This window comes from Centroberyx affinis, unplaced genomic scaffold (assembly GCF_046629955.1).
Source record: "Centroberyx affinis isolate AG114_WGS23_722 - 3 ecotype Tasmania unplaced genomic scaffold, CSIRO-AGI_Caff_v1 ptg003436l_1, whole genome shotgun sequence".
Taxonomy (NCBI): Eukaryota; Metazoa; Chordata; class Actinopteri; order Beryciformes; family Berycidae; genus Centroberyx; species Centroberyx affinis.
This window is the reverse complement of record NW_027281408.1, coordinates 187150-249436: the sequence shown is the minus strand read 5'-3', so window position 1 is coordinate 249436 and position 62287 is coordinate 187150. Positions and strand designations below refer to the sequence as shown.

The following is a 62287-nucleotide window of genomic DNA, read 5'->3' as shown; positions in this document are numbered from 1 at the left end:
TATACCTGACCTTGTGCCTTTGTTCCCTGCTGGATTGTCTAGTGTGATGTATGGACTAGCTTTCTCGCTATTTGACTATTTCTGTCAGTTTGGTTTCTGTCATTCTGCCTGCCTTGATTTTTTTTTGTTTTTTTTGTCATCTTGTTTGGATTGTTTTTTGCACCTTTCTCTCAACGGCTAGTAAATTCTTCTGCACAAACTTCTGTTTCCTGTGTCTGCATTTGGGTCCCTGTCTGGTCTGCCCATTACAGTCAAAGTGATAAGTAATAATGTTAGAAATGCACTAAAATGTCATAATAGTAAGAAGTACAAAAGTAAGAAAATATGTAGGAAGGCTTATGTGTAACAGCTGGAAGGTGGAAAGAGTCTGAATACTATAAGAGTAGCAAGGCAAACAAACTATCCTACTAACGATAGTTAGTAGGAAGGCTATTTTGTAAGAGGGGAGGGGTACAAGGAGTATGAAGAGTAGGTATATATTCAGTAGAAAAAAAAACAGAAAGTGACAAGTAATAATGTTAGAAATGTACTAAAATGTAATAATACTAAGAAGTAAAAAGGTATGTTTAAATCGAGAAGACATGTTTAAATCGAGAAGAGTGAATTAAGCAGCAGAGCTGCATGTGTAAGAGAGCAGCAGAGCAGCAGAAAGTACTGTGCAGTAGAGTGGAAATGTTCGAAAATGTACTAAAATGTAACAGTACTAAGAAGTAAAAAGGTATAAAAATATGTAGTTGGTAGGAAGAGTACAAAGGCTAACGAACTATCTGTCCGGGGCATCAGGAGAGATAGTTAGTAGGGAGGCTTATGTGAAAAGCTGAAAGGTACTAGTAGTATGAAGAGTAGGAAGGCAGTGACAAGTAATAATGTTAGAAATGTACTAAAATGTAATAATACTAAGAAGTATAAAGGTATGAATATATGTAAAAGACATGTTTAAATGGAGAAGAGTGAAAAAAGCAGAAGAGCTGCATGTGTAAGAGAGCAGCAGAGCAGCAGAAACTACTGTGAAAAAGAGTGGAACACTGGTGTCAAACAAACGTTAATATCTCAAAAACTATACATCGCATCACTTATATATTGACATTGTGAGCGAGAGCAGAAGCAGCTGAAGGGTTTGATGTATAATATGTGTATGTAGTATTAAAGTTGTGTGAACTGTCACAGTTTTAAAATGTGTGAATTTAGCAAAAAGTACAGCTTGTAAATGGTAAATAGACTGCATTTATATAGCGCTTTTATCCAAAGCGCTTTACAACATGCCTACATTCACCCATTCACCCATTCACACATTCACACACACATTCATACACCGATGGCGGCAAGCTACCACGCAGGGTGCTGGCGCAACCATCGGGAGCAATTTGGGGTTCAGTATCTCGCCCAAGGACACTTCGACATGCGGACTGGAGGAGCCGGGGATCGAACCACCGACCTTCTGATTGGTGGACGACCCGCTCTACACGGCTGTGGCTCAGGAGGATGTGGCTGTGGCTCTTGTAAAGTCTGCTAGAGAGAGTTAGCTACAGAGACATCACACACTCTAGGCAGGCTCCATAGGGTCCCATTATAAAGGTTGAAAAAAGTATAAAACTTAAACTGCGATTACTCAAAAAGTACAAAAGGTATCAGAAAGCTGAATAAGAGTAATAACGTACTAAAAGTTTGGTGTCAATTGAGCAAAAAATGTGGGAGGAGATAGGCGTAATTAGTTTTACAGTTTTTGAGAAAAACAGAGTGATGGACTTCATAATTCCTGCCAGCTCGAAGCATCTGAACATTTCTGCTCACTTGGGCCTACATTTTGGTGAAAGTTGCAAAGCCGTAGCACGTACGACTGATTTGTTATGAATTTTCAAAGTTTTAAACTTTAGACGGTTGCTGAAGCGCCACCATCAGGACTATTAGCCCACAATTCCAGTTTAGGAAGTTTGGCATGGGACTGGACCTATGTGCAAAGTTTGGTTTATTTTCATGCATGGGAAGGCAGATTTCCTTGTAGGAAGAAGCAGAAGAATAATAATACCATTGGCAAATACAAGAGTAATAAAAAACTGTTACACTGTGACATGAATCAGCCGAAATACCAGCGAGAAAGTGAGAAATAAGGCAGAATAGAGAAACAGATTTGAGTTTTATTTGTCTTTATTATTAGTAAATAAAACAGGATTCTGCACAATATGTCCCAAAAGGAAGTGATTGAAGTTGTTCACTAATTAGTGGTTCAAGCCCACCTAGATGGGTTTTTTGGGTCATTTTCATTGTTTAAATCATGTTTGCAAAGATTAAGTGATTTTTCACCCTGACTGGACTTCACACCAGGTCTTCCTGCTCCTCTGTGTCTTCTGTCTGAGCTGCAGTGAGGTTCTCATACTCAGGACCAGAGTCTGACTGATGGGGAGAGAAGACAGACAAGATGAGACAGGAAAATGTCCAGTCTTCCTCTCTCTCTCTCTCTCTCTCTCTCTCTCTTTCACTCTCTCGCTCTCTCTCTCTCTCTCTCTCTCTTTCTCTCTCTCTTTCACTCTCTCGCTCTCTCTCTCTCTCTCTCTCACCTGTACAGTCTGTACTGGGTCACTCGGTTCAGTGGTGGAGTTCAGAGTTTTCTTCTTCCTGGAATGAATCAGTGAACCAATACATAATTAAACAAACTGCAATTCATTAAAACAGAATCATAAAGTATCGAATGAAAAGAGCAATGATAGAATTGATGGATTTTTACTCTGTTACCTGATCCACAGGTAGAGGAGAAACACAGCGATCAGGATCAGGACGATGAGAGCCACAATGGCTGCAGTTATATATATTGTTCCTTTCCCTAGAAATGGAGATAGACAGATATGAGATATACCTTACTAGGAGGGGTGGATCAATATATCAGTTTGATGGCTGATATTGAAATATCAGATATCAGTCAGTGTCGTCCACCTCTGATATGATGGAGGTTCCTCCTGACCACAGCTACAGAAAAATAGTCTGGAAAACCTGACATGACATTTAATATATATTTAATTATTATTGTTATGTAAATTAATTATTCATTTAAAGGCCTAATGTATCCCAGAGTTTCCCCTACCACTGAATAGGTGTGGTGAGTCTCTGTCTTAAAGAGCTGCTAAATGCTGTTCCAGAGGCTCTTCCACAAGAATAAGATTCTGGAGAATACTGAATATTTTTTATTTTCTAGCTTGAAAAAAGCGTCATATTTAAAGATATTGGACATCGACACAAGATATCAGTGACTTCAGTCTAAAAATATCTGTATTGGTATCAGTCTCTTAAAACCCATATCAGTCAAACCCTGCATTTCTAGTGTAACATATTTCAATAAAAACAAAAAATAATGATTTCAATAAAGCAAAGACATAATTCAGTAATAATAGTAATACTAGCAGAAATAAAACAAAAACCTTTATCCAGTCGCGCTGAACCTCAAATGACTTTCTTTCCATAATTCATCTTTCTTAATTATTTTTAATCAGTCTACCTGGTTCCTGGTCTCAGGTCTGAAGTCAGTGATGGTGTGTTACATTAAGACATGCATGGCTTCTGGTGCAGGACAGAGGTGTGTGTGTAGGTGAACGGGCGTACCTTACCTGCCACAACAGTCAACTGTAAGGTGGAGGTATGACGTCCTCTCCTGTTTTGGGCTTCACAGTAATAATTCCCACTGTGTTCAGATGTGAAGTTAGTGATGGTGAAGGTCTGTCCTGATGCTTTTGGTGAGGCTTCATTCTCCTTGTACCAGGTGTAAGTAGCTGCTGGGTTGGCATCACTGCTGCAGGTCAGAGTCACTGAACTGCCCTCCACTGTTTCACCGGAGGGACTCACCAACACTGAGGGAAACTTCGGAGCATCTGGAGGGCAATATGTATAGAGACACGATTCATTTACATCTAACATTATAAGATATATAGAACTTCATATTGTGAGTATTAGAATGTACCATGGACAATGGACCATTACTGCCCCTAGGACTGTAGTGTGCATTTTATTCTTAGTAGTATTGTGTATTTATTCTTAGTCTCTTTTAGTATTTTTACGGTCACAGACAAGGACTACCTATTATGTTGATGACCGAGTCAAGATTGTTTTGTGATTGTCCTATTTGTCTTGTCTGTACACTGCATAAACAAAGTTCCTCATGGAAAATTAAGTCATTTTAATTTGCATTGAATTGAATGTACTATTATTACTATTACTCCTAGTACTACCACCATTACTACCACTGCAGCTACTACTAGTAGTACCAATAATAATGTTAACAAAATAGCCACAAGTTTCCATTAGTCCAAGGCCATGGGGCAAATGATTTGACAGTGAGAATGTAGGCCTGATTCATAATTTTTGAAGTTTTCTACATTTCAAAGATTTAAGATTTAGAACATTTTGGTGAAAGTTCTGCAACTGCAGGTCCAACTTTGCCAGTTTTTGGCCATATGGTGAAGCTATAGAGCACATACGTGGTCTAATAAATTTTAGGTCTCAAATATTCATATTAAGTTTGGCTGCTCAGACATTTTCAGATTAAGGAACTATGCATTCCTTCCTGTTTATGTGCATCTTCTGTTCTGCATCACAGCCAAATGGTTCTAAGTATCAAAATTCTGTGATACAAAGAAGATGCAGGCAGTTTATAATGAAATATGCTGTGTGTAAAATTTGATGGAGAGTGAGGCAACTTTTTGTGGGAGAAATAAAAAAAAAGGTGCTTTTGCAAGATTGGCCTGATGGAGGCGCTATGGAGCATGACCAAATGTGGTCTGACACACTGCTGGGAAGTATGCATCAGTTCTTGATTATGTGACATCGCTGTCAACTTCATTTCTGTACTACGGCCAAACGGTTTGGATTTTCAAAACTCTGGCTGATAGCCATGATCTAGGAAGTCCATATATGCTGTGAGCAAAATTTTGTTATGATTTGATCAACTTTGCAGGAGAAATAATGAAAAATAGATTTTGCACAAAAGTCAGAATGGCGGAAAACTGACAAGGCTGAGATGAAAACCAAGATGTGGAATGTCTCTGTTGAGCCATGGAATATGAAGATTTCTTTTTTATTCTAGGCCTTATCGTGTAAGAGTTATTGGCCAAAATGTAAAGTTGCATGTTAAAATGACACCATCTGGCTTACTGAGTTTTTTTTTGTTGCCTCGGTAGTGAGGGACAGTTGAAACCTATTTATCAAATTTGGTTGCTCTAACACAAAGCATTTAGGAATTATCCCCCCCTTCCTGTTTGTGCATCTTCGCCTTCAACTTAATTTGTGCACCACGGCCAAACGGTTTGGATATTCAAAACTCTGGGTAATAACTGTGATCTAGGAAGTCCATATGTGCTGTGTGTGTGTGTGCAACATTTTACTGAGACTGGATCAAGTTTGTGGGAGAAATTGTGAAAAACTGGGATTTGCATAAAAATCTAAATGGTGGAAAAACTATCATGGTGGAAATGAAAATGCGTATGCGCAATAGATTTGGCTTGAGCTAAGAAATTTGAGGGGAAAAATATTGATTGTAGGCCTTACGGCTCAGGAGTTATGGGCCAAAATGTAAAATTGCTTGTTATAGCGCCCCCATCTGGCCGATCAGTGTCATTTTTGTAGCTTGAGTAGTGGAGGAGATTTAGATTAGTTGGACTAGGACTAGAAAAACAAGAAGAAGAATCCTAACATAAGCAATGTGGAAACATTGCTTATGTTAGGATGTTTCCACATCCAATAGGCCTAAATTAAACAATACAAATGGCAGACATTAATCAAAACCATGGCTACAGAAAAATAAAACAAGTGTAGAAACAACATTAATATAGATGAAAACAGATTTGTTCAAAGAAAGACACTTACACTGGACATCTATGAATAGAGAGGAAGAGTTGAACTGTCCGTATTGATTGTCAGATTGACAGTGGTACGTCCCGCTGTCCTCAGAGCTGATGGAGGTGAAATTGTAACTTTCCTCTGGTCCTTGATGCAGTGTTCGGTTCTCCTTGTACCAGGTGTAAGTAGCTGCTGGGTTGGCATCACTGCTGCAGGTCAGAGTCACTGAACTGCCCTCCACTGTTTCACCAGAGGGACTCACCGACACTGAAGTGTTCTTGGGACCATCTGGAGGACATGGATTAACATGGATTAATTATAAAAATGAGGATGTGTTTTAACAAGTTCACATACTGTATTTAAATAATAAGTAGTAAATATGTGGGTGGGAAATCTTGTTGGTAACAGTGAATGTAAGTGAAATAATGCTCTCCTGTCCCTCAACATCTGCTGTGACTGTGCCCTTGAGCAAGGCACTTCATCTCCAAGTGCTGCAGTGGAGCTGCTCAGTGAACTACAGTCACACAATGTGGTTGTACTGGGCAGCTCCCAGTTGTGAAAGGGAAGCAGGGCAGAGCTGAAAAAAACATACATGCTAAGAAAAACCTTTCCCTGGTTAATAAAGGCTAAAAACAAGTTGACAGATTTAAGCTGTTTGTGGCTTTTACACTAGCCAGCCTGGGAAAATCTTGTTGGCAACCGTGAATAAGTAAATATCTCCTGTCACTGTGTCCTTGAGCAAGGCACTTCATCTCCATCTCCCGAGTTGACAGATTTAAGGTGTTTGTTGCTTTAACAGTAGTCTCACTCACATTTCACATTAATAGTGATGGTGTCAGATCTCTTTGCCCCCAACTCATTCTCAGCTGCACAGTAATACTCTCCAGAGTCAGAGGACTGGATGGAAACAAAGTCAAGCTGTGGTTCTGTACTGAAAGGTTCATGGTCTGGATTTCCATTCTTCTTGTACCAGGTGTAAGTAGCTGCTGGGTTGGCATCACTGCTGCAGGTCAGAGTCACTGAACTGCCCTCCACTGTTTCACCAGAGGGACTCACCAACACTGAGGGAACCTTCGGAGAATCTGGAAAATATGATATTAACATACATTAACTTTAAGATGAGGATGTGTTTTATCATAGAATTTATTTAAATGGTCAATAATTCATAGCTGTGGGATGGCAGGATCCTGAAGGTTAGAGAAGCAGGCTTGTGAATGAAGCTGATAGGCAAATATTCAGAAAGACAAACTGAGGGGAGGAGGGGGGATTCCCACTGGGGTCACACCCATATTAAATCCAGTTCAAGTTTGTTTATTTATCACATGCATGACTCAAAGGACTTTACAGAAAATTAGCCTAAAAACATATAACTGATCAAGAATCAACCATAGAACAGAATGATATAGGACAAACATCAGGGAAAACACAAGACACACAACAGCAGATTTTAGCAAGACAAAATAGCATACCTATTCTACATAGCCTAACCTTAATACATGCAGTCATGGTACAGTACATTAGGTAAAAGGCTCCACCAGATGGCGTTATGTCAGTGACACACTGTGGAGTAAACTCACACACTGAAGGAGAGCGGGAAGCCTCATATCCGTTTACAGCACAGGAATAGCTGTCTTCAGGACCAAAGTAGCCTGTATAAGAAGAAGAAGTTTCTCCCCTAATATTCTGTCCATTCTTGTACCAGACGTAGGAAGGAGAACCAGCTAGACGACAACTGCTGTGACACTTCAGCTCTGCCCGGGTATAAGACTGGTGGACTAATAATCTGGTCACCTGCACCTTGAGATCTGGATATGTGAACAAGGAACAGAAATGTCATTGGAGACTAAATACTCAATCACACGGTAACACTTTATTTTCCAGGTCTGCAATTTCCTAATAATTTCCTAGAGAGGAACTGTTAATTTCTTAGGAAGTTTCCTGGAAAGAACCATGAAATGATGTTCTAATTAGAAGGAAAATATAGAAGGAGTTCAATGGTAGTTGGAAAGTTCCTCCAATTTCTTCTGTTGTTTCCCAGACAGAACCATGAAATTATGTAGTAGTTATATAGAAAAATTGAAATTAACTAAAACTAAGAATTCAACAAATAACTATATTATATAATTCTATGAATAATGACTCCTGATAATTGACCTCTGCCTATTATTTTTCCAATAAACAGTTTATAATTTTGCAGTTCCTTCCAGGAAATTCTTTTAGAAATTGACAGTATCTTATCGACTCACCAGACTGCTCCTTACATTTCCTATATAACCACTACATCATTTCATGGTTCTTTCCAAGAAACTTCCTAAGAAATTAACAGTTCCTTTCTGGAAAATAAAGCGTTACCACGTTACATACCCATACAACGTTTGTGTATGGGTATGTATGCATGGATATGTTTATATGCATGTATGTTTGTATATCTGTGTGTATGTATGTGGGATGTATGTGTATCTATATGTATATACTTTTGTATATGTGCATGTATACTTACAGTTATTTGTGGATATTTTACTCTTTTGCGTAGCTTTTATTCTATGCTTTCACTCTTGTACAGCACTTTGTAACTATGGTTTTGAAAGGTGCTATATAAATAAAGATTTACTTACTTACCAGTCACACACACACACACACACACACACACACGCAATAGCATTTCTTAAATGTTGAACTATATTTGGAACTGAATTAACAAATCATCTGATCAAAATGTTACCTGTGACAGTCACAGTGACTCCAGGTGAACCAGTATATTTCCCAGTTGGATGGTTTGTTATGAACTTGAACTTGTACACAGCTGAGTCAGTCTCTCTCAGGTCTGTGATTCTCAGGCTGCAGTTCTTCTGATCACCATGATACTCCACACGACCTTCATACTCTGAGTCTGTTCTCAGATCCACAGGTTCATCACCCTCCTGTTTAGTAAACCATAATGTTTTTTCAGCTGTGACAGTAAGGCCATCTAGGTAGGCTGGGTATCTGTAGGTGCAGCGTATGTCCACTGTTGATCCTTTTAAGGCACAGATCTCAGTAGGAGTGTAAGTCACTCCCCAGCCATGCTGACCCTGTACCACTGTAACACAGAGCACATCAGAAACCAGAATCAGATTCATAAAAACATTAGAGGACAGACTTTCATCTGTAGTGGAGCTGCTGCAGTTTGTGAACCTGCCGGAGACCTGGACTACATTTCCCATAACCATTTCGACACTCACATCATCTCAGCACCAATGTTAAGTCAGTGAAACAGAGAGTATCTTAGTACCAAGATGTTTTTGGGAAAGGGGAATTTTGTGGATAAGCTTCAAACTCCTCAGAATAACAAGTGCTGATCAGCAGCTGTTATATAACTTCCTCATTATACATCTATCTAAGTAGAACTGAATATGCATCTTGTAAGGCTTGATTATAATATGTTATCATTCTACAGACACAGGAATATTAGTGACCACTAGGTGCTGTGCTATCAGTTGCTGGTAATGTTGCCGATCTGAGAATTCAAACTGATTCTACTATTGTACTCTACTGTAAGTCACTCTGGTTAAGGGTGTCAGCCAAATGCCTAAAATCTGAATGTAATGTAAAATGTAACAAGAAAACTCCAAAAAGCCAAGTGCCAGATCAATCTGTCATTTCTGATAGCTGAATATTTGTGACCACTAAGTGCTGTGGCTTTGGGAATTTTCCAACCAAATTTCTCTCCGGGGTGGAGCAGTAGAGCAGCAGTACTTCTCTGTTGTATTCTGTTCATCAAGTACAAGTAAACATGTCGTCCCCCACGAATGATGCAGGCACCCCATGGGCCAATCAGTAACAAGTAAACAAATGCTGTTGCACTTCCATTTGGCCAATCAGTGTCATTTTGAAAATGCTGGAACAGATCATTCAATGGTTTCAATTTCTACAGTTAGTAGTTGATTTCTCCCACCTCTTCTACCAGTCACCAAACAATTACTCATCCCTTTGGTATGACACTGTCTTAGTCACTTATAATGTGTAAGCTCCCCCCTCCCCCCTTGTTCTTGTTTGATTATGGTATTGGATTATTGCATATCTAGATTGTATGTTGGCCTTTGTTGTCCCATGTAAACTGTCATTACATGTTTTTTTTGTTATCCCCATATATTTTTACATCTTTGTTTTATGTTTTTGTTTTTCTCTTTTATGTATCTATGTTCTATGTCCTGGTCATTAAATAAAAAAGGCGTTGTTCACATGTTGCTGCTGAGTGAAGTGTGAAACGAAACTGTGGATAAATGTTTGTGTCTAAGTATCCAAAGCCACCATGTGACACCCAGAAAACTCAAAGGCCCATTAGTAATAAACATACATGTAGATGGCAAACTGATGTGAGAACATCATAAAGTCAACTGGTAGGGTTTAGTATGGATACACAATGATAATATAATCATTTTGATATGAGAAACCAGAGTTAAAGACTATCACATGACCCCCCCCCCCCCTTCTCCCAGACTTCTTGTTTCTCTTTCAGTAAAGAAGAAATGCCATAAAGATAACATGAGAAATCATTTGAAAAAACAGCAAAAAGAATCAGTGTTATTTTTTTTTAATAACCCCAGACCTTGTTTGACAAAATTATAACACTTTCTGCTATATTTTGCTGATATTGATGAGCGTCAGGCAATTTCCAAAACAGAAATAAAATCGATGAATAACCATTTGAGTCCATTTAAAAAAGATTTGAACAGCCTACACAAGAACAGTTGGCTTATTCTATTGTTGTTCTCATTGTAAATTGTTGTGGATTGGAGCACCAGCAAAACCTCTGAACTGTAAATGTAATTATACAATACCTGACACAGACAGAAGGAAGACAAGAAATCCACTTGCTGCCGCTGTAAAACTCATAGCTGGTCCTCTCCTCTCTCTGTCGAGGCTTCAGAGACGTTAAAACACATCAGCAGGGAGATAATGGACGTAACATGAGAAGTATATCAGTCTTTTGGTCTGCAAAATAATAATAAATTCAGTAAAATGTAACCTTTCAAATGTTTGTTAAATCTCTAAACTAAGATATAAAACAAAGAGTCTCTCACAGAAGAGAAGGATGCCGTCTTGAAGGGGAACTTGTTGTGTGGCACTTCTGTGGTCAACAAACAGAGACACTACCTGTTCAAAATGACCAGTTTTCCTTCCTCTTTACATCTTTAACATACATGACACAAAGAATGCTGGGAAATCACCAACTTTAATAGTCAAGATGATAGTTCCTGATAGTACCACATCGATATCAACCACAGGAGTAACACTTCACCATTCAATCAAATCACAGTGGATTTTCTTCACATTGAAAACCCTGGATTTATTTGCCATATAAAAGGTTATTGTATACAATCTATAAAGGTAATATAGAGAATGATGAAGGCTCTGCTGTTGTAGAAGTGAACTGCAGTTTTGATTTTTATTCTGAATTGAGTGAACTGACAGTAAATTGATCCCAACCCTGGTGCCTAGCTGAAGAGTCATCATGCAGAAAACTTCATGCCAGTTGTGTCTCCTCCCTGTGGCCACAGCAGGAAGTGCAGCTCTTATCAGGCCACCCAGGCCTGAACACAAAGGGCTTCTGGTGTGAACAGAGATGTGTGGGAGCACACCAGCATGAACGCTTTCAAAAGCAACAGTTTTAGTGAAGATTTGTGCTAAACACTGGTGTAAATATGGGTGTTTTAGACTCATGGTGCAATAGTTTGGCTTCAGAACACTTGGATTAAGCTGCATGAGCTGATTGGAGTAATTTTGTGGTCATTTCTTTTTGGAACTCTAAAGAACCAGGACCTGTTCACTTCAGTTGTTTTGGAGAAGACTGACATGGAGCAGAGTTTTCCTCTGGAGAGAGAATGAGAGATTAAATTCAAATTAGCAGGTAGTGCTCGCAATTCATGGATTTGACACTAGATGACAGCGAAGAATCAAACTGTAGCTTGTTGCCAAACATGAACTGTCAAACGTAGACTTTTATATTGAAATTTCTTTTTGGAACTCTAAAGAACCAGGATCCGTTCACTTCAGTTGTTTTGGAGAAGGTTGACATGGATCTGGATTTGCTAACTCGCTGTCTGTTATGTGGACATATACATGTTACACCCGCTTATGCCTCTCTGCACAGGATATTTTCAGAAGGCAAGGTGTGGTGGGGCCCACTCCAAATAACTATGACAAAAACCGGTGTTAAATAGAAAATGCAAATGCCAGGGTTTATTGCAAAACAAGGGACAGTACAAAACAATAACCAGACAAAGAAGCACACTTCCCGCGTCCCCTGAGCCTCGCTCCGTATTCTTTGTATACTAGTTAACCGAGAAAGTTTATTCTCTACCAGTGATAAGATCCACACTCCAGGACACAGGGCACTACAACGTTTCACACTAGGTTTTGTGGACACTCCACGTCACACGTGCAAGTATATAAGCAAACAGGTGAGACACTCATATAGGTTCTCGGTCTAACAGGATACAAGCTACACGCGTCTTTCAGGGAACTGAGAAGTGTGGGCATGAACAAACAACAAACAAACATAAATAATGTTTTAGTCCGCCCTTACAGGACGACCTCCCAATTATTTTCGTCCTATAGAGTCCTGCAAGACCCGGGCGGACTAATAAAACAAGACTAGGTCAAAACCTAGTATATGGCTGGACCGTGTATGAGTGTGTCACGTGCCACGGCCGACCAATGGTGTAACTAACTCCGCTGTAGACTGCTAATACAGAATAATAGTCCATACATCCATACCGATCGTTCCAGCGCGTCCCGTCTCTCTCTCCACCGCTGTCGTCTCCACCGCGCCCACGGCCCGCATTGATCCTGTCAATCCAAGCGCCAGGCGCTCTGTTACCCGTCGGTGCCGAAAACGCTGTTCGCCGGACACCGGGGGCGCATCGTCGTCGGGACCCCGGCCGAAATCTCGGCCGGATCATCGGGAACAAATCGGCGGCCAGCTAGTGGCACTGGCCGGAACCGTGGCCCCGGGAAACTTCGGGAAGGTCGGCAGTAAGCCGTCGGCGTGATGAAACCTCCATGCTTGTTTGTGTCGCTCTCAGAACAGAGGGGCTTCAGGTGGACTGAGCTCGCGCATATGCATCGACATAAACAGTGATATGATATAATTGTATAGATTCTACTTAAGCTTCAGCTTACATGCATGATATTGGTCAGCCTGCTTACTGTGTGGGAGAAACGGGCTCCTGATCTCAGCGGAGAAACTAGACGGCGGAGAAAACGAAACTGAAATTTCTGGCTCTGTGAGCCTATGATGTGCCACGTGCCACGGCCGACCAATGGTGTAACTTGATCACTCAGTCAGTCAGTCAGTGACAGACATTCGCGTTTGTAGGGCTGGCCCCGCTGTTGCGGTCCAGCCAAAAACACAATAAAACAAACAAATCACGGTCAGCAAGAGCAGTGATATGACTCCTGCAATCACTGCAACACACAAACAATAATTTCACAATTAATACATTAAGCATTCACATTCTTCCGTACCTAGATTAAAAACAATTACTTCATTTATTTATCAGACTAAAAATATACAGTATATAAAAACACAATAAACAATCGGCTACTATGAATACCTGCTGCGTCGGCATGGACTCTCCCACACCAGGTCTACTTCCGACCAGCTGAAAGCACACTAACATGCTGCAATATCGCACTGAAATGCACAGAGAATTGCACAGTCAAAAACACAATAGTCCACTTCAATTTACTTATAGACTAAAAACATTTTCAATCCCTTACCCCCATCGGACCAACACCCATCCTCGAGGACGAGACAAACTCCTCTCCGTCCTCCAACCCGGAAGAGAGCAACAAAACAAGAGACACACCCTGCTATATATCCAGCTCCCTATTGTGGGAGATTTTGACTCACCAGAAGGCCTGTGCAGGCCTGCATGAATGTTTAATTAGTAGCCTATGATATCCAGTATACAGGGATGTTGATGATTATAGCTAACAAGCATATGATGTCAGTGTTTTTAATGAGAAGTATATTGACACCATTTTTGATTGTGTACATATTTCTAGATTATAACTTTTTATTGAATGTTTGAGGTTATGAGAACACCATTATTTTATCAGAATTTAAGGTCACGTTAACATCATTATTTGATTATGTACGTATTTCTAGGGTAGAGCTTTTATATTGAATGTGCAAAATCATGAGAACACCTGTATTTTTATCAGAATTTGAGGTTACATTGACACCAAGCAGAAGTAGCAATTAAAAATAATGATGTATTATGATAAAGGAAAGTTAGAGGAGTTATTGAAGGAGGTATCTGTTATTAAGCCACACAAAAGGTGGGGCGTATTAAAGAATATAAAAGGATGTATAAACAGGAATCAAGTTATTTGAATCATGATCCAACTCGGTTTACGTGTACTCGTTTTGATTTTTCAGTAAACCTATTTCAATTAAAATTAGCAGGTAGTGCTCGCAATTCATGGATTTGACACTAGATGACAGCGAAGAATCAAACTGTAGCTTGTAGCCAAACATGAACTGTCAAACGTAGACTTTTATTTTGAAATGTCTAGGTACTCAGTGAACCACGACCCAGCTGGTGTTCAGAAGCTACGCCATAGAATTTAAATGGATAGCATGGGTATAAACAGCTCATATGGTGGTTATGGTCCTATTCATTATAAACCATTCAGTGATAGTAGTTAAAAAGTGAGAAATAAGAACAGAAGAATAGTTTTGAGTTTTATTTGTCTTCATTATTGGTAAACAGGATTCTGCAAAATATGTTCCAAAAGCAAGTTGTTTTATCCTAAACATATTTAACTAACTACACAGTAAAAAACAGTATTATGGCTGTATTTAGCATCTATGACAGTAACTCATGAACACTTTAATTACTCCACTTGAATCAAACTAAGGTTTTGAATAGAGGCACATTCTCCTGAGCTGACCTGCCTTGAGTAACCATGAGCAAAAAACATGAAGCTGAGTGGCTGTATATGAAACAGTTTTTTATATATATACAGTACATTGATGTACACCCCCCCGCCCCCCCCCCCCCCCACTCACACACACACACCCACCCTTACTTTCCATCGCTTAATTTCAATGTCAAACTACTTATTGTTTCAGTCACATGATCCCTGCCTCACTGGATTCATAGAAAATTGTACAACATTAGGGCGCATTACTTTTCAGAGCTGTGACTGTGAATTTGATTTGATATCGGCCTGTTTTTTGTTTTTTCAACCTGACTGGACTTCACACCAGGTCTTCCTGCTCCTCTGTGGCTTCTGTCTGAGCTGCAGTGTGTCTGACTGATGGGGAGAGAAGACAGACAAGATGAGACAGGAAAATGTCCAGTCTTCCTCTTTAGGTCTCTCTCTCTCTCTCTCTCTCTTACAGTCTGCACTGGGTCACTCGGTTCAGTGGTGGAGTTCAGAGTTTTCTTCTTCCTGGAATGAATCCGTCAACCAATACATGATTAAACAAACTGCAATTCATTAAAACTGAATCATAAAGTATCAAATGAAAAGAGCAATGATAGAACTGATGGATTTTTACTCTGTTACCTGATCCACAGGAAGGGGAGAAACACAGTGATCAGGATCAGGACGATGAGAGTCAGCCTTGCTGCATTCATATATATTTCCCTAATAGTACAAAAGGTTTATGTTCTTTTTAACTAAGGTTTAATTTTACTAGCAATAACTCAGTGCAGGCATCATGATCATGTTTAATTAACCAAGTTTCCTATAAAACTCAGGGCTGATTTTCATACAAGATGGTGGTGTGGCCTAGGAGAACAGACATGTACTCAGTTGTACATTTAGTAGAACTTAAGAGAATTTTCTACTCAAATGGTGAAAAAAACCAACAACTCAGATTTCAAATCGTCTTTGCCTAAAGGCATATTGGAGTAGGATTTTGCTCACTGCGGCTCGTAAACACAGGAGGACACACCCGCTGCCAAAAGGTCGACGCACAGAAACGTCCCGAACATTCAGAAATAAGAAAGTCCAGACAGAAGGCAGCAGGCTCTCTGTAGACTCACACACACACACACACACACAGTCACACACTACCAGAAATCATGACTGAGTAGGATAAGTTTTGGATGAGTTCATGCCATTTCAAGTGGGAAAATCCTGCTCAGTATGACTTTAAGGAGTAGAGAACAAACAAATCTCATCATTAGTCTTGCAGTCTTTCACTGGACAGACACTGCCGATCCATGATTATTCACTCTGGATGAGAGCAACAGCTAAATGCCTGACATGTAAATATAAAGATACACAACTTGTGAAGCACTTTGTGACACTCGTCATTTGCTTTAGATAAATAAAGTTTGACTTTAAGACACCGAGGCAAACCTGAATGACACATGAAACACAATGACAAGCACAACTGATTAAAATGTCTGTACATGTGTTTATTACAGCGTAAAAATGGAAATGTTGTGATTCCCAACAGTAACCAAAGCTGTCATTCCAAAACCAATGTAAGGGGTTGAACATTTTTCAACAACCCATATTTATGCATAAACATCAGTTTTGTTAAAAAGAGAAAAAAAAAGAAAAGAAAATATCGTTTTCCAATGTTACAGGAAACATCATCGTGAGCTGTACAAATTCCCAGCAAAAATGAGAATAAAGAGAAAAAAAAAAAAATCATAACAAACATAGCTCCAACATAAAAAGCAGTGATAAAAAAGGCACAAATAAATAAGAGTGGGTGAGGAGCAGGCCGGGCGTTAGGGCAGACCTGCGGACAGGATGCTGCCCAGCAGGGTGCGGTCCTTCAGGGCGTTCTCCACGTCCCGCTCCTCGATCTTCAGGAACACCTGCAGCACAGACACAGAGCTCCAGTCAGTCCTGCTCCATCCTGAGCCACCAGTCTAGTCAAGTCAAGTCTATTTGTATAGCACATTTCACACACAGGTAAGTTCAATGTGCTTCACATAAAAAGGCAAAATAGTGACAGATAACCATGGAACTGATTATTGATTTTAGATGTAACAGATGCAGCCAAAGAGTGCATCATACATAATGAAAGTGTGGAAATTGTCATATCATACAAATATTTGGGTACTATTTTTGGTGACCATCTTAAATTTGATGTGAACACTGAGGCTATAGAATTCACCTCCTCCGGAAACTAAACTCCTTTTCTGTCAGGCCCATCATCCTTTTTCATTTTTATCGATCTTTTATTGAGAGTCTCCTGAGTTTTTCTTTTATCTGCTGGTTTGTTTCACAGCCTCACAGTAAAAAGACAGAAACAGTCTGAACAGCATTGTTAAAATCTGTTCTCAGATCATCGCAGTGAAACAAAGAGACCTGAATTTTTTCTGCAAGCAACAAATCCTCCGGAAAGTAGCGAGCATTTCGGCTTGTGAGTGAGTGAATTTATTATTATTATTATTTTTTCCCTCCTTGTAAAACTAACCGCCATTCAAAATTGTTTATCCCCTCTGCAATCCGACTTTTAAATGCGCCGTTTTTTTTTTTTTATCTGATCTTTTGTGTTTACCAAGTTCATTTATAAACATTTATAGATTCTATTCCACATTTTAGCTCCTTGGTGTATTGTTTGTTTGTTGTTGGATGTTACTCTGTTTTTCTGTGTACAACAAGCTGCTCGTAACTAATTGCCCCTAGTGGGATTAATAAAGTTGTTTTGAATTTGCAGAATTATGTTTATTTCTGAGAGACAAATCTTTCTAGCGATCGAAAACAACAATTTAAAAATGTCATTACAAAGTGACAATAATATAATTTGGATGGAGAGCTTGTGAAACTGTGATGGTCAAGAGTCTCATTAGTGATTACTACAGCAGAATAACATGGAGCTGATATCACCATTCAGTTTTCTGCTTCATGATACGCATCGTCACATTTTGTATTGCAATATACTGAACTCGATATATCGTCCCATCCCTAGCAGTGACCCAATTTCCCCTCAATAAAGATGATTCTATTAGAGCTGCAACGATTAATCGATTAGTTGTCAACTATTAAATTAATCGGCAACTATTTTGATAATCGGTTAATCAGTTTGAGTAATTTTTTAAGAAAAATAAGTCAAAATTCTCTGATTCCAGCTTCTTAAATGTGAATATTTTCTGGTTTCTTTCCTCCTCTATGACAGTAAACTGAATATCTTTGGGTTGTGGACAAAACAAGACATTTGAGGACGTCATCTTGGGCTTTGGGAAACACTGATCCACATTTTTCACCATTTTATGACATTTTATAGACCAAACAACTAATCGATTAATCAAGAAAATAATCGACAGATTAATCTACAATGAAAATAATTGTTAGTGGCAGCCCTAGATTCTATTATTCTACTGTTGCACTCATGACTTGCTCAGTGTGAGGGGCAGCTGAGCCTCAGATGTGGCGGGGGCTGGGCGTACCTTGGTCAGACGAGCCTCCTTGGCCTTCTTCAGAGCGAAGATGCCCCGGCTCTCCAGCAGGCCGCACAGCGACAGACACTCGCCCTGACCGACTCCGCCCACCTGCCTCTGGGCGCACAGGCGGCTGTACACCTCATGGAGCTGGAGGGAAGTCGCAGTGAAATTAAAAATAAAAAAAAACTGACTTATCCACCAAATTCTTCATATCAGAACACACACCTATTTAACAATAAATCAAAATTCCATGACTTTTACTTCCTGGAAAATAAATAACACCATCACAGACTTTTTTTAAACAATCACCCCTCCCATCACAAAACCTGCAGCTTCACAACTTTCAAAAGGACGCGAGTCGGATGCCATGTTTATTATTTATATATGCAGCTTTGTGCGCGTCTGGAAACTCGAGTGAAAGCCAGAAATCTCAGCTGTCATCAGTATTGATCAACAAACCCTATCAACCCCACCACAGATATATTATTGTCATTTCATGCTATGAAAAATGTGCTATCAAAAACATGTCACCATATAAACTTCACATCTATGTCTTTTCATTTAGTGTCTTTGTTAGCTGGGACAGCAGTTAATTCAAGTTAGGTTTGAAGGTTTTTATTTTAGAAGCAACAAAAAATGAATCTGTTACTCTTTCATTAAACATAACATTTGTAACATCTAAATGTAGCCAGAGCTTTGTGATGTCTGAAGTGTTCAGCCTCTCTCTCTCTCTCTCTCTCTCACCTTCCCCAGGCCGACCTCCTTGCTCTTGCCGTTGCGGATGAGCAGCAGCAGGCAGCAGACCAGCAGTTTCTGCTGCAGGGGGAAGCTCTCTCCCTCGCCGGCCGGAGACGCCATGCGGTCGCCGTACACCTCCGACAGCACCCGCGCCACCTGGGGAACGCTCACCCGCGACACTGGACGCACCCAAGGACAGAAAGGTGCTACGGTTAGTGTTAGTCAGAGCAGGAAGATGACCTTTGTTGTCCACCGGTCACAGTGGCTGTTTACAGTGGCTGTGAAATGAACTGGATAATCATATCTGCCATTACTCTGCAGCCTTGTTTCATTTGTATGGCAACATCAACAGAATCAGAAATTACACTTTTTTTTTTTTTTTTTTTTTTTTTTTTAAACCAAAGCTGGCCCTCAGAGAACTTCCTGACTAACCTCGCTCCAGAATGTGTGAAACCTTAATTATCCAGGAAGTCGGGCATTCAACATAAATGACAGAAAAGTGAGTGGAGGATAAACCTCGGCTGTACTCACCTTTAGTTTCAGCTGTGGGATCGACGGCTTTCTTCCTCTCATCAGACTCCACCATCTCAACTGCTCTCCTGCAAATGAAAAGAAACACAAAACACAAATTCAAGTCAGTCATGATTTGGTGCAATTACACATCAAAACACTGTATATAAGTAGTGTTGAAAAGTTAAGTAATGTGCAATGCTCCTTATAAAACAAAAAGGACAATATCAATGTAAGCATCACTTTTCAAAATGGTGGAGATCTCATTTGTGGAATGACACTCCATAGTACCACAATGCCAGTTTGTGCCCTAAACCTCAAATTCAACAGGTAGCCTATTAGACCACAGGGGGTCAAATTTATTGTGTACAGGGGAAAAAATCTTACCTGCAAATATCCAGAGCTTTCCTGGCATCGCCCGACACCGCAGACACTTTCCTGGCACAAAACTGCACAGCAGAGGCGTCCAGGATGCCCTCGTCCGACGCCTGACAGGAGGGGAAAAAACAAATGAATCAGAACTGGGACACTTTCAGCAGCAGTGTGAACGTAGCCTACTAGTTCACTAGTACACTGTATTAAAAAATAACTAATTGATTCACAGAAATTAAGGTTAAAAAATAAAGAGCTATGCCTCCTTCCAAAATGGCAATCCAGATTATTTCTCTAGGTATTGTGATCACGATTATGAATCAAGATCATTTGTCCTGATTTGAGGCACAAACTTCTTTGACTGCACTTTTGGCATCTTATATCAGCATCTTGACTCTTAATATAGAATACTTACAACAGTAAGTCAGTAAGTATTCTATATTAAATGAAATATTTCAATATTCCTAACCCAAGCCCAATATTCTGATTATTAATTATGGAAACTAAAAGTGAGATATAAGATTAGATGGACAACACGCTTTCTCCCACTCCAATCAGACTGAAGCTTGTACCTTCCTGTCAGCCACTGTTACGCGTTAGATTTTATTTTCGTACGTCGACACAAGCAAACTACCTGTGTGAGTCTGTCCTGTACGATGGCTGTGAGCTCCTGGCGGCTGTAGGGGGGGAAATGTAACAGCAGGGGGCGACAGCGGGGCCGGGCCTGCAGCCTGGGCAGGATGCGGTCCGTCAGGTCCAGAGCGTTGGCGATACCTGCAGCAACAACCGAGCACAGTCCGTTTACACTCGCAGCAGCAACACACACACACACACACACAGACAAAACCTGCACTCGCACTATTGATGCAATACACTAGTGCTGTGAGCATAACTGAAACTACTTCAATACTGTTGAGAGAGGTCAAATTCAAAGTTGAATTTTCAATAATTTTACGTTCTGAAGGCCAAAACTCCATTTCACCATTACACCAGTGGGTGAATATATGCAGAGAAGAAGAAAAAGCAGAAGAAGTAGGAGGAAGATTGGCATAGAGAGCAGGAATACTAATGTCCGTTTTATAAATGAATAGGTAGTTGTCGGAAACACCACACAATTACGCCAGAAAATACCAAAATCATGACAAATGTTAAGTGTGTAGGCAACAAGTTGGGGTGCACTGATCAGGTATCCAGTATCTGGATGAATTTTGAGGTACCATATCGGCCACAGGTTGTTCGATTGACTTCCAAACCACGTATAAGTGCATTTAATTCAAGGAGACACTTGAAACACCATTTGAAAGTTTAAAACGACTTCTCACAGACAGTAGCCCACAACAAGTGCCCAAGCAGCAAACATAAAAAAGAGAAAATAGTAAAAGGTAAAAAGTAAAGTGAAAAAAGTACACTGGAGACAAAGAAAACTAGATCGGCACTTGAAGGAGTTTGGCCGTGGGAAGGCGGGCTCTTACCGATGAGACAGAGGCGAGACTTGGGCAGGTAGGGCCACTCGAAGATGGTGTACAGGACGTCCTGGGCTTTGCTGTCCAGCTGGTCCATCTCATCCAGGACAAGCAGCCTGGGGAGGAAGGTTGGAGTTGAAAACACCTCTGGATAACGAGCGCCCCACACTCTGTCCCTCACTTTTCCAGATCTAATTTTGTGACCGATTTGAAGATTTTGACTGGTGTTCAATACAAAGAGGTATTCACTACTGGTAGCAGGTTGTTGGACATATCACTACAGCGGATGATTATTCTTAACAAAATATTGTTTTTTCTATTACTTTCAATGGAGTGTGTGGTGCAAACCCATTTTGTACTTCTACACTATTTTGTTGCACCTCTGCTCTGGTGTAGGGCTGGGCGATATGGTTAAAATCAATAACATGGATTTTTTTTCCAATCAATATATCACAATACAGCTCATGTATGCAAAATCATGTTAAAATCATCATTAAATCGTCCAACAGAACCGAATGGTAATGTTAGGTGTGATGTCAAACAATCCTTAAGCTTTCAAATAATGCTTCTAAAAATGTTTCACACCTCATTTTGTCAGAGTTTTAAAATATAATTTGTCATTTTCATCAATTTAGACTATTGAATCATCGCCCAGCCCTGGTCCCGAAGGCGTTTTTTCCCAGCTCCCTCCCCGTGTCACTCACACAGCGGGCCCCGGGCCGGTCAGGAGCCTCTGCAGTCGGCTGCTGCTGTGTCCGCCGGCGGCTCCCAGTCTGTCGGCCAGCAAGGGGAAGATGGCCTGGGAGCTCCGCAGGCTCATACAGTTCACCAGCACAGTCTGCACCGGCTGCAGCTCGTCCTGACGGGACGGGACAGGAGGAGACATTCAGACATGAGTACACACACACACACACACACACTACAGCTGCACTGCTACGGCTACATGAAATGCAAAGTTTCAGGATTGCTGAGATTCTATGATTAGCAATTATGGGAACTGAAATTGTGGCATACAATCATATGCACACTTCAATTAGTGATGGGTTTGTAATCTCTGAATGTTTCTCTTTAAGGCACTTTGTGAGGAACTTGTGATTTCGCTAAAACCATTGTATGAAAAAAAGTTGACTTGAAACATGAAAAACTCAACAGCTTCTGTTGATACTAAAAGGGGAATTAAGTCTGTATTAAGATCAACACAGACGACTTTCATGACCTATATTGGTTAGTGTCTTTGTTCACGTTACTTTTTTTCTTACAAAAACTTTTGACAGTCCAAAACCAAAGATTAGAGAGAATTCCTTGTACCTAGTAGAAACTTTAGTGTCAATGATGCAAATTTAAACTTATCTTTTTAGATTTTATCCATACACCTTTATACTTTGCTGCTGCAATGACCAAAAGACCCCCAAGGATCACTAAACATCTCATCTTCCACAACTTTGGGAGACTTTCCTGTAAACCATGAACTGCGTGTCACGTGCAGATATTCACACCGGCTAACTCAGCGCTCCTCCTCACCTTCATCTCCTGCAGCACACAGTTGAGGCAGGCCGTCTTGCCGGTGCCGGGGGCTCCGGAGATGTAGAGGCTGGCGGGGAGGCGCTGCAGCACCTTCTCCTCCAGGAAGGAGCGGATGGACGCTCGCTCCGCCTCCCTGGACAGCAGGCGCTCTGGGACGGCGGTGTGGAGGGCCCGCTTCACGCTCTGGAACCTCGACTCTGCGGGGGGGGGCAGGGGGAGAGCTCAGTCAGCTGGGGGGGAGAGCGCTATGCTGCCAGCCTGGGAGTTTAAACAGAATGTGTGCCTGCTCTCATCCTACATCGCTCTGGATGAGAGTGGAAAATGTAATATAGGCGCATAAAATACAACAACGCATATTTATATAGCACTTTTCAAAAAACAGTTAGGAAGCGCTTTTTTAGTCAGAAATGTAAAAGTGTCAAAAAGGACAATAAAAAAAAAAAAGCTATCACATAAAAGCCAGTCTATAAAAGTGAGTTTCAAGAAGAGACTTAAAAGATGATAATGATTTAGCAGCCTAAGCTGATTCTCAAGTGTAGGAGCCCTGAGGGCAAACGCCCGCTCCACCATGTGATCTAAACATCAAATAGTTAAATATGAGATCAAAGACAGAAATGTCATTTTGGCCAGACTTGAGAGGGATAAGGGGTAAGACAAAGTTGGGTAAACTTGATGAACTGACAGTAAGACGGCAGTAAGAATTAATACCAGCAACAGTCAAACTCTGGTGACCTGCCACGTCAAGAGGTTCCTCTCTGCTCTGTAAAATTAATTTGGCTGACAAAAACCGCAGAAATCACAGGTGAAGTTTTGGATTCCACCAGCCACTGTGGCAGGTGGGATTAGAGAAGGACAGTTCTCTACCTGAGGAAAACTGAACTGCAACAAAAGCCAAAAAGGTCTTACTTTCTGCAAAGAGGCGAACGACCGGCTGCTTTTTGTCCGAGCTCTGGCGGGCAGGACTTCTGCCGAGCGCGTCCTGCCGCCGCGGGGACGGGGAGAGGGGCTGCCTGGGCGAGAGCGGGGCCAAGCCTCGGCGGGACACAACCGGCGAGTTCTCATCGAAGGCCAGTTTTCGTGGCGAGGCCAGTGTCAGCTTGCTCTGTTTGGGGGGCGAGCCCAGCAGGTTGGCACCGAGGTTGCAGCCATTGTCATCACCTTAGGAGACAAAATACAGAATCACTCAGTCAACTGTTTGTGTTCTCTGGTGTCCCTACATGTGAGGCACTCTTAAGACATCTGATGTACAATTCTATGTGTCGCTTGGATGAGTCCGAGAACAGCATTATAGAGGCTTTAACCAGCCCTAGGAAGACATCCAGGCTCAGAAAACACTGGCGAGATAGCCTACATATGAACTGTTTTTTTAAATTGAATGATGTATTGTTGTGGTTTTATTTTGTATGTCTTGTTTTCTTTCTTTTTGTATGCAAAGGACCCTTTGTGAGTCTGAAATAAAGTTTGAATTGAATACCAAGTACAATAGAGGCAGAGGAATTAGTCTTGGTGACATCGGCATAGAGAGAAAAAACAGGTTTGCTGAAATACTGGAAATCTCTCATGAACTTTGGAATTCATCAGTCACTGTAACAGTCACCTTCCTGTTATGTCTGCAGCATCTTACCTGTACGCTTACGAGGGCTGAGGGGCAGCCTGGGTGAGAGGCTCGGGGAGAGGGGGGTGGGCTGGGCGGCGGGGCGTCTGGGAGAGAGGGGGGTGGGCTGGGCGGCGGGGCGTCTGGGGGAGAGAGGGGTGGGCAGGGTGACAGTGCGTCTGGGGGAGAGGGGTCCGATCCGGATTGGGGACAGGACCGGGTGCTGGGGTTTGGGGGGGTCCGCGGGTTCCTCCAGCTGGGGGGTCTTGGAGCGGGACGCCGCCCTGCAGGACTTGCGCCTGGGGAACTGCAGCGTGGGCTGGGCCGGGCCCTTGGAGCGGGTGCTGGGCATTTTCTGTTCCAACCTGAGCCATGCAAGACGGATAAGGTGTTAGTACCAAGGGGAACAACTGGGAATATGAACAGAAATGACAACATGATCCTTAGATGTACAGACCAGCTTCATTATCCATTAGCACAGCTGCTAATATCTAGAAATAACAGTTGATTCAGTTGTATTTTACAAACATCGCAATTAACACTCATATTGTAGGTTGACACTTTTCACAAAATCCAAATTCTGCGTTGCGAAAGTTATCTAACATTAGTAAGTTCACAGCTGTATGTCAGGATGAACACAGTATTCTGTTCCATCAGCACACGGCCATCTTGTAATAAATTAACAGGTGATTATAATCAAATGACAGCAGCAGCCGATGAGCTTGGTACTGGTAAAGCACCAGATTGGTAGTAAATGCATTACGGCATCATGGGAATACTATGAATACAACGACTACTAATAAGCTTTACGTTAGATTAAATGGCCAGAGGGAACAATGCGGATGTTGTTGATTGGCGCCAAGAAGACAGCGTAGCTCCAAACAGTGGAGTCAGCATACAAATATCCCATGGCCGTCATTATAATATTACTGCGTATTCATCTGAAACACACGCTGAAAAGACGAGAATCACTCTGACAAACTAACGTGAAACCAGAATGTGAAATATTATCTAATGACGACAGATTAGCTTAACATTAGCTGACCGGCTTCTACCGGCTCGTGTCTAAAACATCAAACTAAAAGCTCCCCGGCGTCAAACTTTCCTCCAAACACGCCCGACAAAATATCTCAGGTCTTGCCGTAAACACGAACGTGTAAGTGAAAACTTTACCTCGTTTGAAAACTTGAAAGAAGAAGTCGTCTCTCTCTCTCTCTCTCTCTCTCTGTGTGTCTTATCCGTGTTGCGGCTCTCTCTTCCTTCGCGGACTGAAACTAAACTTCTTGCGCCAAAAGCTTCTTCTCCGTCTCCTCCCCGGATCAGCTGGACTTCCCGCCGCTGGCCTCTGATTGGTCCTGAACGCGTCGTCGTGGGCGATCCCCGTGCTCTCATTGGCCTAGCGTAAGGGCGGACGTTACGTCGGTGTCAATAGGCTGGCAGAGGGCAGTGGCGGGAGATTCATGTCGTGTCGTTTTTGGCGGAATAGAATTTTCCCGGGAACTTCAGTGTTTACTTACATCAGCCATTTGGTTTATATTAAGTAGAAAAGTATATGTAAACAGAACTATAAGCACATTTGCTATAGATACATGTATTAATTTAAGTATTTATAAGCAGTGTCAATATATAAAAAAATACTAATGTGTACGGCATGAAAAAGTGGAAGCATTACAACAATGGAAATAACTGAAATTGAGGAAGCAGATATATGAATTTACAGATGTGCATCATGTTCACATTTACAAGTTTACAAGAGGCCATACATTGCTTTTGTGTTCTTATTTTTGTGATGTCGACTTTGTTTTGTTTTTGTACTTATTTAATGTTTTTAACACAACTCACTGCACCATTTCAGTGACCTGGTACCCTGTTGATATTGTGTATTGTGTTGTAGATGGTTTCATTGCCCAGTCTGCATTCTGCTGCACTTTACACTTTACCTCACATTGCCTGTGTGGAGGAGTGACACATTGATAGAGATATGTCAATCTATCTACATATACTGGATAAGTGTAGGGTGTGGACTTTTATGCTGGAGGTGTATTTCATCCTTCATCTTTGATGTAGTAATCATGTACAGTATGTAAAGGTCAGGCAACTTATCTGCTGCTGTAAAAAAGTATTGCTCCATAGTTTCCCCCTGCAATCATCCAAATCATCCACACATTGCAAATATGTAGGTAAACAGACAGTGACACAAGCTGTAAATATGAGTAACATCCAGAGTTGGGGTCAATTCATGAATGAACTCATCAATTCCAATTCAACTGAGGAAGTGGAATTTGAAAAAAAAAAAAATTCAGGAAGTTGAATTTAATTCAGTGAAATTCCATATTTTTTTCAGATTTTCTTACCACATATCTGAGATTACACATAGTGTTATATATTATCAATACTGAATATCATAAAATGTTAAAGGAACCTTTCAGCTGGTATTTGATGCAGAACATGTAATGGTAATCCATACATTATGATTGAATGTGTTTCATTTGTCTTTTATTTGATTCATAATGTTTTGCATTTATAATGTTTAGCGAAGTCGAGACAAACTCTCTTAGAAGTGGATTTTCATGGAATTCAATGGGATTCACTTCTGTTTCCTGTCATTCCAACTCGATTCTCATTCTGTTTCCTTACAGCTGGGTGACATTCACACTCACACTGACATTTACTCTGCATTCTCAATTTAACTTCATGAGTGGCCCCGACCCTGGTAACCTCAAAATCCCTGTCAAAGAAGAGCTGCAGTGCAGGACCATGCTGACAAACCACCAGAACACACAGAGACGACAGAATGAGCGTGCACCAAGTACCCGATTCCCCAAAGGCATATGTTTATTTGAAATTATTTCAAATGATAAAAACATGGTTGATTAACATGAAATGACCACAGGGTTTTGCTCTTGGAGTGGACAGGGTGAGAACATGAGGAGACACACGTGATTGGTCGCCTGTGTGAGAATGATGTGAGCATACAGTACATCCAGGACAGGAAGTGTCTTTGTGTTGTTGTTGTTGTTGTTGTTGTCGTCCAGCGGTCACAGACGCTCGTACATCTCAACCACCTCAACCATTTTACCAGCCAGTGAGATTTTTTAGAAGTACGACCTCCAAATGATGGTTGATTACCTGCCAAAGTGGCTGTTAGACAAACTTAACAGCCAAAATTTACCTGCATTTGGCTGGTGGCTGGTGTTTTATTCCCCCACCCTACACACACACACATCCATTCAGAGTAGACCCCCCCCCTAACCCCACCCCACCCCACCTCACCTATGGCCAGAGAAGTGCTACAGAGAGACCTGTCTATCTGGCCGCGGGTCACAGCCCACCAACTGGAACATCGTTATATTTCTTAATCATTTTTCTTTCCTATATTACAAGCTTTTTACAACATAAAAATAGATCAATAACTATGATTACCATATTCCTCATACGTCATGTAAATATACAATATTTATTGCATTTTCAAATAGAATCGTTTCCTCTTTACCTTTTGTTGCCATCTTTCCCCCTCTCCAAAACAAATGCACTGGTACCGATAAGTGAGACCATAGATTTGTGTAAGGCAAGGACCAGCAGGAGGCGCTGCATCATTGAAATGGGGGAATAATAATAAATTCAATTTAAAAACAAAAACAAAAACCCATGCATTTTGTTCATTTTCCTGCATGGTATCTTGATAACTGCATCACTATGATGTAATGAGGGTTTAAGAGTCAAGCATGGTGGCATACACAAAGGGAAAAAAAAGAAAATAAAAGAAAAATAAGTACAAAAAAACTCCTTTGATACCCTCCATCTGCTCAAACAGTTCTCTGGCACTTAAGTGTTTTCCTTTTTTTTTTTTTGGTTAGCTGCTACCAACTACACTCCATACAAACTGTTCCTTGCATAGCAATGCATTAAAAACTTTCTCTGGCCATACAGTCCTTCTACAAAGGGCCTCCAGCAGCAAAGTAAAATATTCTGGGTACAAAACAGAGTTGAGCCGTTAGATCGACTTCCCTGGATTTTGGAAACAGTGACAAGGAATCCCTTATAAACTCCTCCAACACTCCACTCTGCAAAACCTGCGATCTATCCTTGGTCCATTAAAAAAAAAAAAAAAAAAAAGAATAATTTTGCCTTGGCCTCCACCTTGTGGTCCACATGGGAACCACAGCATGCTATGAGAAACATGCCAGCTATATGAAGATATGAAGTCCTCTGATCGCCTGCTTTTCTTTATCAAGGACATCTAGAAGCCCGTATGTCTCCCCCCACCCACCCATCCACCCAGGAGACATGGCATCAGGTATGAACCCTCTCTTGCAGTTTTCGCTCGCTCACCCCCCCCCCCCCCCCCCACTCCCCCCACTCCCCCGTTACTTTGACAAACGTCGACATGACAGTACTCCTGCTCCCAAGGCAGCATCCCCCCAGTGCATAGATGACCGCCCAGCGTCCACAGGACCCGTCATGCACAGTGTCCCGGTCCAGCAGTTAAAGCTGCCGTGCAACAATCGCCTGAAGAGAGAAATACAAAGACCTCCAAACACAGAAAGGAAAAAAAAAATCAAAAAAGGGAACAAAAAGCTGAAAATAGCCCCTCTCCAAATGTAAATGTTACCAGGCACGGCTTCTCTCGTAACTTGGCAAGCGTTCCAGTAATGCATTTTGTCCACGATCAAATAAAGAACTTTAAAATGTCAGTTATATATAACATCAATGGAAACTCTCCTCACTCTGCACAGCTCATGTTACTCCACCCGCTTTTGGCACACTGAGAGAGGGAGAGAACTGATTTAAACGCACCCTCTCACCTGGCACTGCTGGAATGGCTATTTAAACAAAAACTTAAAATAAAAAAAGTAAAATAACCATTAACACCCCCCACATTCATGGCAATATCAGCGGTGTGGGTAGACTTGAGTGTAATTCATCTGCTGATGACTCAAATATAAATCCAAAGACAGTTTCCATTGGTAGTGTTGAAAATTTTTCCCGACGACACCACAAATTAATGCTTACACCAGAAATAATAATAATAATAATAATAAAAAAAAAAAAAAACGTTATTCACAATTGTGAAAATCAGCATCGTTATCATCATTATCATGGAATATGCACCAAAAAAAAAAAAAAAAAAAAAAATGGAATGCACAGATTTGGAAGTTTTTGAAGTTGGTCCTGCTATGTGGTGTGAACAAAAACAGCGTCATGCCTCTGCATCCTGTGAGTAGAAGAAGAAGAAGAAGAAGAAGAAGAAGAAGAAGAAGAAGAAGAAGAAGAAGTCGCGGTCACGGCGCAGTCAGAGAGGTCGAAGGTCGAGTCCGCTTCTCGGTTCAAAGTGGTTTTGTTCTAATCATGCTAAAGACAGAAGGCGAGGACAGTGACCGCCGTGGAAAATGTAGTGTCAAACCTGCGTAGTGTAGCGCTCGCTTTGCATTCGGCACTGTGCTTCCGGCTGGTGTTTTAGTGTTGTAGTGTGTGTGTGTGTGTGTGTGTTGTAGTGTGTGTGTGTTGTGATTCGAGTGCTTTGCGCCACTCCCCTGAATGTCCATCGATGAGACTGACTGAGTGATCGAGTCCTGAGCCGAGCCGCGTTCACCTGCCCACCGGCGGCGCTGGAGGAGCTCCTCTCATCATGGCTGCAGGTCAGAGGGAGAAACAAAGAAGAAGAGGAGAAACAATTGGCGCTTAGTATTCGCAGTAGAGATTCTGTACAAAATGCACAATTAAAATTAAAAGAAGCCAGAGCATGGAAAAGCCATGTACAAGTTTCAGAAATTGTCAAGGATTACACAATAAAGCTGGTGAGCTTATCCATTCCATTGTGGTCCTTGATGGAAAGGGGTAAATGAATCATATAATACCAGGCAAAAAGACAAATACATTCAAGAAGAGTGGTTCTCAACGTGGGGTCCGGGGACCACGAGGGGTCCGTGAGGGGGTTCCAGGGGGTCCCCAGCAAAGTGAAGAATTATTAAACTTCAGCATTATTTTAACACAATTAGAGAATGTAGATGAAAAGACTATTTTGGTCATAGTTTCTCTGTTATCTCTCTACCTGCAATACAGATAGTCATGGAATTCTGGACAAAATAATATCTGACAATAAAAATATTCTCAGATTTGGGTCTGAGAGACAAAATCTCATCAAATGGGGGTCTGTGGCCCTAATGTGGACTAAATTAGGGTCCTTGATATGAAAAAGGTTGAGAATCGTTACGTTACGTTCCATTTTATAATGCAACAAAATAAAAAAATAAAAAATTTACAACCAACAATAACACTAAATGTGTGGTTCCAGCCACAACGCAGTATAATACTGACCAAAACAGACACCCTGCCCTACAACTGCACCATCTTTTTACCACAGTTTTAAATCTATCCCCTCCATCAAGTTCATTAGAGGTTATGGATTAAATTTATTGTACTAATGTCAAATTTCTATTGTTTTCTGTAGCATGTTGTTTGTGTATTGTTTTGTTCTGATTTTTCTATACCATCAAGGATCGCATTGGAAACAAGTGTTTAAGTTTGCTTTTATGTGTTTTATCCTCTGGGTTGTACTGTTGTTTGTGGCCTTTTATACCCAATAAATCAATCAATCATACCCGACACCAGTTCTTCCTCTGGCTTAAAAACAAACTGGGAACAATCATTAACTCCAACGACAGTATAAATTCCACTCGGCTGTTGTGACACGAAGACGCAGCAGAGAAGCTGGCAATAAGTAACATGATTTATACACTTTTCCTCAGCAGTGTGGAGATTTGAAACGAAAGGTTATTGGTGTTGTTATTCTCCAAACTGTTCAGAGTTTAATGCATTCAGTTCCACGTAAAATGACTTTCTTCTGGATTTTGTCTTCCTTTGAATCGAGGGGGGAATCCCCAAAATGCCAGGATGAAAAATGATCATTTGGTGGAGTAAAAAGTCTCGCTGGAAAAGCCTTTTTTAATTTTGTTTCTGAGAGTAAATGTACCGGACTTCCTTCCTATATAAAGTAGTGCAGGCTTAATCTGGATCACCAGGCATTTGTAGGCTTGGAAGACAATACATTCTCTTTTTATCCACATTTTAAAGCATAAAGCATATTGTTGTATAAGCAGTGTAGTTCTATGTATGTATGCAATATGAGGTAAGCTACATTCAGTTCAGCTGATATCAATAAAGCTGCACTACACAAGATTTTGAGGTAAAAAACATACACGTTTTAACAAAAAAAGTGGTGCTGCAAGAGAGAAGAGCGTCCCATCTCTACTAAATAAAGGTGGGAAATCTTCTCCTTTAAGAGCCAAATCCACAAACTGTCTCCTAAACAGACTCACTAATGATGGTTCAACCTCCACACCACACACTAAGAAGAAGATATTTAATTTACTGACACAATGCTGCTTGATTTCTGGATATTGATGTCGTCTAAATCAGATACCTCTTGCTGCCACTTGGGGCCGGAAAGATAAGAAGTAAAATAAACAGCTTTTTCAAAATCATAGAGATAGATTAGAGATAGATTGCATAGATGTGTTTCTCTTCTTTGTTTTTGAGCACTGTTTTAGTACTGTGCTTTCATCACTTCACTCGTTTGTTTTATCACTGCGCAAATAAAGCGAACTCGTCTGACAACAGCAGCATGCTCTCAGTGAGCAGCATGGAGGTGTGAAAGCAAAAGAACTCTGTATTAACATCGGACAGCAGTTAAGACTTGGGAAGAGGAGTCGATTGGACAGTGCCAATGGCCTGCTCTCCCTTCACCTGTTTATACCTGGTTAAAGAAAGTTTGAATGAAATAAGTGCAGGCCGTACCCTTGTTGTTTTTGCTTGGGTAGACCTTGCTGAAATGCCTGTACTCCTCCGGAGGTGGAAGGTCTTCAATGGGGTGGAAGTTGAACTTGGATTCAAAATCGTCTGGGAGGGAAACAAAATAATTCAACCATTAAAAACGGTGCAAAAGAGTTTTACTGTCCCATATCATAAAATAACCATAATATCTGTGGGGTTTGATAGGGTTATTGATCAGTACCAGTGACTAAACAATTACTTGACCAGGAGAAAAGTGGTTCCTGGTGGCTCAGTTCACTCAGTTGGCTACAGGCTCAAATTCGGCCTGGGACATTTGTTGCTCCCCATCCTTCCTGTCTCACTCCACTGTCAAATGAAAGCAAAAATGGCAAAAAAAAAAATCTTAAAAAGAAAATAACCTAAAAAAACAAAAAACTACAGATTGCTAAAAACAAACCACTACATCCAAAATGCTCCTTGATTTGTTCCTGCCTTCAGTATATTTGTCTTCAGCTGTACTGAACTGCATAAACCTGAGACAGTCAGTCATCTAGGAACGATCCGGACCCTGCTGGTTTGTTACGGTACAGCAGGAACTGGGAAAGCTCATTTGAATGTCTGTGGTGGAATATTTGACTACCAATGGCCCTCCATCACTGAGCCTGCATCAGACCCAGATAACAAAACAAAGCCATGTTGACAACCCTTGTTGCCAGAGGTTACAAACTTAGCTGAGGACAAGGGCAAAATAACTCTAGTAATTACCAGGATGCAATGCGTTAGCAGCCCTGGTGAACTAATGAGAGGTCAATACCAGGTCGACAGCAGAAATATAACTGGATTTCAATATGTCAATACAGCTAGTCAACTCTGTGGGACCGAGTGTCAGAATATTTCATCTCATCCTCCCACACTCAACACATTTTTGTAGGCATGGCGTCTTGTTGTCACTGCAGGTTAACTAAGGTGAACCGATGCACTTCAGTCAACTTAATGTCTTGTTAAGGACATCTATTGCACTTGTATTCCCTGTACAGTGACACTATTTATTCATATTTGGTACTTTGGCCAGACACTAAATGCAACTTACTACTGAGCCCTTGTAAAAGCCCTTGATAACCCACTTAGTCACCACACTTATTGTATATACTGTATATATTTTCAGGAATCTCTTCTTTCTTTCTTCTTTGTCTCTGTCGTTTGATATTTAAATTCAATGTGTAAAGCTTGATTGCTGCTTGCCTGTCTAAATGCTTGTATATTGCATTGCACCAACCTCAACAAGTCAAATTCCTAGTATGTGAAAATGCACCTGGCAAAAATAAATTCGGATACTGCATGTGCTGGCTTGATGACTGCGATGAGACAACTGTGAAAACGAATGTGAGGTAAATCTTAATGTTTTGGGTAACGATTTGTTGGAATAAATGTGGGCATTCATTCTTGTCACCATACCTAACTAATGATGTCTCAGTTTGAACAACACTTGAGAGCTTATTTATAACTACCAATTATTGGGCTTCATTCACACTACAGCTGAAAGTTTCCCCAATTCAGATTTTTTCCCCGTCATGTGACAAAGATCTGATGTTTTGTAATCCGTGTGAACAGTGACAACCTGCATGGAGTCGCACGTTTTAAATGTTTTCAAAATCGGATCCCGGGTCATGCAACCTACATGGCATTTGTATTTGAACGCTCCATCAGAATTTATCAGCGTTGCCATGACAATAACTAAATCTTGGGTCATTCACCTGAGGCACTTGTCATAATTTTGGCGCCACAGCAGCTTGGATGCCCCAGCACTAGCATGGAGGACAACAAGACACAACGATGGAAAGTAAACAAAATAGATGACTTGACTGGTATTTGGAGACACGCCTCAATCCAGTCAAAACTCGAAGGTTCATACCGTAACCAAAATGTGTTTGAAACAAGCGGGATAGGCAGAGGTCCAAAAACAGATGTAACATCTTTTTTGACACTGCTATTAGTGCATATGGGTATTGGATATGGGTTGATATGAACATGCAAAGGCAATGAAACGCTAGTTAATGTGCAGAAAACACTCTAGATTTGAAGAAATACTAACACTCTGGATTGTTTTTTCCCCCTTAATTTTTCTTCGCACTTGACAACAGCTTCTGCCAGACTTTCATCCTGACACTTGTACAGCAACAAGAAACTACATCAAGAGTGGACCAGGTTAGGACATCAGACTAGCCAGCATCCTAATGCTGGTAAATACTGACTCATTTTGAGAGGTCAGAGAGGTCCGATTCTACTCCAAAATTCACATTTGGCTGGTAAAATGGCGAAATTGGCTAATCGTAACCCTTTCCAAATTCATTAGCCACTGTGGACAGAAGATGAACAGCACAGTCAGTTTCCTGCACTGCAGAGGATGAGGAGGAGGAGGCTGTGATGATGGAGGAGGGGCCGGTCCCAACTCACCTATGATGGACTTTGAGGAGGAGATGGAGGAGTGACCGTTCCGAATGGGTGGGGGCGGCGGAGGGGGTCCGGCCGGGGTGCGGGAGGAGGAAGAAGAGGAGGAGGAGGAGGAGGAAGAGGAGGGAGGCGGAGGCGGTTTGCCCCCCCGGCTGTGGGTCTCTGAGGTCACAGAGCTGTGGACACGGTAAGGGGGCGGGGGGGGAGGGGCGTCCCGACTGCCGTTTCGAGACCCGGGATGGGGCACCTGGGGAGCTGTATGGATGATAACACACACACACACACACACACACACACAGAAATGATCATGATGACACTATGGTTAAAAACAGTAAGAGTATTGTACTATATTCTCTCACTTATACTAGTTACACCCAACAGATATAAACAGAATCAGCCTCAGATTTAGACTGAAGTTGGTGTAATTTCCAAAGTTTCCACTGAAATGTAATTTTGTTGGTGAGTCACAACTGGTCACCTAATTATAGCATTATGTTATTAAAGGAAAATTCCACCCTAAAGCACTTAAGCACTGTTAAAAAAACATCTATTGGTGATGTACCTTGCATTTTTGGGCACATTTTGGTGGTGTGTTTTTATTATTCATGCAGACCAGACAAAGTGACATCATAACCAGATGTTTCCAGCAGCTACAGTGGAGTTTGATATGAGAAAATGTTTCAGGATGTAAAACCTCAGCGGTAAACGTCAGGTTTTGGTGTCAGTCCCTCAGAATCAAAGAGCGAGGGCTTCTTTCTAGAGCCGCCATTTTGCACCGAGAGACGTTCAACAATCATACAGGGAGAGATCCATCCTGGAAGAGGAGAGAGACCAATTTCTCCACCCACAGGAGCAGGAGAGAGACCAGAATGCAATGCAGCAACAAGACATGTTGGGTTTTGAGTAAGGGGCGTAGCCGTGATCATAGACGTTGAAAGCAACAGGTTCATGCCTCCTCTCTGGGGGTTGCCGAAGGGCATTCTGGGGAAATGTAGGAAATCACTAACTGAAGTAGAAGTAGACGAGGAGTAGACGAGGTTGAGGGAAAGAAAAAAACCCAAAAAAACGAAATTATAACACTTTATCGCAAATAACTGGAATGCATTGATCATCACAAATATATAACAGTGTAAGAGGATCAGAGGGTGGATTTTTCCTGATGTCTGATATTTACTTTTAAATAACAAAGAATAAAAGAATGGGAAAATGAGGAACAGAGGAACAGGAAAAACACAGCAGACATCCTGTAAGCTGATGTACAAAGTGTGTGTGTGTGTGTGTGTTGGGGGGGGGCAGAGAGAGTGAATGAGAGAAAGAAAGAGGAATGCTGGAATATTCCAGAGGGCTTGAGGAATGCAGAGAAACCAGGAGGCCTCGTGGTGAAGCGCCGCGCCGTCCAATCACAACACAGGACTCCGGCAAACAAGTGCCTTCCTGTTTCGTGTGTTCACTCTGAATTCAAATGAAGAGTTTGTTTCCAAAATGCCCTCCATCCATTTTGGAGAGAAAACAAAAAAATTCACTTTCTATAAAATACAGAGGATCCATTCTGTAAAACTGCTAGTACCTTGTCAATCAAGGACTTAATTTGGGAGTTATTTGTTTTAGCTTTGGGCTGTCAATCATCTTGTACGAGGAGGTGTCATGTTTTACAGATGGTGGACGTCTCATTTTGCATCACAACTCTTCAAATGTTCTTTTCTGCATCAACACAGCCTCTGGGTTTAGACACTTTGGGAGATACAGAGGCATCAGATAAGCGGAGAAAAGGCAGATTTTCATCCACATAGCATCCTGCCCAACCAAATGTAAACACACATGCCAAGGGACAGCTTATCTGTTCCATGCCCTGAAGGACAAAGTCACACTTTGACGCCGTTTGGTTTATACTACATTTTCATTTTCTTGAAGCCGGGGCAGCTGAAATTCTGTAATTTCCCCAATTGCAATTCCATTAAGGGAAAAAAGTAATTTTACCAATACACAGGAGCTTATGTAGCTATCCTATGTTCCATTAAGCTATGTTAAGTGTCTGTGCAGAAACCTGGCTTGTATGTTAGAGCCGAGGAGGGGTGGGTGAGCGGAAAGTAAATAGGTTACAGAGACGGCACAGTTCCAACCAATGACAAACCAAATCCCCGCCCCCTTTGCTCTACTTTCAGAGAAGACCTAGGTATGATCTATATGGGAGAAATGTTTGAACATAGTAAGCTGCTGTACGGTTGGAATTGGACTGTAGATTGTCAGAGATAACGCATGTCAAAACTTGCACTGCCCTCTGCGAACATTCCCCCCCGGCTGAAAACGCAAGAGGAGAGGGATGTTGAGTGTGTGGCAGGGAAAGAGAGAGAGAGAGGAGAAACTCCACGACTGTTGTCAGAAGTGTTGGTCAGAAAAGAAGTTGAATCAGAAGGAGTCACCACACGCTCACAGCCTCTATGCAAATATAAGGCATGTTGAAGGAAAAATCCCCACTCTTACAATGTTAGATATCATCAATGTGTGATGTTCAAGGAATTCCAGTTATTTTGTGGTGAAGTGTTGTAATTTACTTTTTTGATGAACCCACTTTCCCTCAACCTGCCTCGTCTACTTCTGCTTCGGTTAGTGATTTCCTACATTTCCCAGAATGCCTTTCATCAACCCCCATAGAATGGGCTTTTGATCAAAAGGTGGACATATGGGCATATACTTCTGGTCTCTCTCCTGCTCCTGTGGGTGGAGAAATTGGTCTCTCTCCTCTTCTCCGATGGATTTCTCCCTGTGTGATTGTTGAACGTCTCTCGGTGTAAAATGGCGGCTCTAGAAAGAAGCCCTCGCTCTTTGATTCTGAGGGACTGACACCAAAACCTAACGTTTACCGCTGAGGTTTTACATCCAGAAACATTTTCTCATATCAAACTCCAGTGTAGCTGCAGGATATATCTGGCCAGTTATCCACAGGAAGAAGGGAAATACAGCAAACAAAAAATGGACCCATAACTATATTTTTTTAGTGCTGTGCCACATAAATCCAATTGGCACTGACTGCATGAGTAGTGAAAATGAGAAAAATCACTTCACAGTCCGTCTCCTCACTAGAATTATTGTTGGCACAGAAGCAGATAGTTTCTCATTAATTAGCATTTATGGGTCTAATTTTTGGTAATATGAAATCTGAAGCAGCAGTCATGAGTTCTGACCTGTAAAACACACAGGAGAGAAGTTACAGCCGTTACCTGCTCTGCGGCCCGGTGGCTCTCTGGCGGGCGGCGGCGGTCTGCTGACCTGCTGGGGGGAGGGAGAGGGCGAGGGCGGAGGGGGCGGAGCGTGGCTGCGTCCGTGGCTGCCCCCGTGGCTGCCCCCCGACGGGGTTTTTTTGTGCAGGGAGTTGTGCCTCTGGGGCAGCTCCGGAGCCCCGTCTATGTGGGACGGCCCGTTGGAGACGCCGCCCGACGGGTGTCTGTACGGCGGCGGGGGAGGAGGCGCCGAGGAGCCACCGGTGGGCGGTCTGCTGGAGGAGGGAGGCGGCTTCATGGAGGGAGGCGGGGCGGAGCTGGGAGGGGCGGGGCCTCGGCCGGGCGTCGGCGGGAGGGGCTTCTCTCGGCTATGAGAGGAGGACGAAGAGGGTCCCTTCTGGTTGGGGGTGGGCGGAGCGTTGCCGCGGCCGCCCCTGTTGAAGGGGGGGGGAGGGGGCGGGGCGGAGGTGCTGTGCTTCATCCCGCTGCCTGTAGAGGAGTGGGAGGAGCCGGAGCCGTGGGGGCGGGAGATGTCCGGGAGCGAGGGGCGGTGGGAGCGCTGGTGCTCCGGAGGGGAGGGCTTGTCCGCCGGGGAGGGCGAGGAGGAGCGGCCGGCGGGGGGGCGGGGGGCGGCGGGCCGAGAGCCGGGGGGCCGCAGGGCCGACCGGCCCACCGTGCCGTCTGCATGGAGGACAGACACATGGAGGTCAGGACAACAACAAGGACAAAACACATCCAAACCACGACCACCTGTTTCATACTGAAGGAAAGACGATGAAATACAAGATGCTCACTTGGCAGTTTATTCACCAACATTTTGACCCCAAATAATCTTTGTCAGTCAAAGAATTTCTCTTATCCAGAGCAACTTTTAGTCAACTAAGCTTCAGTTCCTTGATCACAAGCAATTAAATCGCCCCTTCCTCACTTGTTTAGCTCCTTCCACAGACAAGTTTGCTCCACCAGAGGTAACTGGATTGGAAAATACAGCTACCACCAAGCTGGTAATAACTATGTTAATATCTCTGTTCTCTGTTGATTTATCTGATGTATGAATTTGTGCCCCTTCAAAAATGTTGGGTGCATTTTGCCCCTGGTGCTCTAGATCAGAATGATAGAGAGCAAAAGAAACAAGAGAAATAAGAGTTAAAGCAATACTCCACTTAGTTTTAACATGGGGGTTATTTGGCACTTGACCGCCATGAAAACCAGAATATAATCTCCTCACCAAGATCAGATGCAGCTGGACCAGTTTGTAGTGTTCAGATTTTTACTTCCCATTCATTTGAATGAACACTTCCATTTAACAAGTTCAGCAGATTCAACAGCAGATCCCACTATTGTGATTTTCAATGGACTGTGGGGTCCAATGTTTTAGAATATAATTTTGCCAAATAGCATTTTTATTGAGAGACGAAGTACTTTTGTTCTCGCCAGTGAAGGAATACCATCTAGGAGAGGTACTTTCTTTGGGAGACCGGATCTAATTTTATTTATGAATTCTAATTTTAGTGTAAAATCTGTTAAATGTACATTTTCAGGCTATTTTCGTGGCCTCGTTCACGTGTTAAAACTAAGTGGAAAACTGATTTAAGGAGACAGGCAGAAGGAAGAAGATGTACAGGTGTACAGTATGTGTATGTGTATGTGTATGTCAGTTGCTGAATTCACTGATGAATTACTGACAGAGCAGTTCTGTACACTGGGATATTTTTTCCCCATTTCATTTAGGACACACGTACTGGTCTACGAGAACTGCAGCCTACAATCCCCAGGATAACACACATGACCAACACCCTTTAGTCCACTTCCTTTAGAGGTGGACTTTGACCTCAAGTCTCCTCTTTGCTTTAGTTATGTTATTTAAACAAACACACTGGGGAACAAAAAGAAAAGAAGAACAGCCATCACAGAAAACCTAAAAAGTCAACTAATACATAACCAAACACACTGTCAAATAAAAATAAATATATACATCAGAAACAAGGCTTTTACCTCCAACTGGGCGCAATTTTGGCACACCTCCTTGGAAAAGACCTCCCATTGGCATCGGGCCTCCTCCAAAACCTCCACCTCCTCCTCCTCCTCCTCCTCCTCCACCTCCTCCTCCTCCACCTCCACCTCCTGCTTCTGATAAAGAGAGGAGACCAGTGTCATATAAACAAATAAGAAAGCAGGAACTGGGGAAATGACTAGATGTATTTTAATATTCAAATACTTCTCATTTCCTCATTCTTGTAAAAAACAAAACAAAACCAATGAACAAGAAAAAAGGCTGCACTACCCAGATCATCTCGCCCCGTGTGAACATGTTAGATGTTCTAGCAAGTTAAATTAAGCACAACTTTTTTGATGTGGGGTAAAATACATGTTATGTTATGTGAGAGACTGTAATACAGCAATATGGAATAGAGGCTGACCGTTTCATCGGTTTGGCCGATAAGAGGTTTTATAAACAACTGGTTATCTGTGGATATGAGCGCTGGTGTCTGACTATTCAAAATAAATACTGGCATTCCCTTACATTTGCAGACCTGTCTCACTATTTGCATGGAGGCTCCACACCAAGTCAAGGTATGCATGTCCCAGATATTGTAAATGAAAGGTAGTTATTAGTAGGAAAACATAATTATAAAATGATTAGCATTATCAACTAGTGGGTGACACAACGTTATTAGTGAATTAGTGACTACTAGGGATGGGAGGAAATTCAATATACAGTATATCGCAATACAAAAATGTGACAAAACGTATTGTGGGGCAGAAACATGAATTGCGATATTAGCTCCATTTTATTTGGATGCAGTTGCCCTTCACGCGCACATTTCACACATAATAATTATATTATTTGCTCTTTGTAATGACATTTTAAAATTGTTGTTTACATTCTAGCAAGCCAATGCCATCGCTAGAGAGATGTGTGCCTCAAAGTCACACAGTCAGACTTTGTTGTCATTGAACGTTTATTCGTTTATCACATTGTATCGTGGTTGTATTGAAAGACGGAAGTTAGGGCAAAAAGTAGTTCCACCTTTCCCTCAGTATTTCTGTACAATCTCCAACTTCCATGTAACAAGAGGCTCTCAATCCTCTTTTGTGGTTAAAATGCATGCTGCTGACTCGTTGAGTGTCACTCGGTTTCACGTAACATTACCACTAAGTGAGCAAGCCCAGCCCGCACTTTTTGGCCATATCTAAATCACCTCAACCCTACAATTCATCTGTGGGCTAACCAACACGATAACAACTCTTTTCCTGATGATGTGAAACTGCTGATAAAGCCACACAACACCACTTCAAAAAGACATTAGACTAAGTAAACGCTGCTGCTTCGTCTGCTTTGGCCAGTTTCACCAACATTGGGTATTAACCGCAATTTACTTTAATATGTAGGTACACACAAATGCAGCCGTACAAAATAATTCAGATTGGAAAATGTGCGACAAGGAAATCGCATGGGAAATCAATAAAGAGTAATTGCGATCACATGTAGGGCAGACTACACCGATGCATCTTTCTAACGTTATTTAATAAAACACGAAAGCCTTTCTGAACCCTGAAGCTTACCGTGTGTGTGTGTGTGTGTGTGTGTGTGTGTGTGTGTGTGTGTGTGTGTGTGTGTGTGTGCGTGTGTGCAAACTGAGCTATCCAGTATCGTCCTGCAGCAGACTTGCAAAAGCCTCCTGGCATGAAAAAGTGCCCGACAAATTAAACAGTGACAGAAATGAAATCATCCATTAGCCTATACTAACTCGTGAGGTAACTTTATGCAAATACGAAATATTCTTTTGGGGGAAAAGGCCGCACAGCATAGAAATCTGTGCTGTATGTCATGTGCATCTGTTCGATTTGAACTGTAGCATGCTGCTCCGACATGTGTGAGTGTTAAAAGATAAAACCCACCGGAGGGTTCTTTGTTATTTATTTTGCATTCATATATTTTATTTGTTTTACTTATTAGATTCAATATATTTTGTTCATTAGTGTTACTTTGATTTTCAATTTAATTTGTGAATCAATTTCAATCAGTTTTACATTTCATTCAGTGTCGTTAATGCAAGCCTTTGGTTTTCTGGAAATAATAAAAAAAAAATAATCAACACAGTAATCAGTTATCAGCTTTTTTCCTCTCCAAAATTATCATATCGCCCTTTAAAAATCAACCTCTAAGATGGAATATATGCATATATGTGACAGGCTCCAATAAGGCTGCATGGAGAGAATAAGCGTGTACATACAGTATGTCTATGCGAGTTTCTCCGTTCCTGTGTACATCTCTATGCTCATGGGTAATGCATCAGTTCAAGTGTGTGTGTGTGTGTGTAAAAAAAAAATCAACATCATGTTACTCACTCTCTAGAACAGGTGCGCTGCGGTCGCTGACCACGCCGACCTTCTTCAGCCTGGCGCCTTTACAGATGTCTGTCAGCAACGCCCCTCTGCCTTTAGCCTCATCCCGATTCAGCTTGGGAGGAGTGGTGTTTGCCTGTGGAGGGAAGTGACCGGATGTAAGGGTTCGTTCGGTCCGGACCATAGTGGGAAAGTTTGCTTTGCGCTTTTGTATTTGGTTTGTGATCCAGGGAGTTTTGGTCACCTGTCATCCCACCAGGTTAGATAGTTTGGCAGCTGGGGGATCAAAAAAAAATCTGATTCCAGTTCCTGTAACTTTAGCTAAGCATGATGGACTTGTCTGTCTCTTCTTCTCTGGTGTTCATACCAGGTTTGCCTGGGTCCAGACCTTTGACTCCGCCCACTCCACCAGTTGACTGATTCTGGTCTGGCATCATGACATGAAACAGCGGTTTCTCGGTTGAAAAATGATCGGTCCAATGAGCGCCGGGGGGGACTAACGATTAGCCAATCAGCGCCACGGGCGGGACTAAGGCCGTTGTCAAGCTGTTGTCAAGCTGTGTGCCGAAACCAAGGAGGAGTAATAACAACAATGGCGACCGCTATAGACAAGATAGACGCTGCTATCCAGGCTGTTCTAAATCAATTAAAAGTACCAATTACTTTGAAATCTGAACAGCACTCTGCTTTGAAGGCATTTATTCAAAGGGGAGATGTTTTTTTCGCATCAGTGTCGACTTAAAATGACATTAGATTCAGGCGGATACGTTGGTCTCTAGTGATTGGTTAGGGAAAATCGAATCCCCCTCCCCCACGGGAATCGGTTAGAGTGGAGGCAATGTCAGACTGAAGATGGAAATGGAGTGGAACGAGTTGATGGCTATCAGATGTCAACATCCACCTCTTTATACCCATAATCACTTGCGGTTTGGGGTCGTTTCCTGTAGTTGGTCTGGATTATGTTCTCACTCCTAACGAACTGCACTGCAGTTCACTTGGAGGAGGATCGAGACCCACATTTTCAGGCGTCTCTGTGCCATTATTTGGTGCCACCAGAGTTCAAATGGTTTTGTTCTCATCTAGCCAAACAAACTGAACTAAAGCAGTCAACACTCCAGAGTTTAATTAACCCGCTCTGAACATGCTTGGTGAAAACCAAAGAATTTGAATGGATAGAACGGTCTTACCCATTCAAATCAACGTTGGACGATCGGAGCGGCGGCCATTTTTAGGCGTAATGTTCGATAATATAAAACCTCCTTGGTGCCTACGGGCTAGCTTCCATATAAACTGACTTACGGCAAGTCGCAGTGGAAAACCGCCGTCTTGCCCTATCTCCGTTGCTTTGCTGTCAGCGGGACGCTACTCAAGAATTTTTGGACTGATTGGGTTTAATCGCTCTATATTACTGTTGGCAAGTCGTCTCATTTTATTAATTTAACGTTAGTCTTGTAACATTACAAAGCTAACCCACTCACGCTGTGTGGCAGCCAGTGTGACACACTTTACGGCCTTGATGGACAAACTTTCGTTGTCACCATGGACGCCATTTTATGGTGTACCAGCCAAAACAACACAGTGGAAAGACCGTTCTATCCATTCAAATTCTGTGGTGCCAACACACCCCATGTCAAATGAGGAAAATGCCATCCTGCCTGGCTGCACATGGTAAGTGAACGCTGAATATATGTAGAGTGATATGTGCAGTGTGTCCACACACTGCACATATCACTCTGTCCCTTTGCACTGTATCAGAAGTCCTGTTTGCCTGTACAAAGTGTCAGTGTGTACTTTGTTATCTGTCAGTGTCTCTGCACCAACATAAACACAACAAATCCCTTTACATTTTAAACAACAGCTACTGTTATCAGATGATCAATAACACAAAATGATAACACTGGATCCTCCTTCTTTTAAAGATTATGAATAATGAACTTTAGCTTTTCAACACTGATATAAAGCGTTGTGGAATAGAACTCTTAGTTTATTGCGTTAGGTGAATGAAGAGACTGTGACAATGCCAACTATAAGACATTTACTGTCTGAAGGCCAGTTAAAAATAGCCCTGCAGTTTTCCAGCAGCTGATAAGAACACAGAATTTATGGGAGTGTGTTTATAGTTCAACTATACTGCTTCAGCTACAAGCAGAAGCATGTTGTATTCTGCTCTGTGTGTGTGTGTGTGTGTGTGTGTGTGTGTGTGTCTTGTACTTTAATTGATTAAATGTGCACTCTTATCCAGATCAACTTAGGAATGCAACAGCAGAATAAGCTTAAAATCTGAGATCATCAAAATTACAACCAAAAAGTGAGGCAAGGTAAATATTAGAATAGATAACAGACAAATATTGAAGAATGAATGACACAGGAGTGCTGGGTGAAGAAATAAGAGCCTGGGAGGAAAAGGCAGGTTTTTAATGTGCAACTGGATATGACATTTAATTTAGGCAAAATTAGTCCAAATTTGAATAATGGATTCTGGACCGATTCTCTACATTAGCATTTGAAAGAATTTGTCACCCGTTCTGAGGGAATAAATCACATTCTGAATATTTTGCACTCAGTATTGCAGCTGTGACACACGTGGACACAGCTTACTCTACAGGATTTGCTTAAAAATTGTCCAACTGTGTGAGGGTTTTGGGAGTGATGCAATACCTGCTGCTTTGTAGTCCTGAGATTTTGCACGAAAACGTTCCCAAACACCTTTCTCTCCAAGAAAAAACAACTAAACATCTCATGAGATTTGAAAATTGTAGCAGTCAATACGGCAATTTCGATATTTTTAAATTAATTGTGCAGCTGCAGCATCAAAGCACACAGCAGATAGAAATCTGCTGTGTGACAGAAAGGGAAATTTCCAGCCACCAGCCAAAAGCTAGCAAATCTGATCTGAGTCTACCATTTTTTTACTCCAGTAGCCACTTCAATAAGTGACCAACCATCACTTGGAGGATTTTTTCTGTTCCAAAAAAAAGGCACTTTGGCTGCTCAAACAGTGAAGATGTTGGACTTGTAGAATCCTAGAGGTGTTTGTTGCGCTGCACTTTTCTGGCACTTTGAAATAGAGAAAAACAATTAACCTAAAAAAAAATTAAATCGCAATTTGAACTTCTGCAATTTCCAAATCGCAGAGGCTGCAAGTAATTGTGGAGAGAGAAGCGTCCAAAATGGATTTCTGAATAAGATATTTTAGAGCTGCAGGTAATCTTTGGTCCATGACTGGGGAAAACCTTTTATCATACTCAAACTCAGCAAATCCTGCACATTGACATCTATTTTTTTTTAACAAAATCACTTTTCTTTAAACAATTTTAAAGTTCTAAAAAATGTATGACAATAAAAACTTGTGATGATATGAATTGCAGTTTAAATCACAATTGAAATATTCGGTCAAATAACTGCAATCAGATTTTTTGTCAATATCCTTCAGCCCTACTTTGAAATAAAACTGACCTCTACCTCACCTATGAATCCTCTCACCCTAATTTCTTTGACAGCGTCCAGGTTTCCTACCAGTCACTGACCAGCAGAGTCTACCCATCCCTGTGGCCGGTGGGTGAGCAGGTTATTTTTGCGTTGTGAGGCAGTGGCGTGTTGTAAACGGTCACTGACCTGGCTGAAGGTGGGAGGAGGCGGGGGTCCCGGGGGAGGAGGGGGAGGGGGAGGAATGGGCATCCTGTCCCTCTGTTGGCACCTCTGTATGTGTGTGTGTGTGTGGGGGGGGGGGGGCAGTTACTTCACCGTCTCAACTCGGACGACACACACTGACTCCTGCAAAACAACAGAACAAAACAACATGTGTAATTTGGTCAAGCTGTCTGTCTCTCTGTGTAAAAGTCTTGTTGCTGATCAAACAGTGAAAGTTGCTGGTGAATTTTGAGATGTAGCGGCCATTGTGGCTGCCAAACAAAACAAAAAAAGTTTCCCTTTTTTGGATATGATGTACACTTTAGCACAAAGCACCTTACAGTATTGAGAGCATGTGCATTCTTAAAAAAGGTGGCTCCAGTGCAGGGTAAGACATGAGCACATTTTGGTGCTTTTTGGGGGCAATTTTATTGAACTATGAAATAATACATTTGCACTGCATACTGACAAATAAACACTCAATTTGTACCACTAAGAGTTCTCTTAAAATCATTACACCACACATCCCACACTTCTTTCCTCCTGCTGGAAACTGGCAGCAGGCCTTACAGAAGAGGACAGTGCTGTTTTCTCTCTCTGTCCCCAACCAGTCCATCTTCACCCCTCCATAGCTGAGTTTTTTTGTTTTTACCATACTGCTTGATTTATTTTTTGCTGATGCAGTGGTTTGTGTGGGTTGGTATTTATTTCTACTGCTGGCTGCATGGTGCCAATATTTTCTACTGCTTCAGGCTGCGTTCTCGGTTGTTTTGTGGTTAAAACCCGCTCCATTTTTCTCTCCCACAACATGGAACATGGTCTTAGGCGACCACAAATCACCTACGGTGGCCCACAGGCGACAACAGTCGCAATCATGCATGAATATTTGACAATTACTATTTCACAATTTAGGCATTTAGCAGTCGCTCGTATCCAGACTTACAATTAGTGCAATAGTAAAATAGATGAATACTAGTCCATACCCGGGGATGCGCGTGCCACAACTCCACGCAGACTTGCCAAAAATGTGCATAAACAGCGTAAATTTGGAAAAATGGAAAAATCTGCTTCGTCAGTCCCTGCCTATGCCAATGCTCAATGCCCATGTGCAGTTTCAGATTGATTGGCCGACCCATTGAGGAGCAAAATGGATGCGGACAGACAGAGTTGTCCTCATTTTATAGTAGGATTGATCGAGCATTAGCAGGATAAGTAACCAGATAATTCAGAGTGCCAAGAAAACAAAAAGTGCCACAACATTAAACAAGAAAAGTATCATGAAAACCTATCAGCAATTATGTTAAGCAATTAAGCTAGTGCTGGTTCAGGTAAGTGGTCAGGGTTGGGTGGTGGTTGGGTGATGGTAGGGAGTCAGAACTGTACCAACATTAGTCGACATTCACTATTGTCTCCCATAGCCAGGAACAAGTGAGACGAGTTTGTCCCGCCCGTCTGTACAGGTGATTGTGACAGAGCCCAGGATGATGCAGAGGGTATTGGGACACATTTTCTGATTGATTTCACAATTGACAGGACTGACATGAAACACAACTCACATGAGTGTAAAAGCTCTGACAGAAGACTGTAGGAGTCCACAGTTATTCATTAACTATGGAGAAGTTCTAGACTGCACATCAACATCTAGGCTAGTCGATTAAAGCCAGCAAGACGATTCTCATTATTTTGCTGGACAGTGTGATCACTATTAAACACGATTTTTGATGATTTGAAAAACAAAATTATTTTGGTTTGGCTTATTTTACTTTTGGGATTTTTTTATCAACATCTTTTTGCAGCTATGATGGACATTTCAAATTAAAGAAAATGTTTTAATTGCCAATTTTCTAGGATTACTCATTACGGAAACAAGGAAAGAAAGTTAGGATTTTTTTTTTTTTTAAATGTCATTGTGGGATTTGAATGGGTTTTATGGGGCCTGGGCTGATGAAACTCACTCTACAAATTTGGACCACAAAACCTTCTGCTCAAGTAAACTCAGCAGAATCAGTTACAGTTACGAGGTTTCTCTGCCACGGCGGCGACATGCAGAGACGCCTCGGATGCACGCTACGCTAAAAGAGAGGCAAGACGATCGAGCGGGATGCCAAAAAGTTCCATTCGGCTCCTTCCAGACCAGAGCCTCGTCACAGTGGGAACAAATGGCCGTTTAAAACTCTCGGGAAGACATTCTTGGTCGAGGGAAGCCGTTGCTGAAGCAGCTCCTGGAATACATTAGTGTGGAGAGGACCAAGACCTGGACAAGGATTCTCAGTGTAGTGCAGGGAGAGAGGGAAGAAACGCTGCTTGGGTCTGATATGAACAGATTAGAGCTGCAACGATTAATCGATAAGTTGTCAACTATTAAATTAATCGCCGACTATTTTGATAATCGATTAATCGGTTTGAGTAATTTTCTAAGAAAAATAAGTCAAAATTCTCTGATTCCAGCTTCTTAAATGTGAATATTTTCTGGTTTCTTTCCTCCTCTATGACAGTAAACTGAATATCTTTGGGTTGTGGACAAAACAAGACATTTGAGGACGTCATCTTGGGCTTTGGGAAACACTGATCCACATTTTTCACCATTTTCTGACATTTTATAGACCAAACAACTAATCGATTAATCGAGAAAATAATCAACAGATTAATCGACAATGAAAATAATTGTTAGTTGCAGCCTTAAAACAGATAGATGCGATAGGTGGAATCAAACGAACACTAGAAAATTTTGGATGCTACTTGCTAGTAAAAAAACAAATTAATTCTAAAAACCAGTGATGCAAAAAGAAAACCAAGGCGCTCTGTCTCAAGTGAAAATAAGATAAAAAGCCGTTATTCAAGGGTGGAAGTCTTAACTAATTACATTTACTCACTGTAATTGAGTAGTTTTTTTTGTGTACTTGTACTTTTTTGAGTCATTAATTTTACTTTTACTTAAGTACGTTTTCGCTGAAGTATTGTACTTCACTACATTTTAAAGCACATCCATTACAGAGTACATATTTTGTGTCGTTGATCAGAAACTGGATCAACGTATATTGATCAGCTGTGGAGAATTCACAATGAGAAGAGGAATCTGACTTCACTTTGTGCACTTTTTTGTAATTTCCAAATTTTCCAATTAACAGAATCTAGTTTGAACTCTGTCCTCTCTCCTTTTAGAATCACATGGAAAAGATCACAGCTAACAAGGTTCTCTGTTCTAGTTAAAAGTAACCCAGAAACTTTTACTCTGAGGACAATGAGACACGTTTTACTTTTACTCAAGTGGATTTTAACACCAGAACTTTTACTTCTACCTCGATAAAATGTCAGCAAAGTAACAGCACTTCTACGTGAGTAGGATAGTTTAATACCCTTTCCACCACTGCCTTTATCACATTGGCCGCAAGACAATCAATAAAAATGACCAGCACGTGTCGTATCAGGATTCTCAGTGTTTTTGACAGAAATCTGTTATCCCACACTCACTGTGGAGTTGAGATCGCACCCAATTTATAGCGTCTGTCTGCCTGATAACTCTGCTGAACCGACCCACAAGCTCTTCAGTTTCTTTTGCACGTTGAGATTCACAACAACACTTTTGTACACATTGACAAAGGAGTGTGGTTGATCTTTGGCTGACAGCTAAACGCAAAATAGCTGTTTAACAATTTTTGCATGTGGCTCAGGTCATTGTCAAACGCACGGTCAAGGCTGCACAGGCTCATTACGTGGAAATACGTTTTAACCGCCTGTGTTCACGTAGGTATTCTAGAGCTTGATGCTTCATGATGTACCTGATGAGATGATCCCATCACGCCCCAACATATTACACAGCAAGATATTAACCAAGTTCCTCTTTATGAGAAGACTTAACTAAGAAACCATACAGACCTAGACCGAAACACTGAGTCAGGTGATGTTTGATTTGCGGCAGTTCGCCCACTTCTTGAAACCCTGGCAGTAGGGCTGGCCGATATGATTGAAATCAATATCATGATAATCATAAGGATTTTTCTCGATATCAATATATATCACGATATGGTTCACGTATGCAAAATCACGTTAAATAATCAAATTAATGTTCATCTCATTGAACCGAATGGTAATGTTAGGTGTGATGTCAAACAAAACAGAAATATTCAAATAATATTCCTACCATACCTCATTTTATGAGAGTTTTTAAGTCAAATTTGCTTGTCATCATCAATTTAGACAGCAGAAATTTGTGTCACAATATCAAAATATCCTCATATCATCACAATATGATTCCACTGAAAGACAATAAACGATTATATTGAATTATCGCCCAGCCCTCCCTGTCAGTGTCAGTGCCAGGCTCTTCCGATGAACGTCCCAAAATGCACTGCACCATGTTGACACTTGTGTCACTTTGAAAGATGCTAAACTGCCGGTTTTATGTGATGGGAGAGGGACGGAGGGGGGGATTGTTCAAAAATCTGTGATGTTTTTACAGTTAATAAAAGTAATGGGATTTAAACATCACAAGAAAGTAAGAATTTTGACAATTTTTTTGACATTTACTATAAAATATATTGTGATATGGAGAATAAGCTAATAAGGTGAATAAGGTGAATTTCATTGTGACTCTAAGGTCCTGGAAGTGTGCAAAGGCTGGAATTTTCTGAGCCTGACATTCCAAGTCGTCACTGTAACCAAGAGAGTTGCTCAACTTGAGGCAACTCTGTCCTCATCTGAATGACAGATAATAGTACCTATAACTGATATTAAAGTGCAGGAAAGATTTTTCTTATGGGAGTTCATGTCTGGGACTGTCAGAATCTCACCGACCCATTGAAAGAAGCTGAAATGAATTGATGAACTGATGATAGATGAATAGATGAAAGCTTTCGTGGGCTGGTGATATGGTTCAAATCAATATCACAATAAACATAAGGATTTTTTCAGTATTGATACACATCACGATACGGCTCACGTATGCAAAAATAATCAAATTAATGTTCATCCCATTGAACCAAATGGTAATGTTAGGTGTGATGACAAGCAAAACTGAAATATCCAAATATATGTTCCTGCCACACCTCATTTTGTCAGTTCTTAAATAAAATTTGCTTGTTATCATCAGTTTAGACAGCAGAATTGTGTGCCACGATTTCCTAAAATCATAATGACAACATGACTCCACTGAAGCCCAGCACTAGTTCACATGCTCTCCAGTCTTTTATCTCTCAGTAAAATGGTGTAGCAATGTAACTATGCTCCAACTGCACAACTGCTCTAAATCTGTCAACTCTCCACATGATGACTGAGGTCACTGGATCTCCCAAACCAGAGAGCAGTCTGGGCAAACTGCTGATATGGGGGGGGGGGGGGGGGGCAATTAAGGATGTAATCTACAAGATCCACATTTATTTGATTTAGTCTCCATCTTTGCTCAAACAGTGTGGGCGGAGCATGGATTTTCTCTTTTCTCTGTCTGTTCAGGCATGGTGGCTATCGCTGCTCATGCCAGCTACCCAGTTCTTCTTCTTCTGTTGACTCTGGAAACGTAAAACGCATCACTTCCTGTGCGGCAGAGGATTTTTCCCAAAGAAAGAGCAACCAGACACCGGCTGTTTAGAATAGACAGTGGAGATGATTTATGAACTGGATATAGGTTGGATCACTGTTGTGTGATAGCTTTACTTTCATGCCCGCAATCATTTTGCAGGATCAGTGTACATTTTTTCAAATGGCTGCCCTACAACAGCAAACAGCCGTAACTACTACATGTGTGTTCTAAAGCAGTGTTTCTCAACGTGGGGTCCGGGGACCACCAGGGGTCCTTGAGGGGGTTCCAGGGGGTCCCCAGGCAAATTGATGAATTGTTAAACTTCACCATTATTTCATTTACAAGAAGTTAACACAGTTAGAGAATGTAGAAGAATGACTGTTTTGATCACAGTTTCTCTGTTATCTCTCTACCTACAATACAGACCGTCATGGAGTTCTGGACAAAATCATATCTGACAATAAAAATATTCTCAGATTTGGGTCCGAGACACAAAATCTCATCAAATCGGGGTCCGAGGCCCAAATGTGGACTAAATTAGGGGTCCTTGATATGAAAAAGTTAGAGAATCACTGTTCTAAAGTACAAAGATTATGAATTCTATTATATGATATACAGTCCACCTCTTTATCAGCAATACTTTCAGCCAGACAAGAGATAAACTTGAAGTCATATTTCTCAGTTTCTCTATTCACGCAGTTACTGCTTTTTGCTCTTGTGGAGCAGTGAAGCTCGTCAGTTGCATTCAAGGTACAACATAGTGTTCAGATGTATTCAAAGTGAAATACACTAGGGCTGCAACTAACGATTATTTACACTGTTGATTAATCTGTCGATTATTTTCTTGATTAATCGATGTGTTTCCCAAAGCCCAAGATGACGTCCTCAAATGTCTTGTTTTGTCCACAACCCAAAGATATTCAGTTTACTGTCATAGAGGAGTAAAGAAAGCAGAAAATATTCACATTTAAGAAGCTGGAATGACTTATTTTTCTTAAAAAATTACTCAAACCGATTACTCGATTATCAAAATAGTTGGCGATTAACTTAATAGTTGACAACTAATGGATTAATATATTAACCGTTGCAGCTCTAAAATACACCTTTAACTTTTGCCAGTCTGAAAAACAACATACAGTGAAACTGCACCTGAACTGCACAACTACTCTAAATCTGTCAAGTCTCCACACAATGACTGAGGTCACTGGATCTCCCCAAACCAGTTAGCTGTTGTTGATAATGCACGTCGAGCCGGCTCCTCACCCCACCCTCGCCCTTCACTCCTCCTCTCCACAGGCTGCCTGGTTAAGTGTTAGAGCAGGTTTTCACCCAGGGAAAACAAATGGAATCCGGCCGAGCGAGCTCGCCAGTCAGCCGGCCGACGTACACGAAACGGAAACGCGCCGCTGCGAGCCGCACAGCCAGAAAACTGAGCGGTTGGTTATCTCTTCATTGGAATAAATAAATAAATAAATGTTTCACGATCTGCTGAGTACACAAGGCCCAAGCCACAACCACAAACTCCTAGTTGCAATGAGAAACAGTGCGCTGGTGACCTACTTGGGGTGAAAAAAAAAAAAGAGGGAAAAAAATGAGGGCTAAGATTCAATAAAGCTGAAATATTGAGGTATAGAATTGCAGCAGGTTAGCTTATGTTCACCATGACTCAAATGGAAAATAGAAGGAGTGGACTGTTTCATCAGTGGGAACCAGGAATGGGGAGATGGCATGCTGTGAGGACTTCTACTGTTCTGATGACTGGTCACTGTTTTAGTTTGAAGTAGGTTGAATGTGCCATCAGTCTGTGGCTCACCCCGATGATAACCCCCAGTTCTTCTTCTGTAGAAAGACTCAAAGACTCAGGTCACAGGTGACAAAACCCTTGAGGAGGTGAACAAGGCTGAAAGGGGCTTATGGCGTTAAATATTTTGCTGTAGGACTCACAGATAAAAGTTAAAGCTTAATTCCCAGGAGGATCACCTTTTACATCTGTAGCACACATCCCTACACAGGGTATTGGTGGAGATACACTGATAAAATCAACAAGTCCTGACCTTTGACCCCCATAATCTGGTTAATCCTTTCCATTAGAGATCAAAGTAAAGCGAGGTCTCAAGTAGGTCATGATCGCTGTGATTTGGCCTCCTTTTAATTCTGCACTCATATAGTTGTTAGATAGCCATTTAGTGGGAGAGTTTTCCCACATCATCATAGTCAATGCAGTCTTCTAAGGCAAAGCTCACGGAAACACAGACAACTGGGAGGGGAGGGGAGGAGGGGAGGAGGGGTAATGAGGAAGTTGAATGCTTTTGTGGTCAAGGAAATGCATTGAGTAAAAGGCCTGTGTGTTTCTAGGCTTTGGGGCACTGACAGCCTGAGTTTGCCAAACCAGGCCTGGTTTGTGTATTCAGTCACTTTCACAGCCCACAGCAGATCTGTTACCGGGTCAAACCTGCTGAACACAAACCCCACACCCACCAGTTAACTCCCTTAACAGTTTAGCTACCGGGCAGCCGTTTGAGGATGCCGAAAAAGTGCAACTAACTTGCTTATGAACCCATTAAATGTATTTGACGTTGCGCATTGGCTGGAGTTTCCAGTCGTGTTGGAAATAGCGAGCAGAACATGCAAACCCAGTAACGTTAACCTCAGTAAAACAGCATGCATTAGGCCTAGGAATGCAGTGAAGCTGCTTCAAGTCCCTCCAGGTAAACATGCACTGGAGAAAACTGGCAAGCAACTGTAACTACTAACGTTAACTCAGATGGAGCGGCTCCAACAACTTGCTTACCCGGTCTCGAAGAAGAGGCTTGTGAGTCTTGTTCTCAAAAACAACATGAATGGAAAGTGCTGTTGTGGCAAGCCTTCGCCCGGGCAGTGTCTCTAGTTGGACCAGATTTATGGGAGGGTGCTGTACAAGACACTGCGATGGCTGGCAAGTCCTGGCGATGCACCGCACCAAAATCCTGAAGTTAGCCGGCTAACTTAGTTAGCTTGATCTCGACGCTAACCAACTTAGCTAGTGGCGGTACTGGTGCTAGCTGGAGTTAGCTAGCAGCAAGCTGTTTACTCCTTTGCCAGCTGTCACTGTCAGCGGTGTCCGGCGGTTGGATGCAAAGTAGCTTGCAGATGTAAACAATAGGTCTTTATGATAATGTAGCATGTAAGACAATCGACTGAATAGTTCTAACGGTTACTTTTAGCAATTTTAATTAGCTACTAACAACTTTATCCGCACTCTTGACCTGCAAGCGCAGCCATACTCCCGTTGACACCGTTCATCGGTTGCTTCTCGGAAACCCGGAAATGGGCCGACCGACACAAAATGGAGGCAGGTAACCAGATCAGCGCCAGGAATCACGCTGCCTTCAAGTGCTGCTCGGAGGTTCATACTTCCGACTTCGAAAGTTGTAAATACAACTTGTTGTTGATGTATTGAAGTGCTTCTAATTAAAAAAAACAGTGGCAATAGTTCTTGGATGGGTGTCATTTTATTTCAGAAACTAAGCGGCACTGGGCTAATTGATACGGAGCTGCTATGGCAGACTGAAAGGAGGAAATGTGCATCGTGTAATTGATGTTTTAATTTATTTAAACCAAAAATGTGTGATAACTAAGAGTTTAAGCATAGACTGAAAATAGAAAAATACAAGAATAGTAATTTCTAGTAGCATTTTCACAGAATGACAAACACTAACATATAACAATGAAATGCAGCACTTTTACCATCATTGACAATCGTTGACAAGAATCCCCTAAACGCGTCTCGGCAGCTCGGGTGTCATACAAAACCTACAAATATTTTAAAAAAAATATGGAAAAATTGGAAAATTCACACATGATGAATGTTATTTTCTAGGGCTGAACGATTTTGAAAAAATATCTAATTGCGATTATTTTGACTGATATTGCAATTGCGATATGATTTGCGATAATAGAGGGAATGGTCATTTTTACATAGCCTAATTATTCTCATTTTCATTGAAAAACGTATTCAAATGATTATGGTGCAGTAGGCCATATTGCGATTTCGATCAAATTTCGATTCATTGTTCAGCCCTATTATTTACTACTTCGTTGGTTAGTGTGTGCCGCTCCAATGCTAATAGCAATATTTCCGATAGAACTTGAAGGCACCACAGTGGTGCATTCATGTGCGTCCATGGTGGCCTTCAGTGAATAAACAGAGTAGAGCCCTGCATTCTGGCCCGAGCACCACGGGGCCCGAGGCTATGATAGGGCAACACTATGATAGATGCGGGCCGGGCTTCTGGATGATTTTCACATCACTTTCTTTTTTTTTTCTTTTTTTGAGCTTGAGACTTGAAATCAATAGGCATACCAATCAAAGAAACGCACAGAAGACACAGTCTGCCTGGCGCGCGCACACGCCCTCCTGTCGCTTCCAAGCAGGCACTGGCCTCATGGACCAACGTTACTGTTCTGTTCTTGAGGAAGTGGACTCTAGCCATGTTCTTTGGTGAAGCTTTTGATCGTACACAGCATGCGTTCTGTTTGCGTAACGGAGCAGCTCCGTTACGGTTCCGCCTGCGCTCCGCCCGTTCTGTTGCGCGTATCTATTATTTTACCTATGGGTAGGCTAAGTCACCACAGTTATCCAGTTTTGCTTATTGTTCTATAAACAACTCACGTTTTACTGTGAGGAACATTAATGTACCATAGAAGAGTACCTATGTCCCTTTTTGTGAGTGTAGATGTACTGTTGCCAAATAGAAGCTTCTCAGTGGCTCTCCGTGGATAACTTCATCTCCAACATATATTTAAGCGACATTGATTCATGTATCCTCTATTTTCCTAACTGACATGGTGATAAATAACTACAATAAGCAAACTATTATTTATATACATTTATATGGCTAAAATACGGAACAGACGGACGCGTAGTAGTCCGTCAAAAATAGAAGTCATGCGTATCTCCAGAGTTGCGGCTCCGATCCTGTTAAAAAGCTCAACCTTTTTCTGATAAACGTTTGAACTGACACATTTAATACTGATAATGCTTGAATCTTTTGTATGGTGTTGATTTAATATGCTATTCGAAATTGATCAAACACATTACGTTTTTATGTAAAAAAAAAAAAATCGGGCTCGAGTCGCGCTCGGGCTGAGAATTCTCATAAGCCTTAGGATCCGAGCCGGGCTAGGGCCTAAATTTGAGGCCCGTGCAGGGCTCTCAAACAGAGCCTGCCAGGCAGATGTCTTTAAGCAGCTATTCCAGATTCTGGAGCTTCTACTTGCAAGAGTCTGATGACTGTGGTTTTTAGTCTATTTAATAAAGCAACTGTTGCACCTCAGCGTTGTCCAAAATATTGCCTGGTTTTTCCAGCGCCTTACACTACTGCGAATAAGTCTTCAACCTCTGCATGTATGTGTGAATGACAGACATTTGGTGCTTCTGTTTTACCAATACTACTGACCATCGAATCAACCAGTGTTCTTTGAATTCCTGAAAAAAGCAGAACACATCCCAATAAAGTTTTAACCATTATTTAGCCCGGGAAACGGAGCAGCAACACCCTGCTTCACATTCATACACTTCCACACATTCACACTGGGAGCTGCCCAGTACAACCAGTCTCCTACTGGGTGTTTTGCTCAAGGGCATTTCAGCGGTGGTTGCTGAGGGAGCGGAGAGCTTTTCCCACCCCCAGCACACAGTTTCCCAGCTTGTCCAGGGATTCAAACCTACAACCTCCTGGTAAAAAAAACTGGCTTCTCTAACCTCCCTAGCTTCCGGCTGTTCCCGTTAACAAAATTTGAAACAAGAGACTTACGAGACAGAAGATTATAACCGTATGCAAAAACAATTTCTTTATTTAGAAACCTTATTCAAACGTCTCTGGAAACATGAAAATTGCATGGCTGTTCACCCTGGAGAAGACTGATCAAAAGGCACTGTTGAACATTTCTGCTCAGTGGTACGGTGAAATGTTTCTCACAACTCAACTCCAACCCAGGAAGTGGTGTTAAAAATCGAGAGCTTGTCCAACAGGCGAACGTGAGCACGAGTGATCACACTGCATCACAGTATTGACGTAACAGGGTAGTAGCGCTGCCATTACAAATTGTTAGTTCCCATTTGGAGTCTATACTGATCAGGTGTTAAGCAAACAACTTGGTGCAGCGGATGAAAACGGTAAATTAAAGAATCTTGAAAAATGCAGGGTTCCCACACTCACTTGGACATCAAATTCAATTCCTTTTCAATTAAATTCAAGGATTTAATTTTGGCAGATGTGACTTTGGTAAAAAAAATCAGACGCCATAGAGGCCTCGTTTTGTTTTGTTTTTTACTCAGGATCTTGTCAAGTCAAGAAATCCTGGTGAAATCCTTCATTTTAAAACTGCTGCTGTATCAACACTAATATCAATCACAGGGTTTTCATCAAGACGTGAAGAGTTGATCCTAGGATGGAGAGCTGAGGCAGATTGATAAATTTGGGTGTTATATTTTAATTTAAAAAAAAAATATTCAAGTACTTTCAAGGCAGCCCATTAATTTCCCCACAACTTTCCAGCCCTTTGACACAAACTTTCAAAAATTTTCCAGCCCCACAGGAACCCCGTGTATGACTCCAAATGGCTAACCGTGACTACTCAGAGACAGTTGTATTGCTAAGTTTTGACCTTAGATTTAAACCAGACGCACGGCCTATCGGATGTCGATATGCAAAATTAAGACAAGTGGTTTCATTCAATCACTTCACAGGCAGAGGTGAGCCTCGACCAAAACGGAAACGTCCGTTTCGATGCAAAATTCGGCTTCAATAATCAAAGATTTATGAAAATAAGTTAAGACTCCAAAAATATTCCTCTCGTATGTCCGCCTCTTGCCCATTGGTTCATTTCAGTTCAAAGCCCGCAAATCGCAGCGGCCATATTTCAGCCAGGACTAAATGTGAGCCTGTGCTCTGCCCCACCCCCCCCCACCCCCCTCATCATCATCATCAAACATACAAACTTTGTAAAACATGACGCAAGACATTTTCTGAATTGTCAGGATCCACTGGTGAATTCGGCATTCTTGTGATCCACCAAGAAGTTCTTATTTCAGCACAATTTCAACTGTTTGCCGTTGCCCCACATGGTGTATTTTGGTGGAAGATGATTGTAAGAATATCAAGCAAAACAGTTATAAAAGTTAACATTTTATTGTGCCGTTTGGTGGATCCTGCATATGCCCAATTTACTCATGGAACATAATGATTGTGAAAAGGTCTTAAGTCATGTTCTGTGAGGTATGTATGTTTGCTCATAAAGCAAGGAAATATTAAACTGCCTGAATTTTCCAGAGTTTGATGCAACATTTTCTCACCTACAGAGAAAGACAATGCCATCAGGGCTTCCTGTACTGCAAAAGCACTAGCTTTTCCTTCTATCATGGCAGCAAAGACACTATTTTCAGAACAAAATTTCAACTATAATCTTCAAAAGCCCAATCAGAATAGTCCAGAAGATAGACTCCTCTTCTTGAAAGTCCTGCTCTGCGGCCGGAGAGAACTTCTGCTGCCCTTGTTGTCCGTCCTCTGAAGAGTACGAGCCCTTTTCGAACGGGTCCTGAGGGGCCGCCTGATCGTAAAACACCCGCATTTCGAACTCGCTCTCCTGGTAAGACGGGTGGCCGTAAATGCCGATCCCCACGGGCCTCACAAAGTCCCCGGGCACCACCACCACGTCCTGGCCGCAGGTCACCGACTGCAGCTTGTAGGAGTCGAAGCTGGGCCGCAGGGTTTTATCGGACACGTACAGATCCGCGTCTCCCTTGAGGCTGCGCATGTGCAGGATGATTTTTCCGTCGTGGTTGAGGCGCAGGTAACTGTAGTTGCCGGCCCCGATGTGGCCCTGAACCACATGGAGCAACACCCACTCTTCGGGGACGCTGTCTTCTTCCGAGGGGTGCAGGAAGCTTCTCGCCTGGGACAGGAGGAGAGCTACGACCAGGGAGCTGCAGCACAGCATCATGGTGAAGGCGTCCGTCAGTCAGCCGCCGACTGGACGACACCAGACAGCCTGAAAACAGGGAACACACCCGATGAAACGCATTGGCAGAGCAGCACAATTATGGCGTTTACATGGAACACAGAGAAATCTGGTTATTCATATCCCCGTATACATGATAAATACTAGTATCCTGGTTACTGATTACTGCATGCTATTTGCGCAGGCGCCTGTGATGTTTACAACACAAACCGGCAATTTTGAAATCATTAATCTGACATTCCTTTGTAACTGTTAAACTTTAATTAATTTGACTGTTTTGTTTTGATGTTTGGCCACGTAGTAATGTTTCTTTAGTGTTTTCCACCGTGACCTGACTTGCCACCATTGCTTGTGTTTTTCTGTTACGTCACTTGGCTGAAGCCGCGCCTGCGCAGGTAGTCGGCAGCGGTCAGAAACCGGGATAAGATGTATACATGCAACAGTATCCCGGTTTCTTTCGGAGTACTCCAGCTAGCATAATCGGGTTTCTCAAAACCGGGATAAGTTCTTATCCACGTTTCTGAAATCGGGATATGATGTTAGCATGCGCAACACACAAAAACGAGATACTAACGCGGACTTGAGTATCCCGGTAAACCATCCCGGTATCCATGTAAACGCAGTCAATGAAAGACACCCAAACAGAGCAGAAAATTAAGGCTGTGGACACAGTAAAGGACTGTTTGGAAAATTAATCCCCATCAGAGGCTTAGTCTGCACCGATGATTATATGGTTCAATCTGAACACCCCAAATGACTCGCAGACTGATCTGAGCCATGAATCAAGATCACCTACTATTTTACAAGCCAGCTTGCTTTGTTAAGAATAGAGAAGACACTTGGTTTCCTGCCCGTGGCTTGTACAGTAGGCATGTTTACCAGCCACAACCCGAATTTACAAGTATTTGGCAGGTGGCTGGGTGTCTGTCTTGACCTGAACACATCTGTCAAGGTAGTGACACTACAGTGAAGGCTGAAACTAAACTAAACGGTATCAAGAGGCTCAACGGCTCTAAAAATAAATTCGTTGGTTTGATTCCAATCCAGTGAGTTTGACCTTAGCCAGGAAGGAAAAACGTTTATAATCAGCCGTGAGCCGGTGCATGTCGACTCCAACCGATACTCCAGTTAATATTCAGCATTGTTTTGACGTTTAAAACAAATCTGACTAAACAATATTGATTTTATACGATTAACAACAAAATACAACAATAGGTCCTAACTGCACGTAAAGGGTCATGATAACTAATGCTAACTTGCTAACGCGTCCTCCGTTAGTAAAGGCTGAAACCCTCCGGCCAGCCACTACGACCGACAGTCTGACTCGGTGAAAAAGACAAAGTTTTCCATAAAACATTTGCTTGGCTAACCATCTAGTGTGCCTCGTCGACACGAAGTGTAGCCTGGCGTTAGCCTTAGCTAGGTACATACCACACACATATCACATTGCTAACGTTACTGCTAGCTTGGTCAGGATAACATTAGCTGGCGTTTGTTCCTGAGTTGCAGCCAGCAGCGTCTCAAAATAACTTTAAACTGCTGAGAATGAACGCAAAGCAATTACTAAGCGGCGTAAACTAACGACTTATTGGCTGTTTAATACTCGCATTACTTACACAGCTGTCATTTCCTAGCCAGCATCTTCTTCAGAGCCACCTGCTCTTCACTTCCTCTTCCATGAATCCCCAGAACAGAGAAACAGAGTACCGCCGCCTACTGGGGGTTAAACGACTAACCACACTCAACCAAACAGCGCCTCAACTGTTTAGAACACCTGTAAAGCGGAGTGATACATAAAGTAAAACGTCCCAGTGCGGATTGTACGTCAGCACTCGGTCGGAACTAACTGCTGTATACAATTATTTTTTAGTAGGGCTGAACAACAAATCGAATTTTTATTGAAATTGCAATATGGCCTAGGCTACTGCAATTTTCAATATTTGTTAAAGAAATGTGTGTCAAAATACCATTTAAAATTAAATATTGTCGTGCTGCAGAGATGTCCTGGCCTACACATCATATTCTACAGACTTAAGAAAACATCTTTGTTCGGTACAGATCCCCGCAAAAATCACACCACGATCATTTTAATCCGTTTTTCAATGAAAATGAGAATAATGATGTAAAAATTACCATTCCCTCTAATATCGCAAATCATACCGCAATTGCAATATCAGTCAAAATAATCGCAAATAGTTATTTTTTCAAAATCGTTCAGCCCTACTTTTTAGCACCTTTTCATGACAGATTGACCAGTTTCACCATTGAAACGGGCCTGCTTGATTGGTCTGATTTCACACAAACACTTTTAAGATGTCCGATTTGACTGTGTTAAAGACATTTTAATGCCTTGAGTTCAGATTGTATAATTTTGGATATTTCTGCTGACACCCTGTAATAGTTGTGAATGAGTACGGCTAAAGAAAATAGACCTAATGCAACCTAATGTGACAAAACCTAACTGGAGTCATTCTGTAGAGGTTTAGTCAATTCTCAGTGGATTAAATTGAGTTGAGGGAGTTAACTTGGAGTGAAAATAATATGAAGGAAGGTAGCTGACTGTAGCAATGCTTTACCAACATGCATTGACTTGAGACAGAGTATCCAAGCAGGTCCCATCCGCACCCCTCATTGTGTAGGAGTGGGTGTTGAGGTGAAACTGCAACTTAACTACTGTGGAGGGTGGAGCACTGAAGGAAGGAATAGGAATAACTAAACAGCATTAGTCAGCAAAACTGTAGCGACGCAACTGGGGAACGTCTCATAGTGAAAGCTATCACAGAACCACAGGGGCATTCGACACGCTGGACTAAATTCAGTTTCAGAAAAGAAAAATGTGTGTTCTGTTTGAAACTACCTCAAAGCATTCGGCCCTGCCTGAAAACACCGCTCAGTTTCTACAGACACCCTGTGAAACCAAA

At 41.8% G+C, this 62287-nt stretch overlaps 4 protein-coding genes across 6 annotated transcripts; all 4 read right to left on the bottom strand.

The window, feature by feature from the left end:
- Positions 1 to 2147: 2147 nt before the first annotated feature.
- On the bottom strand, positions 2148 to 13638 carry LOC139661028 (B-cell receptor CD22-like). Of its 2 annotated transcripts, XM_071539343.1 has the most exons (13): positions 13585 to 13638; positions 13419 to 13498; positions 12580 to 13269; positions 10884 to 10930; positions 10641 to 10723; positions 8543 to 8899; positions 7398 to 7625; positions 6633 to 6902; positions 5848 to 6108; positions 3597 to 3857; positions 2731 to 2818; positions 2556 to 2613; positions 2148 to 2391 (listed from the first exon to the last, which is right to left on the bottom strand). In XM_071539343.1, exons 5-13 carry the CDS (start codon positions 10693 to 10695, stop codon positions 2314 to 2316), a joined length of 1656 nt encoding a protein of 551 aa, XP_071395444.1. In that variant the 5' UTR covers positions 10696 to 10723; positions 10884 to 10930; positions 12580 to 13269; positions 13419 to 13498; positions 13585 to 13638; the 3' UTR covers positions 2148 to 2313. The 2 variants fall into 2 exon arrangements, with proteins under 2 accessions (XP_071395444.1, XP_071395445.1); XM_071539344.1 differs by having other exon boundaries at positions 13419 to 13624.
- Positions 13639 to 16243: 2605 nt separating this feature from the next.
- cdc6 (cell division cycle 6 homolog (S. cerevisiae)) lies at positions 16244 to 25682 on the bottom strand. Of its 2 annotated transcripts, none has more exons than XM_071539329.1 (12): positions 25602 to 25682; positions 24459 to 24793; positions 23741 to 23992; positions 22832 to 23031; positions 22015 to 22169; positions 21320 to 21426; positions 20482 to 20621; positions 19863 to 19963; positions 19497 to 19564; positions 18972 to 19171; positions 18234 to 18374; positions 16244 to 16655 (listed from the first exon to the last, which is right to left on the bottom strand). In XM_071539329.1, exons 2-12 carry the CDS (start codon positions 24778 to 24780, stop codon positions 16566 to 16568), a joined length of 1776 nt encoding a protein of 591 aa, XP_071395430.1. In that variant the 5' UTR covers positions 24781 to 24793; positions 25602 to 25682; the 3' UTR covers positions 16244 to 16565. The 2 variants fall into 2 exon arrangements, with proteins under 2 accessions (XP_071395430.1, XP_071395431.1); XM_071539330.1 differs by having other exon boundaries at positions 18972 to 19144.
- Positions 25683 to 28796: 3114 nt separating this feature from the next.
- Positions 28797 to 54653, bottom strand: LOC139661018 (WAS/WASL-interacting protein family member 2-like). The gene is made up of 8 exons (XM_071539331.1): positions 54157 to 54653; positions 45836 to 45994; positions 42224 to 42356; positions 39866 to 40000; positions 37871 to 38551; positions 34656 to 34907; positions 32226 to 32327; positions 28797 to 30061 (listed from the first exon to the last, which is right to left on the bottom strand). Exons 2-8 carry the CDS (start codon positions 45896 to 45898, stop codon positions 30018 to 30020), a joined length of 1410 nt encoding a protein of 469 aa, XP_071395432.1. The 5' UTR covers positions 45899 to 45994; positions 54157 to 54653; the 3' UTR covers positions 28797 to 30017.
- A 2529-nt stretch (positions 54654 to 57182) lies between these two features.
- cunh6orf120 (chromosome unknown C6orf120 homolog) lies at positions 57183 to 61063 on the bottom strand. The gene is made up of 2 exons (XM_071539341.1): positions 60983 to 61063; positions 57183 to 59396 (listed from the first exon to the last, which is right to left on the bottom strand). The coding sequence occupies exon 2, from the start codon at positions 59346 to 59348 to the stop codon at positions 58788 to 58790; it is 561 nt and encodes a 186-aa protein (XP_071395442.1). The 5' UTR covers positions 59349 to 59396; positions 60983 to 61063; the 3' UTR covers positions 57183 to 58787.
- Positions 61064 to 62287: the final 1224 nt, after the last annotated feature.

Excerpts from the sequence above, each read along its gene's own strand:
- LOC139661028 (XM_071539343.1), bottom strand. The coding sequence starts at position 10,695 with ATGAGTTTTACAGCGGCAGCAAGTGGATTTCTTGTCTTCCTTCTGTCT. Across the intron at positions 6,109-6,632 it reads CATCACTATTAATGTGAAAT|ATGGTCCCAAGAACACTTCA; the intron begins GTGAGTGAGACT and ends CATGTCCTCCAG. Across the intron at positions 2,614-2,730 it reads CTCCTCTACCTGTGGATCAG|GAAGAAGAAAACTCTGAACT; the intron begins GTAACAGAGTAA and ends GATTCATTCCAG.
- cdc6 (XM_071539329.1), bottom strand. The coding sequence starts at position 24,780 with ATGCCCAGCACCCGCTCCAAGGGCCCGGCCCAGCCCACGCTGCAGTTC. Across the intron at positions 22,170-22,831 it reads GTGTGCTGCAGGAGATGAAG|GACGAGCTGCAGCCGGTGCA; the intron begins GTGAGGAGGAGC and ends CCGTCCCGTCAG. Across the intron at positions 16,656-18,233 it reads AGGAGGCTCGTCTGACCAAG|GTGTTCCTGAAGATCGAGGA; the intron begins GTACGCCCAGCC and ends TCTGTGCTGCAG.
- LOC139661018 (XM_071539331.1), bottom strand. The coding sequence starts at position 45,898 with ATGCCCATTCCTCCCCCTCCCCCTCCTCCCCCGGGACCCCCGCCTCCT. Across the intron at positions 32,328-34,655 it reads CTCCTCAAAGTCCATCATAG|ACGATTTTGAATCCAAGTTC; the intron begins GTGAGTTGGGAC and ends TTTCCCTCCCAG. Across the intron at positions 30,062-32,225 it reads CCCAAGCAAAAACAACAAGG|CCATGATGAGAGGAGCTCCT; the intron begins GTACGGCCTGCA and ends TCTGACCTGCAG.
- cunh6orf120 (XM_071539341.1), bottom strand. The coding sequence starts at position 59,348 with ATGATGCTGTGCTGCAGCTCCCTGGTCGTAGCTCTCCTCCTGTCCCAG.